General features: G+C 40.5%; 3 protein-coding genes and 6 non-coding genes across 11 annotated transcripts in view; 5 read left to right on the top strand and 4 right to left on the bottom strand.

Annotated features, from left to right (window-relative positions):
• Positions 1 to 7953, bottom strand: part of hprt1 (hypoxanthine phosphoribosyltransferase 1) — a 21101-nt gene extending 13148 nt beyond the window's left edge. The window contains exon 1 of the mRNA XM_003228944.3: positions 7689 to 7953. Coding sequence (XP_003228992.2) covers positions 7689 to 7751 — 63 coding nt within the window. The 5' untranslated portion in view covers positions 7752 to 7953. The remainder of the gene's footprint in view (positions 1 to 7688) is intronic.
• Positions 7954 to 16043: 8090 nt separating this feature from the next.
• Positions 16044 to 33474, bottom strand: phf6 (PHD finger protein 6). Of its 3 annotated transcripts, none has more exons than XM_062964123.1 (12): positions 33215 to 33474; positions 30155 to 30233; positions 24200 to 24384; positions 23493 to 23594; positions 22366 to 22499; positions 20973 to 21016; positions 20664 to 20824; positions 20414 to 20557; positions 20091 to 20195; positions 19257 to 19390; positions 18469 to 18598; positions 16044 to 17429 (listed from the first exon to the last, which is right to left on the bottom strand). In XM_062964123.1, exons 3-11 carry the CDS (start codon positions 24335 to 24337, stop codon positions 18469 to 18471), a joined length of 1092 nt encoding a protein of 363 aa, XP_062820193.1. In that variant the 5' UTR covers positions 24338 to 24384; positions 30155 to 30233; positions 33215 to 33474; the 3' UTR covers positions 16044 to 17429. The 3 variants fall into 3 exon arrangements, with proteins under 3 accessions (XP_062820193.1, XP_062820192.1, XP_062820194.1); XM_062964122.1 differs by having other exon boundaries at positions 33252 to 33474; XM_062964124.1 differs by having other exon boundaries at positions 20664 to 20821; positions 33252 to 33474.
• Positions 33475 to 37868: 4394 nt separating this feature from the next.
• Positions 37869 to 40584, bottom strand: ccdc160 (coiled-coil domain containing 160). Its single transcript, XM_062964041.1, has 2 exons — positions 40491 to 40584; positions 37869 to 39285 (listed from the first exon to the last, which is right to left on the bottom strand). The coding sequence occupies exons 1-2, from the start codon at positions 40581 to 40583 to the stop codon at positions 38341 to 38343; spliced, it is 1038 nt and encodes a 345-aa protein (XP_062820111.1). The 5' UTR covers position 40584; the 3' UTR covers positions 37869 to 38340.
• Positions 40585 to 62634: 22050 nt separating this feature from the next.
• Positions 62635 to 62710, top strand: mir106 (microRNA mir-106). The gene has a single exon (NR_163042.1). It is a non-coding gene; the product is annotated as a microRNA mir-106 (primary transcript).
• A 67-nt stretch (positions 62711 to 62777) lies between these two features.
• Positions 62778 to 62869, top strand: mir18b (microRNA mir-18b). The gene has a single exon (NR_129891.1). It is a non-coding gene; the product is annotated as a microRNA mir-18b (primary transcript).
• A 1380-nt stretch (positions 62870 to 64249) lies between these two features.
• On the top strand, positions 64250 to 64332 carry mir20b (microRNA mir-20b). The gene has a single exon (NR_129919.1). It is a non-coding gene; the product is annotated as a microRNA mir-20b (primary transcript).
• A 115-nt stretch (positions 64333 to 64447) lies between these two features.
• Positions 64448 to 64531, bottom strand: mir19c (microRNA mir-19c). Its single transcript, NR_163039.1, has one exon. It is a non-coding gene; the product is annotated as a microRNA mir-19c (primary transcript).
• Positions 64532 to 64643: 112 nt separating this feature from the next.
• Positions 64644 to 64742, top strand: mir92a-2 (microRNA mir-92a-2). Its single transcript, NR_129991.1, has one exon. It is a non-coding gene; the product is annotated as a microRNA mir-92a-2 (primary transcript).
• Positions 64743 to 64805: 63 nt separating this feature from the next.
• mir363 (microRNA mir-363) lies at positions 64806 to 64904 on the top strand. Its single transcript, NR_129964.1, has one exon. It is a non-coding gene; the product is annotated as a microRNA mir-363 (primary transcript).
• The last annotated feature ends 6825 nt before the right edge of the window (positions 64905 to 71729 follow it).

Here is a 71729-nt window from a genome sequence, read left to right as displayed (position 1 = left end):
AGAACAATACAATATTTAAAAATGAAAACAATTTTAATCAACATAAACCTATCAGGATTTCAATGGGAAATGTGGGCCTACTTCTGGCAAATGAGATAGTCAAGTTAATTAGGATTGTTGTTGTTGTGTGCCTTCAAGTCATTTCAGACTTTGGGCGAGCCTAAGTCTAAAATTATTTATTTATTCATTTACTACATTTATTTATTATATTTATATCCCGCCCTTCTCACCCCGAAGGGGACTCAGAGCAGCAGTACATACAATATATTATATTATTAGCATAGTAGAATATTAACATTATATATTATTTTTTGAACTATACCACTATACTGTAATATTACATGTAATATATAATTAATATTATTATATGGTATTATTATTAGTATTATATTGTATAACATTATATTATTATCAATATTATATGTATATACAATATATTATATTATTTAAAATGATATAAAAATATTATATTATAAAACTAAGGGCGGGGGCCAGGTAAATGACCTCGGAGGGCCGCATCCGGCCCCCGGGCCTTAGTTTGGGGACCCCTGATTTAAATCCTGGTGGTCCTGTTTTCCACTTTTCTGGGCATCTTATAGGCAAGAATACGAAGGAGGAAAGCCATGTGTGGAAAGGAAATGCCCATCCATCTCTGGCTGTATAAAAGTCGGCCTGCTAATATTTGATAGCTTTCAGGAGCTGAAGTTCCGTCTCTTTATAAAAAGTCTATACCTCTTTGGGCATTCTCTAATTTCAGCCCTGGAAGGAAGGGCAGGATGGTCTCTACGAGGGAAATGACCCATATTTCTCGTCCGCAAGTTATGAACAAGAGATCCTGTAGGTTTTTTTCTTAAGTTGAATTTTTTGGTAAGTCGGAACAGGGACATTTCTTAAGCATAACTCCAGCTATATATAATAACGATGATGATAACAAGGTAAAGGTAAAGGTTTCCCCTGACATTAAGTCCAGTCGTGACCAACTCTGGGGATTGGTGCTCATCTCCATTTCTAAGCCAAAGAGCCGGCGTTGTCCACAGACACCTCCAAGGTGATGTGGCCACTGGCATGACTGCATGGAGCGCTGTTACCTTCCCGTCGGAGCGGTACCTATTGATCTACTCACATTGGCATGTTTTCGAACTGCTAGGTTGGCAGGAGCTGGGGCTAACAGCGGGCGCTCATTCCACTCCCGGGATTTGAACCTGGCACCTTTCAGTCCGCAAGTTCAGCAGCTCAGCGCTTTAACACACTTCACCACCGTGGCTACCCGATGATGTTAATAGTAATAATAATAATAAATAATAATAAAACTTTATTTCTACCCAGCCACCATCTCCTAAAAAGGACTCCGGGCGGCTTACAAAGCGCCCGTAATGTAACAACACATACTGTGCAATAAATACAGATAGAGTAGAGTCTCATTTATCCAACATAAAAAGGCCGGCAAAATGTTGGATAAGCGAATATGTTGGATAATAAGGAGGCATTAAGGAAAAGCCTATTAAACATCAAATTAGATTATGATTTTACAAATTAAGCACCAAAACATGTTATATAACAAATTTGACAGAAAAAGTAGTGCAATGCGCAGTAATGCTATGTAGTAATTACTGTATTTACGAATTTAGCACCAAAATATCAAGATGTATTGAAAACATTGACTACAAAAATGCATTGGATAATCCAGAACATTGGATAAGCGAGTGTTGGATAAGTGAGACTCTACTGTACATCAATATCAAAGGAAAACATAATTCACATAATCAATTCATAACAACACCACAGTAAAATCAATCAGCCCTAAAATACACATCAATAAAATGTGTATAGACAGAAAATGAATAACAACCAAGCAGTCATATAAAGTGCTTTCAGTGAGAAAACCAATGGGTCTACAATTTGAACCTTTTGGGCTCTGTATTGGAAAGCAAAATGTGGCTTATTGTGGAAACAAGGATTGGAGAGAAAACTTCAGTGGAGACACCTTTTCAACTTGATAATAACTCTTTCCAGGAGTGGATTTCTCTTCCGAGGGCGGATTTTCCTAACTTTCTGTTGTCTCAGCCCCGTTCCTAACTAGGAGTCTATTTTAAGTTGGATCTTTGTAACTTGCGGACAGCCTAAATTTTATTGGTATCTATTTTTATTTTGAAATTTACCCGTAACTGCTGCATTTCCCACCTTCGGCTTATACTCGAGTCAATAAGTTATCCCAGTTTGTGATAAAATTAGGTGCCTCGGCTTATATTCGGGTCGGCTTATACGCGAGTATATACGGTATGTTGTTTACCAACGTTTTGCTATTTTTATGTTAACGTTGATTTTCATGTGCACAGTTTTTGTTATTTGATGTTTTAGGTTTTTTATTGTATTGGTCTGGGCTTTTGCCCCATGTAAGCTGCCCCGAGTCCTTTCGGGGAGATGGAGGTGGGGTATAAGAATAAAGATTATTATTATTTTATTATGACACAGAAAACAAGATAGATATGCTGGATTTGGTTTCACAAAATCACAAGTCGAACACTTCCCAAGTGTCTAGGACTGTGTGATGTATTTTGGGATGATACGTGCAGATCCCAGCAGGGTGGCCTTTTGCAGTTGGCAGATCGTAATTTTGTCAATGTCTATTGTTTCCAAATGCCGGCTGAGATCTTTTGGCATGGCACCCAATGTGCCCGTCACCACCGGGACCACCTGCACTGGTTTCTGCCAGAGTCTTTGAAGTTCAGTCTTGAGGTCCTGATAGCGGCTGAGTTTTTCCTGTTGTTTTTCGTCAATGCGACTGTCACCTGGGATGGCAACATCAATGATCCAAACCTTTTTCTTTTCCACAACTGTGTGTTGTGTTCCAGAACTTTGTCAATCTGGATTCAGAAGTCCCACAGTATCTTTGCGTGCTCATTCTCCAATACTTTTGCAGGTTTGTGATCCCACCAGTTCTTTGCTGCTGGGAGGTGGTACTTGAGGCATAAGTTCCAATGAATCATTTGGGCCACATAGTTGTGCCTCTGTTTGTAGTCTGTCTGTGCAATTTTCTTACAGCAGCTGAGGATATGATCAATGGTTTCGTCAGTTTCCTTGCACAGTCTGCATTTTGAGTCATCAGCTGATTCTTCGATCTTGGCCTTAATTGCCTTTGTTCTGATGGCTTGCTCCTGGGCTGCAAGGATCAGGCCTTCTGTCTCCTTCTTCAGAAGGATTATTATTATTATTATTATTATTATTATTATTAGATTGAGATATAAGGAAGACTCAGGTTTTTGAAGGAAGATAAAGCAAAGCATTGTACAAATCAAATGAGGGGAAAAGTTCAAGGTTATACGGCGTTGCCTTTTCTAGGCTCTCACGCTCTTCCCACATTCGGATTTAGCAAACTCTCTAGAGCCGGAGCCACTTCAACCTCGCCAAAGCCTTGCAAAGGCAAACACGTGCCCCACGGCCTTCCTGAGCAGGAAGTTCCCCCACCCGACATGTGTTCTTCCGAATGCAAATGCACTGACTTGGAGAAAGGTTCCACTGATTTATGACGGATTAAGATGCACCGCCTGGCAAAGGCACGCATGAGCTTTTTCAAGAGCACAGTTGTGCTTTCTGTGTTTGTGTGCCTGGCAGAAAAGCGTGTACAATTATATTACAGTTCAAAAAATAATAAAGGCATTCATCCAAATAACAATAACAAGGCTACATTTGCAATGCTTCAGAGTTTCCTTTCCAAAGCTTCGCAGACGAGAGACATTCGGACAAACTGGCCGCTGACACCTTTGTTCCATCCGTTTTGCATTCAACCTTCGAAGAGAAGCTCAAAGGAATCACTCAAAGCCTGATCACACTGTCAAGGGTTCCTTTGGGGCTTTTCCACTTAAAGCAATTAACCAGGATCTTCCGCAAAGGAAAGGAAATGCTCATCCACACTCAAATATGTCTTGGAAAAGGACCTGGTTTAATGCTTTCAAATCTTTCAAATCTCAACCCACTCTGTGTCTCGCTGACAACAGTCCAACAAAATATTAACACTATGAAATGTAAAAACACCCTGATTCAACCTGGAAGAGCTGCTTTTTTGCCTCAAAACCAAAGGTAACATCCTTTCTTCTAAAAACAAACCTAACTAAACCCTTTAAATTCTTCCATAGACACCTCCAAGGTCATGTGGCTGGAGCAGTACCTATTGATCTACTCACATTGGCATGTTTTCGAACTGCTAGGTTGGCAGAAGCTGGAGCTAACAGCGGGAGCTCACTCTGCTCCCGGGATTTGAACCTGCGACCTTTTGGTCTGCAAGTTCAGCAGCTCAGTGCTTTAACACACTTCGCCACCGGGGCTCCTATATATATATATATATATATATATATATATATATATATATATATACACACACACACACACACACACACACACACACACACACATACAGTAGAGTCTCATTTATCTAACGTTCTGGATTATCCAACCTATTTTTGTAGTCAATGTTTTCAATATATCATGATATTTTGCTGCTAAATTCGTAAATACAGTAATTACTACATAGCATTAATGTGTAATGCACTACTTTTTCTGTCAAATTTGTTGTATAACATGATGTTTTGGTGTTTAATTTGTAAAATCATAACTAATTTTGATGTTTAATAGGCTATTTCTTAATCTCTCCTTAATATCCAACATATTCACTTATCCAACATTCTGCCCGTTTATGTTGGATAAGTGAGACTCTACTGTATATATATTATACACACACACACACACATATATATATATAGTAGATCCCCCTTTTTTTGTTCTGTACGGTTTTGTGCACCATTCTTGATGGCTTCCCTTGGAAGAAGACAATACACACCTTTTTTTTGTGTAATAACTGACGAAACTTCTACAAATACACAAGTCTTGAGCATCAGACTGCAGCCCAGGGTTGGGATCTCTGCTCAGCCCTGAAAACCCACTGGAACAGTCTTTGGGGAAATCTCACTCTCTCAGCCTCTTTGGAATAAACCCTGTAATAAGTCAGCTTTCGGGTCACCATCCTCGGAAATGACCGGGAGGAACACAACAACAACAAGAAATCATGCTCAGCATGGAAGGAGGTCACTTGAGGACAGAGAGAGGGAAAGGCGAAGAAAGGAAAGCCTCTGACATCTGTCTCACCATCTGAATCATTACACGCTATGACAGGCATGGGCAAACATGGGTTCTCCAAGTGTTTTGGACTTCAACATCCACAATTCCTAACACCCCCAGGCCCTTTCCTTTTCCCCCAGGAAGGGGCCTGTTAGGAATTGTGGGAGTTGAAGTCCAAAACACCTGGATAATAATATGTTTATTATTTATTTTATATACAGTAGAGTCTCGCTTATCCAACGTAAACGGGCTGACAGAACGTTGGATAAGTGAATATGTTGGATAATAAGGAGAGATTAAGGAAAAGCCTATTAAACATCAAATTAGGTTATGATTTTACAAATTAAGCACCAGAACATCATGTTATACAACAAATTTTACAGAAAAAGTAGTTCAATACACAGTAATGCTATGTAGTAATTACTGTATTTATGAATTTAGCACCAAAATATTACAATGTTTTGAAAACATTGACTACAAAAATGCGTTGGATAATCCAGAACGTTGGATAAGCGAGTGTTGTAATTACGGTATTCGTAAATACCGTAATTACAACATAACATTACTGCGTATTGAACTACTTTTTCTGTCAAATTTTTTGTATAACATGATGTTTTGGTGCTTCATTTGTAAAATCATAACCAAATTTGATGTTTAATAGGCTTTTCCTTAATCCCTCCTTATTATCCAAGATATTCTTATCCAAGCTTCTGCCGGGCCCGTTTAGCTTGGATAAGGGAGACTCTACTGTATTTAATATTTATTATAGAAATAATTTAATATTTAATAAGTATTATTATTTATTTTATATTTATTATAAATATAACATAATTATTATTTATTAACAATAATTATGATGATGGTGATAATAATAATAATACAATCCTTAGGACATCATTCACCCCATTAAAAGGGAGAACGCAGAGAACCCCCATTCTTTTAAAGGGCCAGTGTTATATTATTATTATTATTTATTAATTATTGTAAACCACCCTGATGAGGAACTCAGGGCGGTTTACAAGTACAGTAGAGTCTGACTTATCCAAGCTAAACGGGCCGGCAGAAGCTTGGATAAGCAAATATCTTGGATAATAAGGAGGGATTAAGGAAAAGCTTATTAAATATCAAATTAGGTTATGATTTTACAAATTAAGCACCAAAACTTCATGTTATACAACAAATTTGACAGAAAAAGTAGTTCAATACGCAGTAATGTTATGTTGTAATTACTGTATTTACGAATTTAGCACTAAAATATCACGATATATTGAAAACATTGACTACTAAAATGGCTTGGATTATCCAGAGGCTTGGATAAGTGAGGCTTGGATTAGTGAGACTCTACTGTATATATACATACAATATATTATATTATACAACTATATTGCAATATTATTAGTAATATTACATGTAATAGAAATATACAATTATAATAGTGAATTATAATTATTATTATTACATTGTTTTACATCATAATATTATTATTAATATTACATGTATATACAATATATTATAATATTAGTATAGTATAATGTTACTAGCTGTGCCCGGCCACGCGTTGCTGTGGCGTTGTCTGGTGGTGTTGGTGAGAAATTGTTGATGTAGTGGTGATATTGAATGTCTGTTGTTTGGTTGTCTTTATGTTCAGTATGCACACTGAAGTGGATTATATGGCAGTGTGGAGTCAAGATAATCCAGTTCAAAGCAGATAATATAAGACTCTAAATGCGTTATATAGCTGTGTGGGAGGGCCTTGAGTCTACACTGCCATATAATCCAGTTAAAATCTGATAATCTGTGGAAGAGGCCTAAGTGAGGCCTAACTGTGCCTGTCCCCTGGGCTGAGTAGGATGCTAGGAGACCAAGTGAGTGGAGCTTAGCCTTCTAACTGGCAGCAATTGGATAAAAACAATTATTCCTCTCCCTGTAATTAGGACTTTATTTTTCTTTTCTTTTTGTTGTATCAACCTAGAGGCGTGGATGATGGGTTGTGTTGTCAAATTTCGAGGTTGGGGGGCCTGTAGTTTTGTTGTTTTGTCCGCTGCCCTGATGCCATCACTCTTTTATATATATAGATTATATATTTTATTATATCATTAAATTGATACAGGAGACATGGTGGAAAGATGGAAAAGAAAAGAAAAGGGGGGACATGGGATGAAAGGGGGGAAACATCACCCCATCATCCCCTTTTCTATAACACTGATCCCCATTCTTTCCACACTTCTGATGCCCCCTCCCTTGCCCTTTTAAGAAGCGGGAAAGGTGGGTCCCCTAGTCTTTTTTAAAAAGGGGAAACATGGGGTGCTGGCTTCCCCTATCTTTTTAAAGCCTGCCCACAAATTCTTTCCCAACACAATTCTTTCTTCTGTATTCCTTCAACAGAAGTAATCCAGACCCGACTATTATTAATTATTAAATTATTAAATGCCCCCCCTTTTTTTCCTCCAAATTATTCGTCGCCCTTTTAAGAAGGGGAAGGTGGGCCCCCCGTTATTATTTTTTAAAGCGGTAAATATATGGTGTTGGGAAGAATGGGGCTGAGGGGGATAAAATAGATCTTCTCCCTCACTCACCACGATGCAGGCGCCTCGGCCGGGGCTGTTGTGGTTGCTGAAGGCGTCGTGAGCGGCCTCCATGGCGGAGGGAGGAAGCAGCGAGGACGGAGGCCAAGGCCCCGCCGCTGAAGGAGCTGCAGCAACGGCAACGGCGGCCGGAAAAGCGCGCAGGCCTCGAGGCGGGAGCGGGCTCGGCAGCGCCACCTGGCGGGCCCCGCGCCACACGCAGCCCCGCCTGGCCTGGCCTGGCCTGGCCGCAGATTCAAAGAGAGATGGCCGCCAAAGGCAGGCAAGCAAGCAATTTAATTTGATTTAATTTAATTTAATTTACAACATTTATACCCCGCCCTTCTCCCCCGAGAGGACTCAGCGCGGCTTACAGAAATTGGCAAAATGTAATGCCCAAAAATGCAGTCAACAACATAAACAGGTCGATTAATAACATTGTTTTTTTTTTCTTTTCGTGTCAGGAGCAACCGAAGTTGCTTCTGGAGTGAGAGAATTGGCCGTCTGCAAGGACGTTGCCCAGGGGACGCCCGGATGTTTTTGATGTTTTACCATCCTTATGGGAGGCTTCTCTCATGTCCCCGCATGGAGCTGGAGCTGATAGAGGGAGCTCATCCGCACTCTCCCCAGGTGGGATTCGAACCTGGCAACTTTCAGGTCAGCAACCCAACCTTCCAGTCACTTAGTCCACTACGCCATCTGGGGGCTCTAATAACATTGTTGAAACACATTATAAAAACCTTAAAAACGTAGATGTAATTAGAGAGCACTAGGCAAGGCAATGGTTTCACTTGTTAGACTGAATAACCTGCTGCCTCTCATCTCTCAGGAAAACAGAGATGTTGCCAATGCATAGAAAAAACAACACTGCTCTAGAAGTGTTTTTCATTGCCCCTATATATATACTGTATATACTCGATTATAAGCCTAGTTCTTCAGCTCTTTTTTTAGGACTAAAAAAGCCCCCCTCGGCTTATACTCGGGTGAGGGTCCTGGTTGGCTTATATTTGGATCAGCTTATACTCGAAAATATATGGTACATTTATTATTTTTCTCTATTATTATTGGTATTACCCTGTTTCGCCTAAAATAAGACATCCCCAGAAAATAAGACCTAGCACATCTTTTGGAGCAAAAATTAATATAAGACACTCTTATTTTCAGGGAAACACAGTATACTACATTTATATCCCGCTCTTCTCACCTGAGGGAACTCAGGGCGGCTTACAGAAATTGGCAAAATTTAATGCCCAAAAATGCAGTCATAAAAGCAAAACAACATAAACAGGTCGATTAAAAACATGGTTAAAACACATTATAAAAACCTTAAAAACGTATATGTAATTAGAGAGCGCTAGGCAAGGCAATGGTTTCACTTGTTAGACTGAATAACCTGCTGCCTCTCATCTCTCAGGAATACAGAGATGTTGCCAGTGCATAAAAAAAACAACAACACTACTCTAGAAATGTTTTTCAGTGCTCCAAACTTCTATCTATATATATTTCTAAAAATAAACAGCGAAAATAAACACCCAAAACCCACAAAAGACATGGAAATTGGGAATTCTAGAAAGGAAACAATCGAGGCCAGCTACCACTTAATAATAATAATAATAATAATAATAATAATAATAATAACAACAACTTTATTTTTATATCCCGCCCCATCTCCCCGGAGGGACTCGGAGCGGCTTACATGGGGCCATGCCCGACAACAATACAATAACAGTAATAAAACAATAAAACAGGATCGGCAATAAAACAATGTCGCATCAATAAAAACATAACATCAATAAACAGTTATAAAAGTCAGCACAACACTTCCCAACAAAGGATTCTCCCAGGCAGGAAGCAAACAGGCTTTGAAGCTGCAAGGCCATTAAATGCTAATCAAGGTGCCTACTAATTGCAGCATTCATACCGGCCACACCGAGACTATTAATTGCTATTCAAACTGGCCAACCAAGGATTCCGCAAGGTAGAAAGCGGCCAGACTTGCAAGCAGCAAGGTTATTCAGTGCTATTCAACCTGGCCAACCAAGATTTCCCCTAGATAGAAAACCTCCAAGGTCTGAAGCCACGAGGCTACTCCGTCCCATTCAACCTGGCCTAGAAAGGATGCCCTATGTAGAAAGCGGCCAGGCATTTAAGCTGCAAGACTATTCAGTGCAGTTCAAGCTGGCCAAACAAGGATTCCCCTACTAAGGAAGGAGCCAGGCTTCAAAGTGGCTCTTTGACTGAGGGTGCTACTCCAGCTACTCCAGTTGGTGCTCATCTCCATTTCTTAGCCGAAGAGCCGGCGTTGTCCGTAGACACCTCCAAGGTCATGTGGCCGGCATGACTGCATGGAGTGCCGTTACCTTCCCACCGGAGCAGTACCTATTGATCTACTCACATTTGCATGTTTTCAAACTGCTAGGTTGGCAGAAGCTGGGGCTGACAACAGGAGCTCACTCTGCTCCCTGGATTCAAACTGCCAACCTTTCAGCCAATAAATTCAGCAGCTCAGTGGTTTAACTGCTGCGCCACTGGGGGCTCCATAAAACCATATACAGTAGAGTCTCACTTATCCAACATAAACGGGTCAGCAGAATGTTGGATAAGTGAATATGTTGGATAACATGGAGAGATTAAGAAGAAGCCTATTAAACACCAAATTAGGTTATGATTTTACAAATTAAGCATCAAAACATGTTATACAACAAATTTGACAGAAAAAGTAGTTCCATATGCAGTAATGCTACGTAGTAATTAGTGTATTTACGAATTTAGCACCAAAATATCACGATGTATTGAAAACATTTAGTACAAAAATGCTTTGTATAATCCAGAACGTTGGATAAGCGAATGTTGGATAAGTGAAACTCTACTGTATCTACTCTCCCAAAAAACAACTTGTTTTATATCATGCACTCAAGAGACAAAAATGAAGCAGACTTGGATAAAAACAACGTATTTGGTTTACCACAACCTTGTGTGTTCAGCATACACAGCTGCAAAACATATCAGTCTAATGTGTTGTCGAAGGCTTTCATGGCCAGACTCACAGGGTTGCTGTGAATTTTCTGGGCTGTCTGGCTATGTTCCAGAAGCAGTCTCTCCTGGCATTTCACCCAGGGAGAGCATATATTTTTGGGCCACTGAAAACATTTCTGTTTTTATGCACAGACAAAATCTCTGTTTTCCTAACCGATCAGAGTTAACAGGTTATTCAGTCTAACAACTGAAAACATTGCCTAGCATGATTGTATCTGGTTGTGTACCACAAGAGGAGATTCTCCTCTAAGGGGGTTTTGGCTCTTCTCTGAAAGGTCCTGCGTTTCCAAACCCTGACAGGACTTACCTGCTTGGCTTCCTTTCCGCATCTCTCCTCAATTTGGGGGTCCGGATGTCTCCTGTTGGGCTCCAGAGGCCTTCGGGAGGGTCTTCAGCCCTTGCATTTGGCCTGCTGTTCGGACAGAGAAAGGCAAGGAAAGGAAAGGAGGAGTAGTCTTCTCTCTCACTGACTCGGTCCAGAGTCCAAAATCAGGTTTTTTAGATGGAATTTGTTACCAATTAATTGCCTTTTCTTCTAATTCAGGAGACAGTGTTGCTTGTTGCTTAAACAGTAACTTATTGCTCTGAAAAAGAAAAGCACACTGAAAATAGAAACGCCAGCAGCATTTTAAACAGAAAACTATCAGCAAGCCTTTTCTCCTCCCTCTTCTTCTATTATTATTATTGTATGACACAGAAAACAAGATAGATATGCTGGATTTCATATCACAAAATCACAAGTCGAACACTTCCCAAGTGTCTAGGACTGTGTGATGTATTTTTGGATGATGCGTGCAGATCCCAGTAGGGTGGCCTTTTGCAGTTGGCAGATCGTGATTTTTCCACAACTGTGATGTCTGGTGTGTTGTGTTCCAGAACTTTGTCAGTCTGGATTCGGAAGTCCCACAGTATCTTTGTGTATACTTTTGCAGTATCTTTCCAATACTTTTGCAGGTTTGTGATCCCACCAGTTCTTTGCTGCTGGGAGGTGGTACTTGAGGCATAAGTTCCAATTAATCATTTGGGCCACATAGTTGTGCCTCTGTTTGTAGTCAGTCTGTGCGATTTTCTTACAGCAGCTGAGGAGATGATCAATGGTTTCATCAGCTTCCTTGCATAGTTTGCAGCTTAAGCTTAAGCGGCCGAGGGGGAAAAGGAAGGGGCCTGAGGCTGTTGGGAATGGTGGGAGTTGAAGTCCAAAACACCTGGAGGGCCCAAGTTTGCCCATGCCTGCTCTATAAACACAGACAAATAATGTACTGAACTTACCAGAAGATCGTTTAGTTGATTAAACAACATGAGATTTGCTTGAATTAATTATCTCTCTCTATTAAGGCCATAATCGCAGGGATTTTAGGATCAATGTTGGACGTGGCTACAGAAAGGGCAGGATATAAAACGGGGCTTTTTGCAAGTGAAACAGGTTCATCGTTGCTCCATTTCGTGATTTATAAACCTGTGGCCATTCACTTAGCATTACTCTCCACATCCTTTGCCAGAATAGATATTTCCCTTTACATCCATCTTAGTTTGAGATCTCAGTTGACCAGAAACCGATCTACTGTCATCAATAAAATAGAGATCCTAGTCCTTTTAATATACATTTTAACTAGTTTGGGTACTCGGCGTTGCCCGGGTTATTTGAAAAAGTCTGTTTTTAATTGTACAAAATGCGTAAGGTTGTACGTGAACTACAACTCACATCATGCCAGGTTAACCCCCAGAAACTCCATCAGTACTTAAAGTTTATGTTGGGTAGGTTTGTTTTGGATGCATCAGCGGTGGTGTTGTTTTCTGGTTGTAGGGTAAACTACAACTCCCACTATGGCGAGTCAGTCCCCTCAAACCCCTCCAGTAGGTTGAATTAGTCCTGTGGGTTCTGTGTGCCAAGTTTGGACCAGGTCCATCATCTGTGGAGGCCACGGTTTCTCTGGTTGTGGGTGAACTACAACTCCCAGAAAGGAAGGTCAGTTCCTACAAAACCCCTCCAGTAATCAAATTTCGGCATATCAGGTCTGTGTGCCAAGTTTGGTCCAGATCCATTGGTGTTTGGCTTCACAGTGCTCTCTGGATGTAGGTGAACTTCAACTCCCTCAAATCAAGGTGAATTTTCCCCAAAGACCTCCAGTATTATTATTTTTTCTCGTCACCGGGACTCTGTGTGCAGAGTTTGATCCAATTCCATCTTTGGTGGAGTTCAGAGTGCTCAGTGACTGCAGGTGAACTATATATTCCAGTACCTACAACTCCAAAATGTCCAGGTCAATTCCCCTCAAAACCCACCAGTATTCAAATTTGGGCATATCGGGTATGCATGCCAAGTTTGGTCCAGATCCATCATTATTTGGGTTCATAGTGTGCTCTGGATGTAGGTGAACTACAATTCCTATACATCCCTTCAAAGCCCACTAGTATTTCTTCTTGGTCATAGGGTTCTGTGTGCCAAGTTAGTTCCAGGTCCATTGTTGGTGGAGTTCAGAGTGCTCTTAGATTGTAGGTGAACTATACATCCCAGTCCCTACAACTCCTCTATGAATCGTGAATTCTCCCCAAACCTCTCTAGTGTGTTCAGTTGCTGATCAATTCCTCTTTGCTGTATGCCATAGAAAATAGGCAAATGTTATGGGAGAGGCAGTGGGCGGGGTCATGCAAATTCCACACCAATGGAGAGTGTCAGATACACTAGGATGTCTGTGGTGGAGGAAAAACAGAAGATGTAGGGTGAAATTGTCCCCATATGAAAGCCTTCACTTGGGTGGTGGGCAGGATGGTGTTTGTGGACATTGGCAGAGCTCTTGGACATGTTCATGGTGCTCGCTATAACCTGCAATGTCATTGGAAAGAGGGCCATTGGTGTCTCCTGAGTACTGGGAGATATTTGTGGAAGTGGGAACCAGTCTGTGGAAGTGGACATTCCAGCCACACAAACACACATACACAATTTCACTTTTATTATGTATAAAATAACAATAATAATAATAATAATAATAAGACCTGGCTCTGGCTCACGAATGGGACCCTGAAGAAGGAGACAGAAGGCCTGATCCTTGCAGCCCAGGAACAAGCCATCAGAACAAATGCAATTAAGGCCAAGATTGAAAAATCAGCTGATGACCCAAAATGCAGACTGTGCAAGGAAGCTGACGAAACCATTGATCATCTCCTCAGCTGCTGTAAGAAAATTGCACAGACAGACTACAAACAGAGGCACAACTGTGTGGCCCAAATGATCCATTGGAACTTATGCATCAAGTACCACCTGCCAGCAGCAAAGAACTGGTGGGATCACAAACCAGCAAAGGTCGTGGAAAATGAACACGCAAAGATACTGTGGGACTTCCGAATCCAGACTGACAAAGTTCTGGAACACAACACACCAGATATCACAGTTGTGGAAAAGAACAAGGTTTGGATAATTGATGTCGCCATCCCAGGTGACAGTCGCATTGATGAAAAACAACAGGAAAAACTCAGCCGCTATCAGGACCTCAAGATTGAACTTCAAAGACTCTGGCAGAAACCAGTGCAGGTGGTCCCGGTGGTGATGGGCACATTGGGTGCCGTGCCAAAAGATCTCAGCCGGCATTTGGAAACAATAGACATTGACAAAATTACGATCTGCCAACTACAAAAGGCCACCCTGCTGGGATCTGCACGCATCATCCGAAAATACATCACACAGTCCTAGACACTTGGGAAGTGTTCGACTTGTGGTTTTGTGAAACGAAATCCAGCATGTCTATCTTGTTTGCTGTGTCATACAACATTGTTGTGTCAATAATAATAATAATAATTGTTATATTTACTTGCTTTTGCCCATTATTATATTTACTTGCTTTTGTCCATGCCTATATCCAGGCCCACTTTAAATACTGGCAGGGTCTGGGAGTGGGGGAATTAACTCAGCATGATGGGAGTTGCAGTCCACCCATCTGCAAAGAGCACTGTGAACTCGACCGATGATGGATCTGGGCCCAACACTAGTGTCGTTTTTAGTTTTTAACAGGGTGGAAAGTTACTGCAGGTAAAAATGAGAGAAAACAGAATTTCCCATGTAAACTCTGTAGAGAACATCACCCTCTTCTTTTTGTTTCCATTTCTGTCAGCATCTCTCGCGGAGGAATACAACTCAAACAGGAAGTTGAATTAAACTGATGAGTAATGAGCCCTTTTTTAAAAAAGGAGATGGAAAGTTCCGTCCATAAAGTGGCAACTTGTCCTTCTGAACAAGAAAAGCAAATAAATATTACCTTGTTCCTGGGTTATAAATGTCGTTTCCTAGTTGGCTCTATCATAAAAAACATGGAAAAAGTTTATTAAACTGCAAAAACTTTGGGTTACTGTGAGTTTCCCGGGCTATATGGCCATGTTCCAGAAGCATTGTCTCCTGACATTTCGCCTGCATCTATGGCAGGCATCCTCAAAGGTTGTGAGGGCTGTTGGAAACAAGGCAAGTGGGATTTATATATCTGTGGAATGGCCAGGGTGGGAGAAAGAACTCTTGTCTGTTTGAAGCAAGTGTTAATGTTACAGTTGGCCGGCTTGATTTGCATTGAATTGATAGACACAAGTTCTTTCTCTCACCTTGGACATTCCAGATATATAAACCTCACTTGCCTAGTTTCCAACAAACCTCACAACCTATGAGGATGCCTGCCACAGATGCAGGCAAAACGTCAGGAGACAATGCTTCTGGAACATGGCCACATAGCCCAGAAAACTCACAGGAATCCAGATTCTGGCCATGAAAGCCTTCAACAACACATGCAAAAATCCTGCAGCACATTTTGCTGTAGTTTTTCAATCAATCTTTCATAGTCTCAACCTATTCAACCTAGTTTGTGGCAGCCACAAAAATGAAGTTTTTGGAATAGAACAACTACTTTCAAAGCAAATACCACACAATTAAACAGGAAATAACACTTTCAAAGCAGGAACAGAAAGTTTTTCAGATATGGTTACATAGTGTATTTGGTGAATATTGTGCTTCCACAACAGCAAGATCCGGACACTAAGGGCGAATCGTATTTAGGAAACAAATAGAAATGGAAAATAAAACAAGATAGAAATAAAGAATCTGAACGCTTACTTAGAATCATAGTTGGAAGAGACCTCATGGGCCATCCAGTCCAACCCCCTGCCAAGAAGCATTCAACTTGACCTAATATTTCATGTTGTGAAACCTTTGGTTTTAAAGCACCAAAGAAGACATCCTCCTTTCGAAAGAGTGTACAACCCAGTAAGAAAAAAAATCTAATTTTCATTCATCGCAACTTTAATCTTGAAAGGTTACCATACAAAATAAAATAAAGTAAAAATTTGTCAATGGCGTAAGAGCAAGTTAACAGATTTATTATTTTGTTTCCTTTATACACAACTTTTCTACTAAAACGGCATTCTTCCAGGAACGTTTTCCAAACCCGAACGGGATTGAAGTCCAAGAGTCCTTTTTGGAGTCTTTATACACAAGAATTGAGTCCCTCAGTACGACAAAATGTGGGTTAAAAAAAAAGAAAAGAGGGCAAAAACAAAACAAGGCTCCAGAAATATAGAACATTGTTGCGAAAAAGGCAATTTCTTTTTATTCCTTTATTCAATGGCAAGTGAATCTTCCCCAATTGTCCTTCCGCTGCTTCTAGGCCTTCAAATCCAAGAGACAAGAAGAAATTTGCTAAGTTTGCGAACCAAGAAATAGCCCGGACAAAGCCAATGGAAGAAATGACCAGGAATCCATAGCTTCGCCACTGGGATCATTAAGACTTGGCATCATTTTAAGCAAATCCGACTCCGAGGAGAGCATTGCAACCTTCTTCAAATCCTCAAAAACATTCCCGTCTAGCGGTCCGCAAGGCTCCAAATAAATACTGACCTCTTTAAAAAAGTATCCAGAGTCTTATTCTGCATTCTTCCTTACAGCATACAGGATCTGTACGTATATATCTGTGTATATGATGTGTTCCTACGCAGCACAGAGCACTTGAGGTATCATGTCCCAAGAAAGGTGGCTAAATTCCAGAGGGAGATATAATGGGAAAAAGGGGGGCTGCAGTTTCCAGACATGGTTGTCAACAAGCCGCAGTTCGTTGAAAGTGAAAAAGGCGAGAAGAAAGGAAAAGGAGGCTGAATGATGCGAACGGAGGCATGTTTCCCGTAAGGAATAAAAAGGAACGAACTACAACCCTTTGGCGTTGAGTGCTGAAGCTCGTAGCTTGAAGTCAATGGCATCTTGAAGTCTCTGGCTTTGGATGCGAGGCGTCCATAGCAGGAAGAACCCCAATTGGGTTCAAAGAGGAGTTCAGGAGCGGAGGAATGTTCTCCCCGGCTGTCTGTCCAAACCCTTCCGGCGCCTGTTGTTTACCAAAGAGTCAAGCTGTTTCCTTTCCGGTTTGCCTCCATCTTGGTCACACAGGAAACGCCAGACCTTCCTGATTCTCTTTCTCTGCAGACTAACTACATAATATCGACAGGTTTCATTATAAAAAGGGGAGAAAAAATAAAAACACCTCTGCTGCTCACTGAAGGCTCACACACACAGGAACGTTTCAGGCAGGTCCGTGACATTTCTAACAGTCCGGTCGTAAAAAAAAAATAAGAATAAAGTTACTAACCCCATTCTGCTTTTATAAAGCATTTTGTTGTTGTTGGGAGAAAAAAACCCAGAAAGGTTAGTAATTATGGATGTCTTATTCATTCCCAGTTTCACCATGTCACTTGAACCTGAATGAAAGATTAAAGGAGGGGGGAGAGAGAAAGGGATAGGATTTATATAGTTGTTATTTGTATCCCACTTAAAAAACAGGCTCAAAATGGCTCAGAAAAAAACCAACACAATTTAAAGCCTCGAAAGAGATAAACATTAAAATAGTATTAAGCATGAACAGTATTAAAAATAAACTATGATACCCTTAAAACCCTTATTAAATTATTCTTTGTATCCCGCTTTATCTCTCACAATAAAACCAATACAATTATTATTGAAAACCTATAAATATACAAATACTAAAACAGAGTAACATGAACAGTATTAAAAATAAAGTTAAAACCCTTTAAGCCAATTAAAAACCTATTCGTGTAGCTTAGAAGCACAGCACTGCCAACTTGATCTTCAAAACGTCCTTCTTTAAAATAGATGAGAATCTGGAGTTATGCCACTATGGCAGAGGGGCATGCTTTCCTTCAAACTGGAGCCTGGCTGCATAATAACTAGGGATGTTTCTAAGATTCCAATAACTCCACTTCTGCCAGTAAACCTAGCTATTGCAGTCAATTCGGCAATATACTTATACTTTCCTCTTTTGTTACTATGACAACTCATTAATAATAAAATCAATTATTTATTTATTTACTACATTTATATCCCACTCTTCTCACCCCGGAGGGGACTCAGAGCGGCTTACAAATCAAATGAACATACAATATATTATTAGAATAGCACAATATAAACATTAAATTACTATATTGTACTATATCATTATATGGTAATATTATTAGTAATATTACATTTAATATATAATATATAATTATTATTATTATATTGTATTAGTAGTATAATATTGTATTCCATTATAATATTATAATCAATATTATATGTATATACAATATATTACATATTTACAAAATTAGCATAGCATGTTGCTATGGCACAGGAGACAAGATGGAATTAGCTTCCTGGCTCTCAGGTTGGTATGATGTCTTCCTGTTGTTATTCCACAGTGTTATTTTCAAAAGGAGAGCCGTAAGGAGAGGGCATCCATACCTAGTTTCCATTCAACTGCTGCTGGGGAACGCTGCCATGATCCGCCACTGATTTCTCGCGGCTCTTGCTTTCTCGCTCCTCATCCTCTTCATCACGCTCATCGTTCCCACTGTGGTTTTTACAGTAAAGCCTACAGGCAATGCAAGGACACCACAAATTATATACTGCCTTGAGTCTTATGCACCACTGAATTTAATGTGCACCTCTATATTCAAAGCCCTGAAACAAACAAACAAACAAAAAAAGAATTTGCTGCTGAATGTGATGCGCAGTTGCATGTCTGGGATTCCTTCTTTAAAAACAAACGTGTTCCAGCAATGAAAAGGGAAACCTTGGTGAGCCTCTATGCTGCAGAATGAATGCCTTGGGATCATGAGGGCTGTAGTTTGACAAGGCCTTGAGCCTTCTCTGCCAAAGGGTGCTGCTGCCTCACCAAACTACAAATCCCAGGATCCCATAGCATTGAGCCCTGGCAATTGAATGAGAGATGGTGTCAATCAAATAGGAGCTCCAGAAGCAGCTTTCCCCTTTGCTTCGAGTCAGCACTAAGATGACTGCCTTTCGAAAATGTAATGCACACTGTAATTCTGGTGAGGTAATTTATCTGAAAAAGTTGAGCATTAGATCTGAGGAAATAGGATATATATTTTCAGAAATATTAAAAATTAGTATTTCTGACAATATATTACAGTGAGCTACAAAACCCCGATCGAACCAATCTCTTGGAGATATAAAGCTCTCAAGGATTCTTACTCTCTCTCTTCAGAGAGACACCAGGAGGCACTTACTTGTAAATCCCTCGCGACATGTTCTCTATGTACTTCGCTTTGTCTTGTACTCCACAGTGGTAATGGTAAGTCTTGATGCAGGCCTTAATCTCGCATCCAATGGTGGCTCCGGACTGACTGCAAAGCGTACACTTCTGTCACAAAGAGAGAGAAACAGGCTGCTATCAGATTGCGTAAACTGTGTTTCCAATCTGCACCTTCCTACTTCACATTTAATTTCTAATTCTCCCAACAACTCTTCCTGCAAATGGCTTGTCGACATGAGGACTGAATTACAGCCAAGGGAGATCCAGAGAAGACCAGGCCTCACAATGTTGTGAAAGAGGCCAAAATGTTTGCTATTTTTGTTCACTCCTCGCAAACAATTTTTCAGTTGATCAAAAATGATACAAGCAAATATCTATTTCCTGCTATGACTAATGTGCAGCACTTAAACCACGGAGGTCTACGTTTAAATCTGTCTTGTGCATCACACAGGGTGCTGTATCCATTTGAACTGTCATCCTCTAGTGAGGATTTATTATATTTATTTAGATTCTGCTTTCTCTCTCTAAAAAGAGACTCAAACAGCTTGCAGTAAAGCCAACAGAATACAATCTAAAACAGGTATGGGCAAACTTGAGTCCTCCAGGTGTTTAGGACTTCAACTCCCACAATTCCTAACAGTTTCAGGTCCCTTCCTTTTCCCCCTCAGCTGCTTAAGCTTCTTCTTTAAAAGCCCGTCTGAACAAAAAGGTTTTAGCCTTCTGCTGGAATGATAGCAGGCAATTATAGTATTTTAAATGAAAACCAGGATACAAAATGTTATCTGAGGTTCCAGACAGAAAGTCATACCATTCTTTTCCCTCGTTTGATTTCTTGAAGTACGGTTTTAATATCAAAATCGCCAAACTCTGCCCTCGATGTTGTCGTCAATTGTACGGTGCCGGAAGAGAACAACTAGGGAGAGAGGAAAGGCAGAGCATGAGGAGAGTTGAAAACTCCAGCCAGATGCATCTTCAAGGATGGGCAGGAAACAAAGATGGGAGGCAGAACGGTACATATCAAGAAATCCGGAGATGGAGAAGCCCCCTTCGCTTATATGAAATCAATAAACAATATAGACCCCACAGGAACCCAAGTGATCAAAGCAGGGAGGACAAAGTGATAGTGCTCACCATACACTTGTAATGTGCGGCTGCCTTTTTGGCATTGAATATATGAAGCTTCCCTCGAGCTTCGTTCTCTTCGTCGCCTGCGTGACAGAACCCGCACTTAGGTTTTGTGTCATTGGGGCCGCTTCTGTGAGGCGATCTGTCTCTCTGAAAGGGAAACGCTTTTCTAAAACAAGAAGTCCAAAACAATGTGGTCTAGCTGGAGGACTGAACAGAAATAGAAACTGTTGCCCCACAGCAATGGGCTGCTTACATAGGAGCTGCTTTCTACGTCATCTGTGCCGTGCGATGACGTGGACCGCGCGTCTTCCGTCTGCCCCTGGAGCGACGTCTTCCGGGGCCTCCCTTTGCGCCCCCTCTTTTTAGGGGGAGACGCTTCCAACTCGTGCTCATTTAGGCCTTCTTCTAGATCTGCTGGGAGAGAAACGACACAAGGGCAGGAGGGAGAAGGCATCAAATTCCTAAACATTTCCTCTGAAAATGCTTGAGGTCAACATCAGCAGACAAACCTGATTTATGACAGTCAATCCCACTCCCCAATATAAATGTCACAAATTATTACCTTCAGAGTTGTGTGGCGCTTTCTTGTGTTTTCGACAAAATATCCTAAGGACAGATCATCACAAAGTGCAAAGTCAGCCATGGCACTTACATGTTCCACCTGGTCCAACCTAGTGTTGCTGCACGGTGCCCCTTACATTTCCAGTCCGTTTTACTTCCCAATTAAGACTTGGAATCAAGGAGATTAAAATGCAATTGTTTTATTCTGCAGGGTAACTAAGGGGTTGCCTTTCAATCAAGCAAGCCGAGATAAGCATCAAGAAGAAATGCCATGTTTGACTGTCTCTAGATACAGTAGAATCTCACTTATCCAACATAAACGGGCCGGCAGAACGTTGGAGAAGCGAATATGTTGGATAATAAGGAGAGATGAAGGAGAAGCCTATTAAACATCAAATTAGGTTATGATTTTACAAATTAAGCACCAAAACGTAATAATAATATAATAATAAAACTTTATTTATACCCCGCCACCATCTCCCCAACGGGGACTCGGGGCGGCTTACATGGGGCCATGCCCAAAACAATACAATGTAAACAGCATATAAAAGACATCATGTTATACAACAAATTTGACAGAAAAAGTAGTTCAATATGCAGTAATGCTACGTAGTAAATGACTGTATTTATGAATTTAGCACCAAAAAATCACTATATATTGAAAACATTGACTACAAAAATGCGTTGGATAATCCAGAATTTTGGATAAGTGAGTGTTGGATAAGTGAAACTCTACTGTAATGGGTTTTATAGTCCCAATTGATGCAAAAATGCACATATGTACAAGACAAGAAATCAAACAGCCCTTTTCCCTTCTTTCTGCCTGTTTGTAATTTTACTTCTCTTACTTTGAGGCCTCTGTGTCTCTTCTGTTTTGTAAACATCCTTTTGTTTTCTCTTTTTCTGTAAACATTCCTGCTCATTCTCTTCCCCCTCCCATCTCATCTGTCAGGTCAACTTGATTCCTCCTTTCTTGATCTTCTACATTGGACATGGGCAAACTTCAGCCCTCCAGATGTTTTGGACTTCAACTACCACAATTCCTAACAGCCGGTAGGCTGTTAGGAATTGTGGTAGTTGAAGTCCAAAACATCTGGAGGGCTGAAGTTTGCCCATGCCTGTTCTACACACTTCTCCTTAGAAAGGCCTTAGTAAGTGTTATCTATTATCATATTCCTTTACTCCTTTTCTTACACCTTTTCGCTCCCTCCTCCTTTCTCTTTTCTCATAACCCATTCTAACTTTGAGAAATTCACTTTACACATTTCCTGGTCTCAACACTAGTCTAATACAATTGCCTCAACAAACAAAGACTACTTTTTGGAATTTCTTCTTAAACAAAGCAGTATCTTTCCCACATATTTTAAGGAAGGAGAAATCTAAAAGGTAATTACATGTAGATGCCTTGGGAAGGCTTCTCCCGGATCTGAGCTTTATCGTGCAATGCACAGTAATAGTGATATGTCTTATGGCAGGTATTGACATCGCAACCGATGGTTGCTCCGGGACAGTGGCAAAAAGAGCATTTCTGAAAGAAAGGGGGGGTGGGAGGGAGACAAAATTAGGACTTCTGAATCACTAAGAAAGGCAATTTTTAAAAAAAATGAGACACAAAACAAACCAATGGGAAGGGACCAAATGCAGTTCAGAAATGAAGAAACAGGAACTTCAAAGGCCAAAATCCTGAAAAATGAATAATTGCTAGAGCCCAGCTGAAGCTCACTTGGTATAAACCCAAATAAAAGTGTTGCTGTTAAGAATTTAAAGTCTGCAAACAGGGAAGGACTACTCCTCCTTGCTGCTTCCCAACAACAGAACTTTCATGAAAAGTATCTGCAGCAGCTCTATTGAAATCAACAAAAAATGTGCATACTCAATTAAATTACTATCAATGAAATCAGATTTCTCAAGGAAATATACTTGGATGCCAAACTTCTATTTTAAGAAACTTTGTAAGATGCAAGAGCTTGCGAACAATCAATCAATCAAATAAACAAATTTTATTAGTCTAAAGACCCAACTGACTTAGTGGTAAAAGGTGCACAACTTCAAACAGATTAATAAATTGATAAAAACTAATTAAACGCAGGACAATGTGCAATGCAAAATGCATATGAACAAGGGTGAGACACTGCAAATAGATACAGGACGCGTTTCAGCCTGAGTCTAATACAGGAAGTTGAGAATACAGAGAATCCTTTAATTAAAGTCAGTTTACACAATAACTACCGAGCACAAAAGCGGTATAAGAGGGATTATGCCTCCCTCTTCTGTGTGGTTCCTCTTCCCTTATTTGTCCCTATTGTTTATAATGCAAAGGGAAGAAAAGATACTTATGAAAAGCGAGCCAGTTTACTTATCAGAAACAGGAGTCTTCAGAATGGGGAACCAATATTCAGAATATTACAGTAGCACAGCATACAAGTAGTAGGATAGCTGAAAGGCATACTAGGATGGGAATCTGCTTTCTTTCCTACAGTGCAAAACATTCCACTTTAGTGAGCTGGAAATGCCACCTTACCAGCTTAGTGCCTCTTTTGATCTCCTTTTGCACGTCTTCTATGGAAAAGCCCCCAAGGCTCTCGTTATCGGAGTGTGAAGATACCAAGGCAGACGAGAAGAGCTAGACAGAACACAAATAACATCAAATTTGGTAGGACTTTCCTAAAATAAGGGCAAGGCTCATCACCAAATGGAAATACTAAATAAATCTTGCAGTTCTTCACAGGCTAGCAAATATATTATGACACAAGCTCTCGTGGACTAAAATCTCCTATCATTTTTGCTTTGCATCATCAAACCGACAAGGATGTAGAGCCCCATCTTATGCATGTGCTCACTGAGAAATCAGTTCTATGAGTTCAATAAGATTTAATTTCAAGTCAGTTTGGACAGTGAAGCTTAGGCAGTGAAAATACAGGATTAAGATTAGCTATTGGATGTTTGTTCCAAATCAATAATGACTATGTTGCTGAAAGATGTACATTTCCTATTCTCATCTTCACAAAATACTTTACTGTGGGGTTTGGACTGATTTACAGTGGTGATTCCTTCCTGAACAGTATTTGGTTCTTATTTTATGTATGGCGCTAAACCAAATATTAAATATAATGCTAAAATAAAGCTGTGGGGCGATTATTAGCATACAAATAACCAAACATGCCTGTCCATCTATTATTCTCTCCCCTCTGCGTTCCTCCCATTACAGCGTCCTTTGACGGCACTTACCATACATTTATGATGTGCTGCCACCTTATGGTTTTCAGAGAGCAAGAGCTGTCCGCACTCGCTATCTCGGTTGGACCTGCAGAAGCCACATTTGCGCTGCCTTCCCGGTCCCTTTTTTGGTCCAACTGAGGCTGACATGATTTTTAAAGACAGCTTGAGAAATGCTGCCTCAGTCTTTGCCAAGGCTGCAGAGAACAAAAAGGCACAAACAATAGCATTGAGCCACTCTCCCCATTTCAGCAGTAATTTTGCAAATCTTATCAAAAAGTGACTTCGAAATTAAAACAATCAGGGTGGAATTTGGCATGTGGCAGGTGAGATAAAGAGCCGACCGTCTCCTTGATAAATCTGCATATTTCCAAAAGATGGGAAAATTAAGACTAAAATACAGATGAAGATAGACCTTGAACATATACGGGACCAGCTATGTTCCCTATGATCAGTTGTTTTGATTATTGTTTGTTTGTTGCTTTGAGAATGCCAATGGCATTAAAAAGCAGGGATGCATTTTTTTAAAATTAAAAGAGTATAAGCAGAAGGCTTTTGACCAAAAGAAACAGTCATTTTTACACTTCAATTTTCAGTCTTGGCAAGCCAACTATGCACAATTCTTCCAGCACTTATCCTAATGTAGAATCTATGCTAATAACACTTTATCTGAATATGGATATCTACATTACCTAAACCTGCACCAAAGCACAAGAAAGCTCAGGCCTGACTGGATCAGACCAAAGGCCTATCTTACCCAGGCTCACCCTGTTTCTAACAGGAACCAACTCAGTAGCTCCAGGAAGGTTCACAGAAGTATATAAATATCTTTTTAAAAATTAAAAAACCAACTACCCTTTTCTCTAAAAATATCCCAGTGAGTTCATAAACTGTGTTGACTGCAAGAACAGAAGGAATCATGCTGGGGAGCAGGATCTGATCAAGAGCACTTTTAAATAATAGATTCAGGATAAAAATATACCTGCCTTCAAACAGCAGATGGCTTAATTTGTTCCAGATTGTACCTACAGAACTCCAAACAACATCTGGATATGGCCAAGGTTGAATGTGAAGTTCAAACATGGCTATCTAGGATAGTTGTCTCCCATTCCTTTTCTAACCAGTTATACGCACAGCAGAACTCCCAAGGTGAAAACCATGTCCATTACTACCATATGGAGGGAATTCCATACGTAGCAAGGAGACTGTCACAATTTGGCATGCAGGAGCCCTTCTGTTTATGTTTAAAGAGCAGCAATGGTTTGGGCCAGAGAGCAGAATCAGCCACAACAGCAAGAAGTACAGTCTTTCCTGGCCCATGGAACACTACAGCAAAGCCATGGGGACCAAAGCTACAACCTGCCCAGATATCACACCTTTGATCTTATAGGAAACCTAGCCTGGAAAGCATTCTTTGCCACTGCATCCGCAAGTGGTGAGGAATCCCTGCTGGATCGCTCCAAAAGGCCTGCCTTGTGGAGGCTCCTGACCCTGCTTCCCACAGAGAACCACAAGGAAGACGTGGAAGGAGCAAACCTTTCACCACTGATGCCCCACCGGCACCTGCTACATGGAGACTTCTCCTCGCCACCGTGACCAACAGTCTTTGGTGCACCCTCCGTGAGTTTGTCTAATCCGTTTTGGAAAAGTGTGAAGAGCTTTTCTGTCAGCCCCTTGCCAATTTCATTCGATGCCCTGAGTTCCAAAATTATGACAGATGGAGCGAAAGCCTCCCCCTCCACTTTCCTCTGAAACATGTGCAGAGATGGAAAACCTCTCTCAGTCATTTTCCCAAATCTGAAAGCCTCCAATGTTGCTGATGTTTCTATATTAAAACAACTTACTGGTAATCATTTGAAATTGCCTCTAATTTCAATTTGTAGCTAAGATGACCCCACCTACTTCCAGTGCTTTGTTTCTAGAGCCTGAAGATGGAAAAATTCATGATGGTGAGGCACCAATATCCAGGCTTTCTGCAAATGGATTGTTGGGCACTTGGGAATTTTTCAGGCCTGCTGAATATCACACCCCTCGCTTATTTTTATTTTGCTATATTACACATGGTAATTTGTGCACACATTTGATGTAGCAACAGGAGAATTCAACTCAATACCCAAATATCTAGGTCAGCAGGAGAAATCTCAAAGGGTTTTTCACATTTTGATCATGCAAGCACAGCAAAATGCAAAGTGAAGCAAGACCAGAATTACAATACTTGGCTATAGACATGATTATTCCCAGAATGTTTTCTTCCTTAAAGCAGCAAATATTTTTTTATTTTTAAATTTGGTTTACTTAGTGCTTTACTAGGTTTCAAAGTATTAAAAACCTAAAGGAGTTGGATCATCAATAGAAAATGTTTTAGTACAGGGGAGGTAAGACCGAACTAGATTTGAAGACATCTAACCACTCTAACTTAAAAGGTAACATATTCAAAGCTTTTAAAACCTGGGGGTAGAAGCTATCTTACATAGTGCACCTAGTTAATAAAGTATAAGCAATGCAGGCGATAAAGATCACAATATGCAATCTTGATACTTTGGAAACCAATGTACCATGCAAGAACCAAATTTCAAATGTATGCTTCTTTACAGGGTATACTGCAGAATGCATTCATCCCTGGGTAGGGGGAAACTTTCAACAAATCAAATGGTGATGCATTCTTGGCTATGCAAGTATTATTCTCCATTCATATCATTGGTATTACATTGTGCAGCAAATACAGTCTTCTGTTAGCATGTATTGATACAAAATCAGCCAGGTTTACTGCCAAAAGGAAAATAAGAAGTAGACAATGGGAACCAAATTAGTCTCAGATACAATGTCTCTCCAGAACACTTTTATACTTAGTTACAAATCCACATTTTTTCTAGTCTAAATGCACAACAATAACAAACCCTCGCCCAAGCCTAGAATGGGATTTCTTGATTCATCTTGATTCATCCCCTGGGGGAGAAGAGCCGTATACAAATAAAATAAATAAATAAATCTCTATATAAAAGGAATTATTTCCTGTTGTAAAAAGTTAAAAGCTAAACTTTGTTCTGGTGTCTGAAAGAGAATTGCACCCTCCAGGTTTTTGCCACATACAAGGCCTTCCTCTCTGCATTACCTACCTATTGTAACAGGCTTTACAATTCAAAACACACATAACTACAGAGTCAGTCTACCACTCTACGAGGAAGTGCTGCAGATTGACCACAGACCTTTGCACACAAAAAGTCCAGTTCAGACAAGACCAAGAAAGGGCCATGACTGAAATCCATGAGAGATGCAACTAACATCAGGACTCCTCTATCAATTGAAACAGTTTCATGTGAAAAGTCAAACAAAAACCATCTTTTAAAAATGATTTTATCACTTCAAAGTGCAATTCCACTTTATTAAAAAAATTACACTATACAAACTTCAACACAGAAGTCCTTTGACAAGGCCAGGGCAGAAGAAATCCTGTGCCACCTGGCAAACCGTAACAATATTTTGTCAAGATACAGCAACTGCAGAAGCACAAAAAAATAAATAAATCAGAAAATAAAAATTGCAAACCCAGGCCCAACATTGCTACTCAAGAATCAAGGAAAATACACATTTTTACCAGATCAGAATCTTGAACCTCAGCACTATCCTCTCTATGAACGGTTTTCTCCTGGGAACTTGACAACCACAAGAACTTCAGCAGAATAAAATTGGTTAAATAAGTTATGCCTCCTTTGGGAATAATATTCTAGCCTTCACTTCTCTGTAGCATTATATTCTTGGCCCAAACAAAGATAAAAATGGGGCTGTCTCTCCACCATGAATGCCTATTGTGCTGTGAGCCTTGCTTGTGGCCCCACTGGGCTTCTCTAAACTGATAGTTCCTAAAGCATGAAGAGGGGAGTAAAGAAATCTTTTTTTAAAACGTACGGAAGGGGCAGACTTTATTCAGCGCCAAAGGAGGCAAAGCAGCAGTGATGTCACCTAAGCCAGGAGTAAAGAGGGAAATTCAAGAACTTGCTGTCATGCTTCATTTAGCTGCTTAGTCAGGCCCTGGCATTGCCATTTTCCATGGGGATGAGAACTTTTACATTTTAGAAAGTCTGCACATTTCACTGCTACACTCCCAACTGATTTGAGTTAAAACTATTTTTAAGGTTAGGTTTTTGTGACTGTTGAGTGTTTTTCCACTCAAAAGGAGGATCACTGGGTCTAAAGAAAATGGAAAAAGAGGGTGCAATTCTGAAAACTATTACTCTAAACAAGAAACATTAAGAAAGGTTTTCAGAAAGGCAAAACAAATGCCCAAAAGTAATTATCCATAATAAAAGAATCAACAAACGGTTAAAATCTTTCTTCTGAAAAGACTGGGATTCAGAGTGGACAGTGTAAATACAGGTATGCCTCCGTTAACAAACTTTCATTTTACAAAACTGTTTTACAGAAGCCCAGTCCACTTTCCTAAGATTGAGATAGTTTGCCACCAAAATTAAATCATAAGAAAAGTGGAGGCTTTTGAAAGAAAGATAGATAGATAGATAAATAGATATATATATATATATTGGGATGAATTTTGGAAGAAGTCTTCAAGTGCTCGCTAGAAGATTAAATAGGTTTGTTTTACAAGGCTTACCTGGCTTGGTTATTTCAATTCACAAATGCATAATTTTAGAATCATTGTTTCATTGCCTGTTTTGTTTAAAAATCTGTAACATTTTCTAAGGAAATATTAGTGATAAAGATCTATTGCTCTCATGTTCTACTTTGGGCTGACAGAAATTGCTCTGTTGACCACTTAGCCCTGTAAAGATGTATATAGGTCTTGTCTGATCCAGCAAAGCTCTTGTGTCCTTATTACCCAACACTGGGAACCAAATGCCAGGATGGAAGAGATCCTATCCCTTTCAAAGATTAAACACACTGCCTCTCAATAGACTACAACTAACCCTAGATGTGGATGGGAGAACAAGGGAAAGGGTTAGCGGAGAAACATGCATACAGTAGAAGCCGGAAGTCTCAGATGCATGCTATCTCAACTACCAAATCGACAGGGGTTACAACCTAAGGACATTGAACACAGAGCTATCTACCACATGCAGGTTAAAGAGAAACACTTCTCACATCCTCTATATGATACAAGGAATTAAAAAAAAACCTTAGAGGTTGTTTGAATGGACTATTACATCAAACATATCTTTGGATATTTGAAAAAGCATTATATCACTGTACTTCGATATTATAATACACTATTACCCAAGACTCCTGTTTTTTATAAAGCCTGATGATGGATTTAATCCAAAACCTGATGCCAAGGGGGAATAATGAGCAGAGGGCTTTGCTTTCAAAATCAAGCCTGCACAAAGCAACACAGACTATCAGGTTTTTCAACTCTGCTGGAGTGCAATTCTTGGAAAAGAATACCAAACTCAAGGCAGCTTTTTCTCTCCTTCTTCCCTCCATCTTTCTTTCTCTCATATCGACCATGTTCAACAGGAAGTGAGAGAAATCTATCCCAGGAAAGGAGAATTCACTCCTGGAAGTTATTATCTCTAGTGGAGTTTTCTCACCAAGCCTTGTTTCCACAATAAGCCTATTTTTTTTTCCAAAATCCAATTATCACAAGGACAGAAAGTAAAGTAGAATCTTCTAAAAAGAGACACAGACAGCAAAACAATTACTACAGGGGTATGAACCCTTCCCTATGCAATCCAAAGATAGATTGATGGCTGGAGTTACACTATAAAAATGTCCCTGTTCCAACTTACATACAAATTCAACTTTTGAACAAACATTGTAACTTGGAGGTTTGTCTGTACAAAAGAGGTGGAAAGGACCACAGGGGTCCAGCCCCATTTTGCCATGCTGGTATACCACCAAAGCCTTCCCAACAGATAGCCATCCAGCTGCAGTTTTAAAACCTCCAGCGAAGGAGACACCAGTATGCTCTGAGGGCGCATATTACACCAATTATTTTCTTTTGGTCCAACTTACCTCCCAAGATCAGCTGTGACTGGACACCCAAGGGGCGAAAAGGCACTCACATCGATTACCTCGACCTCCCTGGAAACAACTGAAGGGGAGGAAAAAGAAAAAGGCAATTAAACCATGTATTAGGTGTGTTACCAGGCCTTAATGCACTGGTTCTCAACCTGTGAGTCCCCAAGTGTTTTGGTCAACAACTCCCAGAAATCTCAGTCAGTTTACCAGCTGTTAGGACTTCTGGGAGTTGAAGGCCAAAACATCTGGGGACACAGATTGAGAAGCACTGCCTTAATGCATCTCTGTGAGATCACAGAGTTCGAAGAGACCCTCAAGAGCCATCTAGCCAAACCTCGTTCTGCCAGGCAGAAAGACACAACGAAAGCCATCCAGGCAGATGGCCATTCAGTTGGCAGCATATATTCCAACCTTCCTACATCAGGAAATCCTTCCAAATACTTAGGTGGAATCTCTTTATATATTTGAATCCCATGCACTGAATGGCTTTGGGGGTTTTTTTTGGGGGGGGGGGTGATTGAGGAGGCATTGACCTCCCCTTTAAGAAAAAAAAGGAATGGTCAAATAAATTGAAACCTCTACAGAAACAGAGAAGGAAGACAAGGGGACAACTGTTATATCACTATAATATTATTATTATTGCTTGCATTATCCCATGCTTGTCCCTTTTATAGCCTGATCATGCCTTTTGCACTACTGGCTATTGGTTTTGCTGAGCATTGTTTTGACTGAGTTCCAATCACTGCTGTTTATATTTTAATGTTTAATTTTAATTGTGCTTTTATCTGGTTTGTTATATTTTATGTTCTTATTTTAATTGTGTTTTTGCTTTAATTGAGTGTTTTGTATTTATGTGTCATTGGCTTTTTGTCCCATATGTAAGCCGCACTGACTCCCCTCGGGGAGGTGGCATCAGGAAATAAAAATAAAATTATTATTGTATTACTATTACTACTACTACTACTACTAATTTTTATTATATTTTTACCATGTCCTTCTCCGAAGTTGACCCAAGGCGGCTTACATATCTAAAACATACAATACAAAAGTTAAGAACATATTTAAAATCACATGTTCTATACAAGCAATTAACCCTTCCATATAAAACCCCTTCAACATACTGGAATTTTACCTTAAAACATTAACCCAGCTCTAGATCATAAGATTAGATTAGTTTAAAGCCTTCTTAAATTATTATTATAGTATATATTATTATTACTATGTACAGTATATATTATTATTTCTAATGCTATGTAGTAATTACTGTATTTACGAATTTAGCACCAAAATATCACGATACAGTAGAGTCTTACTTATCCAAGCCTCGCTTATCCAAGGTTCTGGATTATTCAAGCCATTTTTGTAGTCAATGTTTTCAATATATCGTGATATTTTGGTGCTAAATTCATAAATACAGTAATTACAACATAACATTACTGCGTATTGAACTACTTTTCCTGTCAAATTTGTTGCCTAACATGATGTTTTGGTGCTTAATTTGTAAAATCATAACCTAATTTGATGTTTAATAGGCTTTTCCTTAATCCCTCCTTATTATCCAAGATATTCGCTTATCCAAGGTTCGGCCGGCCCGTATAGCTTGGATAAGTGAGACACTACTGTATATTGAAAACCTTGACTACAAAAATGCTTTGGATAATCCAGAACCTTGGATAAGCGAGTCTTGGATAAGTGAGACTCTACTGTATTATGTTGTTGCTATTACAGTTATCTTATTATTTTACTATTACATTATTACTACTAGTATTCATTTCTATATTACAATCATGTTATTACTATTATTATTACAGTAGAGTCTCACTTATCCAACACTAGCTTATCCAACGTTCTGGATTATCCAACGCATTTTTGTAGTCAATGATTTCAATACATCGTGGTATTTTGGTGCTAAATTCTTAAATAAAGTAATTACTACATAACATTACTGTGTATTGAACTAATTTTTCTGTCAAATTTGTTGCATAACATGAAGTTTTGGTGCTTAATTTGTAAAATCATAACCTAATTTGATGTTACACAGGCTTTTCCTTAATCCTTCTTTATTATCCAAGATATTCGCTTATCCAATGTTCTGCCGGCCCACATAGCTTGGATAAGTGAGACACTACTGTATATTGAAAACCTTGACTACAAAAATGCTTTGGATAATCCAGAACCTTGGATAAGCGAATCTTGGGTAAGTGAGACTCTACTGTATTATGTTGTTGCTATTACTGTTATCTTATTATTATTACTATTACATTATTACTACTAGTATTCATTTCTATATTACTATCATGTTATTACTATTATTATTATATTCTTGCTATTACAGTAATAATAATAATAATAATAATAATAATAATAATAATAATAATAATAATAATAAAACTTTATTTATACCCCGCCACCATCTCCCCGTGGGGACCCGGGGCGGCTTACATGGGGCAGAGGCCCAAACAACATAAGGACAAAATATAAGCCACATAATACAATCACAATATAAAACAGATAAAACAGTAATGCAATATATCAATTAAAACAACAATACAGGATAAAAAATTACATTAAAAACACATAAAAGACCAACACTTGCTTATCCAACGTTCTGGATTATCCAACGCATTTTTGTAGTCAATGTTTTCAATATATCGTGATATTTTGGTGCTAAATTCATAAATACAGTAATGACTACATAGCATTACTGCGTATTGAACTACTTTTTCTGCCAAATTTGTGGTCTAACGTGATGTTTTGGTGCTTTATTTGTAAAATCATAACCTAATTTGATGTTTAATAGGCTTTTCCTTAATGCCTCCTTATTATCCAACATATTCGCTTATCCAACATTCTGCCGGCCCGTTTATGTTGGATAACTGACTCTACTGTATATTATTACTATTTCGACTTTGCCTTAACCTCCTCCCTTGAAGGCCAACGAGGCCCCCCCTTTAAGCCCCCCATTCCCCTTTCCATTCATAAATACGCAAAACTCTATTCCCAAAAGGAGGGGGGCAGGGAAGAGCCGTTCCCATGGCAACCGCGGGGCCTTGCCTGAGGGGCGCGCGTCGAGGCGCGGCGTGGGGCCTACCAAGGCGGCCGAAGCCCGGCGAAAGAGGGACGCCTTCCCTTCAGAAAGCCCGCTCCCAAGGCCTTCTCCCGCCGGGAACCTTCTTCCCTTTCATTCGGACCAGGAGCGAGAAAGAGAGGCGGAGGGGAAGGAAGCAGAGGCACAGCCAGAGAGAGCGAGAGGGAGAGAAAGGACGCCGCGCCGCCGCGGAGTTTGACGTCAGCGCGCCCGAGGGAACCGGCGTCCTGACGTCACGCGTCCGCCCTCACTCCCTCGCCCTAAGGCGCATGCGCCAAAATCCAACCTCCCCTTCTGTCCTAACCATAGAACAAAGCGCAGGCGTGCGCGCGCAGTCTTGAAACGGCCGTTGGGAAAGGAAGCGAGGGGAAAAAAAAAAAAACAAGACAGCGCCTGCGCATTAGGTTTCCCCTCAGGTTGAAAAAAACAAAACAAAAAACCCGACTGAATCTGCACATGCGTATTACAGCCGAGGAAGTGTTTGGGGAAAAGGCGCTAAGGCTACGGAGCATGCGCACAATGGCTTTTTTTTTTAAATCTAGGAGGCGTGGCTTCTTCCTCAAACGGCCGTTGGTCTTTTGAAACCTGGACTTTTAAATTACCAATGATAATAATAGTATAATAATATAATAATAATAAAAATAACAAAATAACAGCAACAATACTAAAATAATACAATTTAGATACAGTAGAGTCTCACTTATCCAACATTCTGGATTATCCAACGCATTTTTGTAGTCAATGTTTTCAATACATAGTGATATTTTGGTGCTAAATTTGTAAATATAGCAATTACTACATAGTATTACTGTGTATTGAATTACTTTTTCTGTCAATTGTTGTATAACATGATGTTTTGGTGCTTAATTTGTAAATATAGCAATTACTACATAGTATTACTGTGTATTGAATTACTTTTTCTGTCAATTGTTGTATAACATGATGTTTTGGTGCTTAATTTGTAAATATAGCAATTACTACATAGTATTACTGTGTATTGAATTACTTTTTCTGTTAAATTTGTTGTATAACATGATGTTTTGGTGCTTAATTTGTAAAATCATAACCTAATTTAATGTTTAATAGGCTTTTCCATAATCCCTCATTATCCAACATACTCGCTTATTCAACATTCTGCTGGCCCATTTATGTTGGATAAGTGAAACTCTATTGTACCAATGATAATAATAGTAGAATAATAATAATATAACAATTATAAAAATAATAAAATAACAGCAACAATAATAAAATAATACAATTTATATAATAGTAAAATAATAATATAATACCAAAATCAAAATAATAATGCAATTAAAATAATAATACAAGTAGAGTCTCACTTATCCAAGCTAAACGGGCCGGCAGAACATTGGATAAGCGAATATGTTGGATAATAAGGAGGGATTAAGGAAAAGCCTATTAAACATCAAATTAGGTTATGATTTTACAAATTAAGCACCAAAACATCATGTTAGGCAACAAATTTGACAGAAAAAGTAGTTCAATACGCAGTAATGTTATGTTGTAATTACTGTATTTACGAATTTAGCACCAAAATATCACGATATATTGAAAACATTGACTACAAAAATGCGTTGGATAATCCAGAGGCTTGGATAAGTGAGACTCTACTGTACCAATGTTAATAATAGTATAATAATAATAATATAATAGTAATAAAAGTAATAAAATAACAGCAACAATAATAAAATAATAGTAAAATAATAATATAATACCAATAATAAAATAATAATGCAATTAAAATAATAATAATACAATTAATATGCTAATGATAATTGTAAAATAATATAACAATAATGCAATTAAAATACTAATGATAATTGTAAAATAATAATAATAATAATAATAATAATAATAATGCAATTAAAATACTAATTATCACAATAATAACCTCAACAGAAAGGAGAAGGAAATAAGAAGAAAAGGAGTTAGAATTCAAGGAGAAATTAAGGAAGAAAGAAAAGGCAAATTACCTTGAAGAAACTGCCAAGAAATCATTTTTATATTCACATTTTTTAAACCTTTTTTTCCTCTTTTTTCTTTCTTCTCTTAACCTTTTCTCTCCTTTTCCTTTTCTCCCAATTTGGGATTTTGCTTTTTATTATTCTGTTACAACTAATAAAGATTATTTTATAAATAATAATAATAACAATCAGTAATAATAATACAATTAAAATACTAATGATAATCGTAAAATAATATAACAGTAATGCAATTAAAATACTAATAATTGTAAAATAGTATCATAATCATAATAATAAAATAATAATGCAATAATAATAATAATAATAAAATAACAATATATTTGTTGTCAAAGGCTTTCATGACTGGAATCACTGGGTTGCTGGAGTTTTACAGGCTGTATGGCCATATACCAGAAGCATTCTCTCCTGATGTTTCTCCCACCCTGGATATTATTCCACAGAGATATCAACCCCACTTGCCTAGTTTCCAACAGACCTGACAACCTCTGAAGATGCCTGCCATAAATGTGGGCAAAACGACAGGAGAGAATGCTTCTGGAATATGGCCAGACACCCCAGAAAACTCACAGCAACCAAATGAATGTAATGTGCATTTTTCCCATGAAATAAACAACAAAACCACCAAACCAAATCACACCAAATTTGGGAACAAAAGACATAGTCATCCAATCTATGTCTTTCAATCAAATAAACCTAGAAATATAAAGTCCAAATAAAAGAAAACCGCTAAAAATACAAAACTGGGGGGGGGGGGGAGAGAAGGATGAGGAAGAGCCATTCTTCCTCTGGCTGCCAGTCAGAAGGGTAGGACCTAGGTAGCAAGCAGCCAGGCTCTGAAGTAGCAAGGCTATTCACTGCAATCCTAGCAACCCAAAAAACCATTCCCATAAAACGTAAGTACCCAGCCTTCCAAGCTGCAAGCCTATTCCAATGTATTCCAGCTCACCAAACAAGGATTCCCATAAGAAGAAAGCAGCCAGGCTTTGAGGCTGCAAGGCTATTCACTGCTATTCCACCTGGCCAACAAAGCCACAGCAATGCGGGGCCGGACGCAGATAGTAAGTAATAAATACCATATATTGCAACTCACATCTTGACTATTGTAATTTGATCCTGGGAGCAAAATACAACCATCGGGCTTTCTTAGCCATTGAGCCATGGCAATTAAATAGACATCAAACTGCATTAAACCTACAGTGCAGAAACCCAAAGTTTCCACCTGTTCCGCAAAAACTGATGCAAGAAGTTCCTTTATGCTTTTCTATTTCCATCCTATTTCCATAGGCAAGGACTACCCTCTACTGGTTTAAGAATAAAATTACATCTGAAGTTGGAAAAAATACGGAATGTACAAAATCAATAGATTATATTGTAAAACAATGCCTAATAATCACTAACAGAAAGGGATTTGGGGGGGGGGGAATCGCAATTGCTGTATCATTTTTCCCAGTTGGATATATCCTTTCTTTCCCTAACAAGTGCACTTTAATCATATGGTAATATTTAATATTGGCTCATGATCACCTTCCTCCCCACGAGGACTCCAAGATCTTTTCCCCACGTCCTGCTATCGAGCCAGGCGTTGTCCCCCATTCTGTATTTTTGCATTTCCTTTTTCCTGCCTAAGTGGAGTATCTTGCATTTGTTCCTGTTGAACTTCATTTGGTTAGTAAAAGGTAAAGGTTTCCCCTGACATTAAGTCCAGTCGTGTCCGACTCTGGGGGTTTGTGCTCATCTCTGAAGAGCCGGCATTGTCCATAGATACCTCCTAGGTCATGTGGCCGGCATGACTGCATGAACTTGAGCTGCTGAACTTGCAGACTGAAAGGTGCCAGGTTCAAATCCCGGGAACGGAATGAGCGCCCGCTGTTAGCCCCAGCTCCTGCCAACCTAGCAGTTCGAAAACATGCAAATGTGAGTAGATCAATAGGTACCGCTCCAGTGGGAAGGTAACGGTGTGCCATGAAGTCATGCCGGCCACATGACCTTGGAGGTGCCTATGGACAATGCTGGCTCTTGGGCTTAGAAATGGAGATGAGCACCAACCCCCAGAGTCGGTCACGACTAGACTTAATGTCAGGGGAAAACCTTTACCTTTTACTAACCAAATGAAGTTCAACAGGAACAAATGCAAGATACTCCACTTAGGCAGGAAAAAGGAAATGCAAAAATACAGAATGGGGGACAACGCCTGGCTCGATAGCAGGACGTGGGGAAAAGATCTTGGAGTCCTCGTGGGGAGGAAGGTGATCATGAGCCAACAATGTTATGCGGCAGCTAAAAAGCCAATGGGATTTTGGCCTGCATATATAAGAGTCTAGTGTCTAGATCCAGGGAACTCATGCTCCCCCTCTATTCTATTCTGCCCTGGTCAGTCCACACCGGGAATCACACTGTGTACAGTTCTTGGCACCACAATTGAAAGGAAATGTTGACAAATGTGTCCAGAGGAGGGCGACTCAAATGATCAAGGGTCTGGAGAATAAGCCCTATGAGGAGCGGCTGAAAGAGCTGGGCATGTTTAGCCCCCAGAAGAGAAGGCTGAGAGGAGACATGATGGGGGACATGGATCAAGAAGTGAGGGGAAGTCATAGGGAAGAGGGAGCAGGCTTGTGAACCAGAGAGAAACTCTTTTGTCATTACAGACAGACGGATCTTTACCAAAGAAAAACCCCATTTTGACAAAAATAAGAGCCCCGGTGGCTCAGTGTGTTAAAGTGCTGAGCTGCTGAACTTGCAGACCGAAAGGCCGCAGGTTCAAATCCCAGGAGCGGAATGAGCGCCCGCTGTTAGCTCCAGCTTCTGCCAACCTAGCAGTTCAAAAACATGCCAATGTGAGTAGATCAATAGGTACCGCTCCGGCGGGAAGGTAAGGGCGCTCCATGCAGTCATGCCGGCCACATGACCTTGGAGGTGTCTACGGACAACGCCGGCTCTTCGGCTTAGAAATGGAGATGAGCACCAACCCCCAGAGTCGGACACGATTGGACTTAACGTCAGGGGAAACCTTTACCTTACTTAAGAGAAATTCAGATAAAATGACAAAATCACAAAGCTGAGTCATCTTTTCAAATTCTGCATTTGCATTAAAGAAACCGGATCCTCCCTTTCTGTCCGAAATCAGACGACAACGCCTGGCTTGAGAAATGCCGCTTAAGGATTTCTAAGTCTTTTCTAAGTTTGGAACTTAAAGCTTTCTCTCGCTTCTGCTCCCTTTTCGCCTCCTCTAACGCCTTTCCCATTTTCCTGATCTCTGCATCATAAAACAGCTTCATCTTTTCCATGGCTAGTTTGGTTTCTGACTCTTGCTGCTCTTTGAGCCTCTTTTGCTCCTTTTTGCCAAGATCCAGATGCAAGATCTCCTCTTTCGCCTCCTGGAGCTCCTTCGTCAAACTCCTGATCCTTTCTGATTTTCCCAACAGATCCTGCTTCAGAGCTTCGATGTAGGAATCCCTTTTCAAGTTTTCCCTCTCAGTGTGCTTTAACAGGACTTCCATGCAGAAACGCTCTTCCCTGGACTGTCTGAGGTCTTCCTCCGCTCGCTTTAACTCGGGCATTATTTTTTTACATTTAGATTGAACTTCAGCAAGTTCTGCCTTTAGGAAAGACAGCTGATGCTTTAAAGAGAGGTTTTCTAAATGCTCCTTGGACATCTCTTCCCTTAACGCGGCCAATTCCTTTATGTTCCAGAGGCAACGGCCTTCCTTTTCGGCCACTTTTTCTCCAGGTTCAGCATCTAAATGGGAGGCGGAGATGCTTCCTGCTCTTTCCTTTAATACTGATGTTTCTTTCTCTTCTAACTTTGGATTATCTTTAGTTAGATCGACTCTGAAAGGGGATTTTTCTCGATCTTTCTGAAGCTCTTTCCTTGCCTTATTGAAGAATTCTTCTCTTCTCTTCTTCCTCTCCAAACCCATCTTTTCACAAATCAATGTTTCAGGTTGATGGAAGAAATCTTCCCCGCAAAATCGAGGAGGAAATAACCCTTCCAGCCAGTGCTGAGCTGAATTCTTCTCCATTGCAAAAGTTTCCTTTGCAGGCAGTCAGGAAGAAGGGAAGGGAAGGGGGAGGGAAGGAAGAAAAGAGGGAAGGAACAAAGGAAGGAAGGAAGGAAGGAAGGAAGGAAGGAAGGAAGGAAGGAAGGAAGGAAAAGAGGGAAGAGAAGGAAGGAAGAGAAGAAAGAAGGAAATGAAGGGAACCAAGAAGGGAAGGAAAGGAAAGGAAGGAAGGAAGAGAAGAAAGTAAGGGAAGGAAGGAAGGGAAGAAAGAAAGAAAGGAAGGAAGGAAGGAAGGGAGGGAGGGAGGGAGGGAGGGAACCATGAAGGAAAGGAAAGGAAAGGAAAGGAAAGGAAGGAAGGAAGGAAGGAAGGAAGGAAGGAAGGAAGAGAACCATGAAGGAAAGGAAGGAAGGAAGGAAGAGAAGGAAGAGAAGGAAGGAAGAGAAGAAAGAAGGAAAGGAAGGCAGGAAGAGAAGGAAAGGAAGGAAGGATGGAAGGGAAGGAAGAAGGAAAGGAAGCAAGGGAAGGAAGGAAGGGAAGGAAGAAGGAAAGGAAGGAAGGAAGGAAGAGAAGGAAAGGAAGGAAGGGAAGCAAGAAGGGAAGGAAGGAAGGGAAGGAAAAGGAAAGAAAGAAAGGAAGGAGGGAAGGAATGGAAGGAAGGAAAGAAGGAAGGGAAACAAGAAGGAAAGGAAAAAGGAAAGGAAGGAGGAAGGGAAGGAAGGAAAGAAGGAAGGAAAGGAAGAAGGAAAAGAAGGAAGGAAAGAAGGGAGAAACAAAGGGAGGGAGGGAGGGAGGATGGAAGGAGGAAAGTAATGAAGAATTAAAGCAAGAAATGAGGGAAGGAAGGAAGAAGGAAAGGAAGGAGGAAGGAAAGAAAAGGAAGGACGGAAGAAAGAAAGGGAGGAAAGAAGGAAGGAAGGAAAAGAAGAAGAAAGGAAGGAAGAAACAGAGGAAGGAGAGAAGGAAGATAATATAATTTAATAATTATAATAGTTTTGGTTATTGCTATTATTATTATTGTAATTATTTTATAGTGGTTTGTTTTGATATATGTATTTTATTTTATGTAAAGGAGCACAGCAGTCTAGATCAGGGAATCTCAGCCATTTTGTCTTCATCTACAAATCGGCGCTATATTTAACTGTGCGGGATGTAATTCTTTGGGCCAGAACTGGTCCTCGGAGCCTCCGTTTTGGGAAGCAAAGAGAATCCAAGTCATGGGATCATGTTGGGCCTACCTGCTGCGGCTCCAAGAAGTGGCTTTCATCCCCTAGTGGTTGCATCCTGACTGCAAGAGGAGGAGATGGAACAGCAGTTGCTAGGGCTCCCATAGCAACCCCCGTTGCTTAGGAGACCAGAAGTTGGGAGGGAGGGGGGATGCTCAGCAATGGGAAGAACGGCTTTGCAAGGCTCCCTTTAAGACGGATGGGGTCAGGCCCTCCTTAGCCTTTGCACAAAAGGGATTTGGGCTCCAGCACAAAATGCAGCATCCATAGTCATATATGTGTGAGTATGTGTGTGTGTGTGTGTGTATATACACATACACACATACACACATCCATATATATGTGTGTGTGTGTGTGTGTGTGTGTGTGTTCTAGATTATCTGCCTTGATAAATCTGGATTATATGGCAGTGTAGAAGGGGCCCAAGTGTCTATTATTTATTTATTTATTTACAGTATTTATTTTCCGCCCTTCTTTCTCACCCCGAAGGGGACTCAGGGCGGATCACATTATATATATATATAGGGCAAACATTCAATGCCCATATACACATAGAACTGAGACAGAGACAGACGCAGAGGCAATAGATAGATAGAGGATAAAGGATACAAACCTTCTGGGGACTCCTGCTCCCTCTAAAATGAAAACCCATTAGGGCGCATCTACACTTTAGAATTAGCAGACTTTGGTACCAATTTAACTGCCATGATTTAGACACGGAGGTTGTAGTTTTCACAAGATCCTTTGCGTTCTCCGGTAAACTCCCATCATTCCGTAGCATTGAGCTGTGGCAGTTAAAGTGGTATCAAACTGTGTTACCTCTGTAACGTAGGCCCCTTCTACACTGCCATATAATCCAGTTCAAAGCAGATAATCTGGATATGGCAGTGTAGATGGGACCTTACACAATCCAGTTCAAAGCAGATAATCTGGATATGGCAGTGTAGATGTGACCTTACACAATCCAGTTCAAAGCAGATAATCTGGATATGGCAGTGTAGATGTGACCTTACACAATCCAGTTCAAAGCAGATAATCTGGATATGGCAGTGTAGATGGGATCTTACACAATCCAGTTCAAAGCAGATAATCTGGATATGGCAGTGTAGATGGGACCTTACACAATCCAGTTCAAAGCAGATAATCTGGATATGGCAGTGTAGATGGGACCATACACAATCCAGTTCAAAGCAGATAATCTGGGATCACATTCTGGATATAGGGCAGTGTAAATCTGAAAAGTTGCAGGTTCAAATCCTGGGAGTGGAGTGAGCGCCCGCTGTTAGACCCAGCTTCTGCCGACCTAGCAGTTCGAAAACATGCCAATGTGAGTAGATCAATAGGTACCGCTCCAGCGGGAAGGTACAGCACTCCATGCAGTCATGCCATCCACATGACCTTGGAGGTGTCTATGGACAATGCCAGCTCTTCGGCTTAGAAATGGAGATGAGCACCAACTCCCAGAGTCGGTCACGACTGGACTTAATGTCAGGGGAAACCTTTACCTTTTTTAGATCCAAAAGCAAATGCATTGCTAAGCTTGCTCTTAATTACCACAATAATTTTTGGTGAATAAAGTTTTGTTGTTGTTGTTGATTTGCATTCTTAACCAGGAGTCCTTCTCCGTCCCCAGCTTGGAATAAGATCTGTTTCTGACCCGCCTTTGGGGTCTTTCCAGAGGGAGTTCCCGCCACAAAGGCTCGCACTCTGCCTGACCTTGGGTCCCTCCGACCATTGTCCGGCCGAAGGAGGAGCGCACAATGCACGGCAATGCGACTCGGCCCCCTTTGTGCGGCCCCTGAGAAAAGCCTCCTTGCTATCTGTGGCCATTCACAGGCAGAAGAACTCAACGGCTGAGCCATGACAAACAACAGCCCTCCCCATTGGATCACTTTCTACCCTTTGGGTGCATCTACACCAGAGGTGACCCATCCGCATGGAAGTCGTAGTTCACCCTGCATCCTGAGAGCATTCCAAAGCTCACCAATGGCGGATCTGGACCAAACTTGGCACACAGAAATCCCAGGATCAACAGAACCTATTAGATGGGTATGGGGCACTGACCCATCCGCATGGGAGTTGTAGTTCGCCCTGCATTTAGAGAGCATTCCGAAGCTCACTAATTATGGATCTGGACCAAACTTGGCACACAGAAACCCCAGGATCAACAGAACCTTCTAGATGGGTATGGGGCACTGACCCACCCTTGTGGGAGTCGTAGTTCGCCCTGCATCTAGAGAGCATTCTGAAGCTCACCAATGACGGATCTGGACCAAACTTGGCACACAGAAACCCCAGGGTCAACAGAAACTTCTAGATGGGTATGGGGCACTGATCCACTCACATGGGAGTTGTAGTTCACCCTGCATCCAGAGAGCATTCCAAAGCTCACCAATGACGGATCTGGACCAAACTTGGAACACAGAACCTTGGTGACCCAACAGACCATATTGGAGGAGTTTGGTGGGGGGAGGCTGACCCACCCACATGGGAGTTGTAGTTCAGCCTGCATCCACAGCACTCTGAAGCATACCAGTTATGTACCTGGACCAAACTTGGCCCACAGAACCCTGGTGACCAACAGAGCATATCGAATGGGTATTTACTGACTGACTATAAATCCCAGGGTGGGATTTATAGTAAACCCTGCATCCAGAGAGCTCTCTGAAGTCCACCAATGATGGATCTAGATCAATCTCAGCACACATTTTTGGGAATGACATTATTAACCATCCTTGAGCACCACTATTATTAGTATCATTGGTTTTAGTATTATTATTAGTAGTAAAAGGTAAAGATAAAGGTTTTCCCCTGACGTTAAGTCCAATCATGTCTGACTCTGGGGGTTGGTGCTCATCTCCATTTCTAAGCCGAAGAGCCGGCGTTGTCCGTAGATACCTCCAAGGTCATGTGGACGGCATGATTGCATGGAGCACCATTAGTATTAGTAGTAGCAGTAATATTAGTATTATTTGTATAATAATTAATGTTGGTAGTATTATCACTAGTAGTAACAGTATCAGTATTCGTGTTAGTATTAGTATTGGGGGGCTGCACATTTTTTGGTGGCTGAGTGCTATGTCATCTGCGTATAGGAGTGTCCAGGGATGCATAGTTTGCAAATCTGCTGTATGTAGCAGTGTCCATTTAGAGCATGAATAGTAATGGTGAGAGATGCACGCCAACAGTGATGCTGAAGGAGTGGGGGTGAAACCCCTGCAGGGGCAAGGACCAAAATTGTTATACAGTAGAGTCTCTCTTATCCAACACTCACTTATCCAATGTTTTGGATTATCCAATGCATTTTTGTAGTCAATGTTTTCAATACATTGTGATATTTTGGTGCTAAATTTGTAAATACAGTAATTACTATATAGCATTACTGCGTATTGAACTACTTTTTCTGTCAAATTTGTTGTATAACATGATGTTTTGGTGCTTAATTTGTAAAATCATAACCTAATTTGATGTTTAATAGGCTTTTCCTTAATGTCTCCTTATTATCCAACATATTCGCTTATCCAATGTTCTGCCAGCCCGTTTACGTTGGATAAGCGCGACTCTCCAGCATTATTATCTAGTACAGACATGAACAAACTTCAGCCCTCCAGGTGTTTTGGTCTTAAATTCTTGGAGTTGAATCCGAAACACCTGGAGGGCTGAAGTTTGCCCATGTCTGGTCTAGTAGCTTTATCCATATTACATAGGTAAAGGTAAAGGTTTACCCTGACGTTAAGTCCAGTCATGTCTGACTCTGGGGGTTGGTGCTCATCTCCATTTCTAAGCCGAAGAGCCGGCGTTGTCCGTAGACACCTCCAAGGTCATGTGGCCAGCATGACTTCATGGAGCGCCCTTACCTTCCCACCGGAGACGTACCTATTGATCTACTCACATTGGCATGTTTTCGAACTGCTAGGTTGATAGAAGCTGGAGCTAACAGCAGCCGCTCACGCTGCTACCGGGGTTTGAACCTGGGACCTTTCGGTCTGCAAGTTCAGCAGCTCAGTGCTTTAACACACTGAGCCACCGGGGCTCACTTTACATAGTCTTCTGTGTTGTTCTTTTATATACTGTTTATATTGTATTGTTCTGGGCATGGCCCCATGTAAGCCGCCCTGAGTCCCCGTTGGGGAGATGGTGGCGGGGTATAAATAAAGTTTTTTTATTATTATTATTATTATTATTATTATTATTATTATTATTATTATTATTATTCTGGTTTTCCATGTGACTGTAGTACTCGCCAGGTCGGCTCATGGGGAACCTGATCAAATCCCTTCTCAAATGCAAAGTGCAGTGGTTTCTTCTTTTCCTGATGTTTTTCCATAAGTGATGTCAAACTGCATTCATCCTACAGTGTAGATGCATCTCACTTAGGAAAAACCCTATAAAACCTATAGGGTCAGCAAGGATATGCGATTTGCAGAGGAGCCTTCGGAGGCCAGAGTCGCAACCTAGAAGAAGACTCCATATGTCCCTTCCCCTGGGTCCTTTGTTGACCCTGGGCTTAGGGCTTAGGGCTTTCTGCATCTTGACCAACCAGGGCCTTAGGAGGACCGTTCCCTATTGGTCTCGCTCGGCCTTTTTTAATGGAAATGTCCAAGGTCCTTCCTTGCAAAACAGGGGCTTCATTGTGGAACCCGGTGCCCCTCGGAGAAGCTCCTTTCAGCCGGACAATAGCCCCCCTTCCTTCGTGTCACGGCCCTTTGGGTTCCCCAGTGGTCACAGGCTCCAGAGGTCATGCAGAGTGCAGCCTTTTGTCAGGAAAAGGGGGTCCGGGAAAGGGAGACCATGTATATGGCAGGGAGAGAGGGGGACCATATAGATAGATAGATAGATAGATAGATAGATAGATAGATAGATAGATAGAGATGGAGAGAGAAGGAGTTATCATTATAGAGACAGACAGGAATAGTGATATAGTGAGATAGATATAGATTTTGATATAAATAGATATACTGTATATACTTGAGTATAAGCCTAGTTTTTCAGCCCTTATTTAGGGCTGAAAAAGCTCCCCTCGTCTTCTACTCAAGTGAGGGTCCTGGCCGGCTTCTATTCAGGTCAGCTTCTACTTGAGTATATAGGTATTCAGAGTTGGACAGTCTTATCTTATTAAAGTCTTATTATCTTAAATTTCAGTTTCATATAAATATTCAAAAACATTTAAACTTCTGATGCCTCAGATAATGCAATTTTATTAATATCTATTTTATTTTTGAAATTGACCCGTAGCTGCTGCATTTCCCACCCTCGTCTTATACTCGAGTCAATAAGTTTTCCCAGTTTTTGTGGTAAAATTAGGTACCTCGGCTTATATTCGGGTCGGCTTATACTCAAGTATATACTGTAATTTGATGTTTAATAGGCTTTTCCTTAATCCCTTCTTATTATCCAACATATTCGCTTATCCAATATTCTGCCAGCCCGTTTATGTTGGATAAGTGAGACTCTACTGTATAAGCCGAGACACCTAATTTTACCACCAAAAACTGGGAAAAAATTGACTCTAGTATAAGCCGAGGGTGGTAAATTTCAGAAATAAAAATAGATACCAATAAAATTACATTAACTGAGGCATCAGTAGGTTAAATGTTTTTGAATATTTACATGAAGCTCAAATTTAAGATAAGACTCTCCAACTCTGATTAAATCATTATTCTCATCTTCTTCAATGTAAATGTGCTTATGCATCCTTTTAATAATAATAGAGTAAAATAATACATGTAATAATAATAATAATAATAATAATAATAATAATAATAATAATAATAATAATCATCATACAGGAAAATAATATATGTAACAATAAATTGAGTAAAATAATAAATGCAATAATAATAAGATCAAAGTGAAATAATAAAAGTATTAATAATAATAATAATAATAATAAAAATAGAGTAAAATAAATGTAATAGTAGCAACAATAATAGAGAAAAATAATAAATGTAATAATACCAATAATAATAGAGAAAAATAATAAATGTACCATATATTCTCGAGTATAAGCTGACCCAAATATAAGCCAACCAGGACCCTCACCCAAGTATAAGCCGAGGGGGGCTTTTTCAGTCTTAAAAAAAGGGCTGAAAAACTAGGCTTATACTCGAGTATATACAGTAGGTTATGATTTTACAAATTAAGCACCAAAACATCATGTTATAAAACAAATTTTACAGAAAAAGTAGTTCAATACGCAGTAATGCTATGTAGTAATTACTGTATTTAGGAATTTAGCACCAAAATATCACGATGTATTGAAAACATTGACTACAAAAATGCATTGGATAATCCAGAACGTTGGATAAGCGAGTGTTGGACAAATTAGACTCTACTGTATTTGGGTCGGCTTATACTCGAGTATATACGGTACATCACTTTTAGGATGCAGCAAAACCACAAAGGGGACATTAACCTGTACTAAATGATAGCTCTCGTTGTGCAAAAAACATCACACTGGTTGGCTTTGACTGAGATTTGTGCAGAGCCCACATTTAAATGAACGATTTTATGTCTGGATCCAATTGGGGCTGTTCATTATAGATAACTGAATTTAAAGAATTACCGTGTTTCCCCAAAAATAAGACAATGTCTTATATTAATTTTTGCTCCCAAAGATGCTCTAGGTCTTATTTTCAGGGGATGTCTTACTTTTCCATGAAGAATTCACATTTATTGTTGAACAAAAAAAATGAACATTTACAATAGTTGTCATCATAAACCAGCATAACCAGACAAACTGTGAATCCTATCAAGAATTTCTCGTTACTACCAATATTTCCATGTACAACACTTTGTGGTATGTACATTTACCGATCTTGCATGCTCTGGTGTTCTGTTCAGCAGGCATGCTTCGAAACAAACACTTTCCTAGGTCTTACTTTTGGGGGAGGCCTTATATTTAGCAATTCAGCAAAACCGGTCTTATTTTCTGGGGATGTCTTATTTTAAAGGAAACAGGGTAAATCTTTTAAAATTAGAAAATATTTTTAAAGGCCAGCATTCCATTGAATTATTCCCCTAAAGTGGAAACGTGAAAGATTGGATGCAAAATGGGGATTTCTTGCATTCTTTTGCTCCATGATTTGCAAAAGTTTGCTTCATATTTTGGGGTGGTACTAAGCTAGTTTTTTTTTTTTTTTGCCTTGGACACCTAGCCATTCAAAAGCAGATATCCCCCTTCTTCCCTCTTGTTTGGAGCAAGAAGAGAAAAACAGAGGTCGAGGGTCACAAGCCCTTAGCTTTTAGCCCCAGCGTGACCACAATCCCCCCCTTTTTCATTTCCCTAAAAAGAGGCCTGCAAGGATCACGTGTTTCTGGCCCTTCTGAGCCCTGTATTCTTTGGGAAAGAAAGAGGGAAGGCAGGGGGACGTGGGGCCAAGGGGTCGCCTTTGTTCCGGGGATTTCGCCCTTCCCCTGAAAGGCCCGAACTAAGCCTCCAGGCCTGAATGCCAGGCCAGGCTTCACAAAAAAACGAGGATCCAACCAAGGACATTTTGCACAGAAAGGTTTGGAAGCGGAAAGGGAAAACCAAAGGCGTCTTTTGAACAAGTTGGGTTTGGGAGAAACTCCAAAAGATGATGGTCAAGAGACATGTCCTCCAAGTGAGACGAAGCAGAATCAAACATACATTCTTCTTGTATTGTCGAAGGCTTTCATGGCCAGGATCACAGGGTGGTTGTATGTCTTTCGGGCTGTGTGGCCATGTTCCAGAAGTATTCCCTCCTGACGTTTCGCCCACATCTATGGCAGGCATTCTCAGAGGTTGTGAGGCATGGAGAAACTGGGCAAGGAAGATAAATATATATCTGTGGAGAGTCCAGGGTGTGACAAGAGTCCTTTGTCAATGTTTTGTCGAAGGCTTTCATGGCCGGGATCACAGGGTTGTTGTATGTCTTTCCGGCTGTGTGGCTATGTTCCAGAAGTATTCTCTCCTGACGTTTCGCCCACATCTATGGCAGGCATCCTCAGAGGTTGTGAGGCATGGATAAACTAGGCAAGGAAGATAAATATATATCTGTGGAGAGGCCAGGGTGTGACAAGAGTCCTTTGTCAATGTTTTGTCGAAGGCTTTCATGGCCGGGATCACAGGGTTGTTGTATGTCTTTCGGGCTGTGTGGCCATGTTCCAGAAGTATTCTCTCCTGACGTTTCGCCCACATCTATGGCAGGCATCCTCAGAGGTTGTGAGGCAGGATAAACTAGGCAAGGAAGATAAATATATATCTGTGGAGAATCCAGGGTGTGACAAGAGTCCTTTGTCAATGTGTTGTCGAAGGCTTTCATGGCCGGGATCACAGGGTTGTTTGTCTTTCGGGCTGTATGGCCATGTTCCAGAAGTATTCTCTCCTGACGTTTCGCCCACATCTATGGCAGGCATCCTCAGAGGTTGTGAGGCATGAATAAACTAGGCAAGGAAGATAAATATATATCTGTGGAGAGTCCAGGGTGTGACAAGAGTCCTTTGTCAATATGTTGTCGAAGGCTTTCATGGCCAGGATCACAGGGTTGTTGTATGTCTTTCGGGCCATGTTCCAGAAGTATTCTCTCCTGACGCTTAGCCCACATCTGTGGCATGCATCCTCAGAGGTTGTGAGGCATGGAGAAGCTGGGCAAGGAAGGTATATATCTGTGGAGGATCCAGGGTGTGACAAGAGTCCTTTGTTAGTTGGAAGCCAGTGTTAATGTTGCAATTAATCACCCTAATTAGCTCACACCCTGGACTCTCCACAGATATATATTTATCTTCCTTGCCCAGTTTCTCCATGCCCCATAACCTTTGAGGATGCCTGCCATAGATGTGGGCGAAACGTCAGGAGAGAATACTTCTGGAACATGGCCACACAGCCCGAAAGACATACAACAACCCATACATTCTTTTTCTTTACTCGTTCAGTCGTTTTCGACTCTTCGTGACCTCATGGACCAAACATACATACAAACCTATATAATGTGACCTACACACACACATATTGGAGAAACCCTGCTGATAATCAAGAGCCAAGTCATCCAAATGAGATCAAGCAGAATCAAACATACAGTAGAGTCTCACTTATCCAAGCCTCGCTTATCCAAGGTTCTGGATTATCCAAGGCATTTTTGTAGTCAATGTTTCCAATATATCGTGATATTTTGGTGCTAAATTTGTAAATACAGTAATTACAACATAACATTGCTAAGTATTGAACTACTTTTTCTGTTAAATTTGTTGCCTAACATGATGTTTTGGTGCTTAATTTGTAAAATCATAACCTAATTTGATGTTTAATAGGCTTTTCCTTAATCCCTCCTTATTATCCAAGATATTCGCTTATCCAAGGTTCTGCTGGCCAGTTTATGTTGGTTAAGTGAGACTTTACTGTATATTTAATTCTGTTTCATCTTATTTGGATGTTTCTATGTTTGTTTGATGTAGTATCTATCTCGTTTGGATAACTTGGCTCTTGGTGATTAGTAAGGTTTCTCCAAATGAGATAAAACAAAATCAAACATACATAGAGTAGAGTCTCACTTATCCAACACTTGGTTATCCAACATTCTGGATTATCCAACACATTTTTGTAGTCAATATTTTCAATATATAGTGATATTTTGGTGCTAAATTTGTAAATACAGTAATTACAGCATAACATTACTGCGTATTGAACTACTTTTTCTGTCAAATTTGTTGTATAACATGTTTTAGTGCTTAATTTGTAAAATCATAATCTAATTTGATTTTTAATAGGCTTTTCCTTAATCCCTCCTTATTATCCAACATATTCGCTTATCCAACGTTCTGCTGGCCTGGATAAGTGACACTCTACTGTATATTTAATTCTGCTTCATCTTATTTGGATGTTTCTATGTTTCTTTCATACAGTTTCTATCTCGCTTGGATAACCTGGCTCTTGGTGAGTAGTGAGGTTTCTCCAAATGAGATAAAGCAAAATCAAACATACATACAGTAGAGTCTCACTTATCCAACATAAACGGGCCGGCAGAACGTTGGATAAGCGAATATGTTGGATAATAAGGAGGCATTAAGGAAAAACCTATTAAACATCAAATTAGTTTATGATTTTACAAATTAAGCACCAAAACATCATGTTATACAATAAATTTGACAGAAAAAGTAGTTCAATAGGCAGTAATGCTATGTAGTAATTACTGTATTTACGAATTTAGCACCAAAATATCACGATATATTGAAAACATTGACTACAAAAATGCGTTGGATAATCCAGAATGTTGGATAAGCGAGGCTTGGATAAGTGAGACTCTACTGTACATATGTTGAGTTTTATGCATATAAATCAGGCATGGGCAAACTTTGGCCCTCCGGGGTTTTTGGACTTCAACTCCCACCATTCCTAACAGCCAGTAGGAATTCTAACAGTGTAGAAGGGGGCTAATTGTTGTCTTCAAGAGAATATTTTTTAAGTGGCATATAATCATCAACAAAGAATTCCCCCAGGCAGAAAGCAGGCAGGCTTTGAAGCTGCAAGGCTATTCAGTGCTAATCAAGTTGGCCAACTGCAACATTCACACTTGCCTCAAACAGACTAGTTCTTTCTCCCACCCTGGAAATTATTCCACAGATATATAAACCCCACTTGCCTAGTTTCCAACAGACCTCACAACCTCTGAGGATGCCTGCCGTAGATGTGGGCGAAACTTCAGGAGGGAATGCTTCTGGAGTATGGCTATATAGCCCGGAAAACTCACAGCAACCCATCATAATTATCAATGCAAAAAAAAAAAAAGGCAGCAAAGGGAAATGTGCTTCAAAGCCTTGCAAAAACCAAACATGCAGCAGAGGGGAGAATTGCATGCATTGGAATGCAGCAGTGCAATGGGGAAAGAGACCTCTTTTTGCAAAACAGTTTGCAAGACATAAATTTCCCCCCAATTTGCAAAGCATGTCCTTGCAAAGATGCAGTCAATGGAGATTGGCTCCTTCTGGGCAAATGGGACATAATCAATTATGCTAATTGCAATGGGGGGGGGGTGGGTGTTGAAGCGGATGTGCCTCCTCCTCCCTCCCTTTTTGGGGGCTGGTTAATCCGAAGGGGACGCCCAATTGGGGCGTCACGTGGGACCTTCTTCGCGCCACTTTCGTAAATCTCATTTTTCCCTCCTCGCCCAGCCAGCCTTTCGCCCGGGACTTCAAAGGTAACGCGTTTCTCTCTCTCTCTCTGCCAAAAAAGGAGCCATTTCTTCCCAATGACAAACTTTATTATTCCTCCTGCCTCCAAGTCTTAAGGGCCACCGCTTTGGGTTTCTGTCTTTCTCCTCTTTGGCTTTTGTTGGGAATGGAGTGATCTCTTTCTTCTTTAGGAGGAACTGGAGGGGGGGGGGGAGATTTGGGGTGCAAGGCCCACCTGCAAAGAGTGGGACCAGGGCCCATGGGTGGCTCTGCGCTGCCTTGGAACCCAGTTTGGATGGTGAGTGCATTCAACTGCTTTAGGTGGTTCCAAACTTCACTGCAGCTTTGGCCTAAATCTAGATCTACCTTGCCATATAGTATCCAGATTATCTGCTTTGAACTGGGTTATATAGCAGTGTAGACTCAGACAATCCGGTTCAAAGCAGGTAATGTGGATTACGTTTTCATAATACGAATTCTATGACAGGGTATATCCAGTCTAGGGCCTTTTTTACACGGCTGTATAAAATACAGGTTATGTGCTTTAAACCGGGTTATCTGGCAGTGTAGACTCGGATAATCCGGATTATATGGCAGAGGAGATCCAGCCTAAGGCCCTTCTACACGGCTGTAGAAAATCCAGATCCCACTGCCAGATAATCCATTTCAAAGTATTGTAATATGATATAATACTGATCATACAATATAATAATATTAATTATATATTATATTTTGCATCTAATATTACAATATATTGATATAGTACAATATAGTAATTTATTGTCAATATTGTACTATGCTAATAATATAATGTATGTAAATTTAATTTGTAAGACGCTCTGAGTCTCCTTCTGGGTGAGAAGGGCGGCATATAAATGTAACAAATAAATAAATAAGATAAATAAATAAAGTAGATAATCTGGATTGTATACAGCCGTGTAGAAGGGACCTTAGTCTGGCTCTCCCCTGCCATATAATCCAGATTATCTGAGTCTATACTGCCAGATAATGTCAAAGTACAGTAGAGTCTCACTTATCCAACACTCGCTTATCCAACGTTCTGGATTATCCAACGCATTTTTGTAGTCAATGTTTTCAATACATCGTGATATTTTGGTGCTAAATTCATAAATACAGTAATTACTACATAGCATTACTGCGTATTGAACTACTTTTTCTGCCAAATTTGTTGTCTAACATGATGTTTTGGTGCTTCATTTGTAAAATCATATCCTAATTTGGTGTTTAATAGGCTTCTCCTTAAACTCTCCTCATTATCCAACATATTCGCTTATCCAACGTTCTGCCGGCCCGTTTATGTTGGATAAGTGAGACTCTACTGTAGATAGACTCAGATAATCCGGATAATACCAAAAACATGGCAAAGTACGTCCATCCTATGGCCCCTTCTACATGGCTGTATAACTTCCATATTACCTGCTTTGAACTGGACTGTCTGGCAGTGTAGACTCAGGTAATCCGGATTATATGACAGGGTAGATCCAGAATATGGCCCCCTTCTACACGGCTATATAAAATCCAGATGTTCTGCTTTGAACTGGATTATCTGGCAGTGTAGACTCAGGTAATCCGGATTATATGACAGGGTAGATCCAGAATATGGTCCCCTTCTACACGGCTATATAAAATCCAGATGTTCTGCTTTGAACTGGATTATCTGGCAGTGTAGACTCAGGTAGTCCGGATTATATGACAGGGTAGATCCAGAATATGGCCTTCTACACGGCTATATAAAATCCAGATGTTTTGCTTTGAACTGGATTATCTGGCAGTATAGACTCATAATCCAGTTCAGAGCACACAGTGTGGATTATCTGCATTGACTTTTGGCAGAGTAGATTCAGCCTAAGACAGAGCAGGCCCAAGGAAATTGGGGAAGGGGCAAAAGGGGCTTCCTATGGGTCTGGGATGGTTTAGGAAAAACAAAACACTCCCCAAACCCTTATGTCCTTCCTGCTTGTTTCCAAACTCTTGCAAAAAGAAAAGAAAAACTTGAGGATTGAGTTGGAAAAACAAAACGCTCCCCAAACCCTTATTTGGGTATTTCTTTCCTGCTTGTTTCCAAACTCTTGCAAAAAAAGAGAGAAAAACTTGAGGATTGAGTTTCCATCCCCAAAACTTTCACCTGAGATGCAGCTTGGGCTTGGGTTGCAAAAAAGTCTCTCCTAAGATCCATGGCCTTCCTTTTCGGGCTCTGCAGCGCGTGCATTGCTTTCCCTTTGTCTTTGGGGAACCCAGTTTGGGCAAGGGAGAGAGTTGCGCGCTTTCTGCAAGGCCAGCTTCTTTTGTGGCTTTGTAATCTTTTGGTGGGGATGGGGATACTCTTATACATTAGGGATGGGGAGGAAGGTGACAAGAAGAGGAAGAAGGTCTTTATTTTTTGCGCTCTCCTCCTCCTCCTCATGCCCAAATGCAATCCCTTTTTGGCACATTTTGCAAAAGGCTGCCTTGGGTTGGAGAGCAATTGCGCACAAGGAGAAGCGAAGCGCGTGCGCTTTTTCCTCGGGCGCGCCATGTTGCGCGCGGGGCAGGCTGGGTTTTGTAGTTCTCCTTGCACACCCCCTCCCTCCCTTTCCACACCACGCGTTGGGAAGGAAGAGAAAGAGGAGGAGGAGGCGCTGCTGCGTTTGCCCGGGACACGAGGAGACGGGGACGCACACCATGTTTCTTGCGCTCCAACCGGCTTCTCTCTTCCCTACTTTGCGTCGCCCTTTTTTTTGGATAGCTTTGGGAAAGGAAAGTGGGTAAGTAAGGCGCCTTTTGCAAGGGAAGCTTTGGCAAACTTTGCAAAGAAAAGGGAGACAAACAAGGGGGTGAAAGGACGGCGCGTTGTTGGAGACAAAGAAGGGCTCCTTCGGGATGCGCCTCCATCCTAATAGCTCTTCCCTTGTTTCCTCTTCTCCATTCCTTTCACTTTAGGAAGAACCAGAAACCTTTAATTCCCTCTTCTTTCCCCCTAATCAGTGCATTTAAATCTTCTCTTTGCAAAGAAAGACTCGAGAAAGAGTTGCTTTTCTTCTCTCCCGTTTCTGTGCGCCTTTTACGCACGGCCAAGTTTGGAGAGCTTGCAAGGTTCCTGTTTAGTATCTTCCCCTCTTTTGTTGTTGTTGTTTCCCCCCTCTTTTTGGTTGGGTTGAGTGTCCCATGCTTTCCCCCTAATCAGTGCATTCAAATCTTCTCTTTGCAAAGAAAGACTCGAGAAAGAGTTGCTTTTCTTCTCTCCCATTTCTGTGCGCCTTCCAAGTTTGGAGAGCTTGCAAGGTTTCTGTTTAGTATCCTATCCTCTTTTGTTGTTCTTTCCCCCTTCTTTTTGTTGTTTCCCCCTCTTTTTGGTTGGGTTGAGTGTCCCTTACTTTCCCCCTAATCAGTGCATTTAAATCTTCTCTTTACAAAGAAAGAGTTGCTTTTCTTCTCCCATTTCTGTGCGCCTTTTACGCACGGCCAAGTTTGGAGAGCTTGCAAGGTTTCTGTTTAGTATCTTCCCCTCTTTTGTTGTTGTTTCCCCCTTCTTTTTGTTGTTTCCCCCTCTTTTTGGTTGGGTTGAGTGTCCCTTGCTTGCCAGTTCCCCTTCCCTCCGAAACTCCCTCCCGTGGCCTTGCTTTGCGTGGGTTCAGTAAGAGTTCAGGAGTGAGAGCGCGCCTTTGGAGACGTCTTGGGGAGACCCTCTTTGGGGGACTTTTAGGATAGGAAACACCGTTTGTTACAATCGGAAAAGTGGTTTGGCGTCTTCTAAGGACCACGAGGGACTCTTCCCACGGCGTGGCTTGCGTGGGAAGAGTTAAAAAAGGGGAGGGGGGTTAGAGAAAGGATTGAGGTCGAAGCTTGGCGCGTTTTTGCCGCTTTGAATGGAGGACTCGTTTTCCCACAATGCCTCCGTGGATGAGAAAGAAAGAAAGAAAGAAGAACCTTTAATCCCAGCACGAGGGACAAGGGGTGGGTGGGGGTGGGTGGGAGGAAGAGCGGGGGCGCGCTCCCGCCTGCGCGTGCCCGTCCCCTTCCAACTGCTTGCACGTGGTGACCCAAAGTGGCATTGCCTAAAGAAAGGGACCCATCAAGCTCCAACATAGAGTATCCATCACATTCTAAGGAACCAGATTGGGAAGGAAGTTACTTTTATTTTTATTTTTATTAATTATAATTAATCTAAAGATAGGGACCCATCAAGGTCCAACATAGGAACCAGACTGGGAAAGAAGTTACTTTTATTTTAATTAATTATAATTAATCTAAAGAAAGGGACCCATCAAGGTCCAACATAGAGTATCACATTCTAAGGAACCAGATTGGGAAAGAAGTTGCTTTTATTAGTTATTAGTTGCCACAACTACTGCATTTTATCACACTCCACTCTTATTGTGATTGACCTCTGTAATGAGATCTTTAATTCCCTCTTGTAGAGTCTGCTGAATTTTATCTTACAGTTTGTATGTTATGTTCAGACTCTTAAGGTTATAATGTTTTGAGGTTGATGTTTTATGCTGGTTTGTATGTTTATACTATTTTACCTGTTTTACATTGGTTCAATTATGCTGTGTTTTATTGTATGTTGAAACTGGACTTGTGAGCCGCCCCGAGTCCCCTCTGGGGAGATGGGGATATAAAAATAAAGTTATTATTTTATTATTTTAATTTCAATTAATTATAATTAATCTAAAGAAAGGGACCCATCAAGGTCCAACATACAGTATCTCATTCTAAGGAACCAGATTGGGGAAGAAGTTACTTTTATTCTTTTAATTTAATTTAATTAATTAAAATTAATTTTAATAATATTAATATTTAAATAATATTTAAATATTTTAATTTTAGTAATTGATAGGAAATATTTTAATTTAAATAATAAATATGAATATTTTAATCCAAATAATAATAATAAAACTTTATTTATACCCTGCCACCATCTCCCAGAGGGACTCGGGCGGCTTATAAAGGTGGAAACATACACAATACAAACATTGCAGAAACAATAACAGCCAGCATAAATATCTCACTTCACAAAATCCTCCTGGTTAAAAATCAGTAAAACACAGCAATAGCTGCAGGTATAAAACAACAATAGTCTATCTCAATCATGTAAAGTGATTGGTGAAATCTATGGGTCTTCACATATATTCATTAAGTATATGGTTGAAGGCTTGCCGAAAAAAACCATGTCTTCACAGAAGCACATTTGGGGGTGAAAGGGAGTGTCCATGTTGGCTTTCTTTCTTGTTTTCGGTGCCCTTTCCCCTCTGTTTGGACTTTTAAACGCTAAACAAAACAAAACAATTGTATGTTTTGGAAAACTGTTAACTTTTCCCCACTTGATGTTAAAACAATACAATTGTATGTTTTAGGGAAATTGTAACTTCCTTTTGTTACCTTGATTTTTGCAACTCTGGTAGGAGTGTTATTTATTTATGTTTGAAAGTGCAAGAGTAACTTACAGATGGTGATGAGAAAGTGCTTTTTGCAGGGGAAGGCATAGTAATTTAATAATAATTATTATTATAATTAAACATTAAAGCACTTGTTTTAATGTTTACAAAGCTCAGTTGGTGCAAGACTTTTGATATGTTTTAATAGTTGAAAGACTATTTCATTGATATGTATATTTTTTACAGTTTCATAATATTGTGTTTTACTGATATTATTACAGTAGAGTCTCACTTATCCAACATAAATGGGCTGGCAGAACATTGGATAAGCGAATATGTTGGATAATAAGGAGGGATTAAGGAAAAGCCTATTACACATCAAATTAGGTTATGATTTTACAAATTAAACACCAAAACATCATGTTACACAATAAATTTGAGAGAAAAAGTAGTTCAATATGCAGTAATGCTATGTAGTAATTACTGTATTTACGAATTTAGCACCAAAATATCATGATGTATTGAAAACATTGACTACAAAAATGCGTTGGATAATCCAGAATGTTGGATAAGCGAGTGTTGGATAAGTGATACTCTACTGTATTTGAATCTGGCATTAAATTATTGCCATAGTTTGTAAGCCGTCCTGAGCCCCCCTTTGGAGGTGATAAGGGTGGGGTATAAGTACAATAAATAAATACACCCACACCCATATTTTTTCTATATGACCCCTATTATTATTATTTATTTGTTATATGCTTGTAACACAAAGTGTTATATAGAGGGAGCAAGCTTGTTTTCTGCTTCCCTGGAGACTAGGATGCAATGGAACAACGGCTTCAAACTACAGGAAAGGAGATTCCACCTGAACATCAGGAAGAACTTCCTCACTGTGGGAGCTGTTCAGCAGTGGAACTCTCTGCCATGGAGTGTGACGGAGGCTCCTTCTTTGGAGGCTTTTAAGCAGAGGCTTAAATTACATAGGATAAAGATGAAAACATGATCCAGATAGAACATCAATTTAAAATTCATAGTTCAGAATTGGTTGTTTGGGCCTGCTGGAAGAGATGGGGTTTTATTATGTCTTAAATGTTTACCATGCAGTCGTCCCCAGTCCCCATAAACAATTTCTTTATTCCTCCTTCAGAGGATGTTTTCTCACTCTTCAGATGTGGGAAGTAGATGCATATAATTTGATATAAGTTAGATGAAAAGATCTCAGAAGGACACTTTTAATCATATTAGTGACTAAAAAAAAGTTTTTTTGGAGGGTGGAAATCTTTTTGCACCCACTGCATAGAGTTCCCTTATGAACACAGTGCATGTTTCTGAATTTTAGAGCCAAGTAGAAGCCAGCAAAATGTAATTTTCTTTTGAGAAACGGCAGGATCTATTTGTTGTCATTGTTAGAGCCAAGTAGAATCCAATATGATTTATCTATGTATATCACTAATAATAATAATACCTTACATACTCAAGTATAAGCCAACCCATCTGTCAGGGGTGCTTTGAATGCGATTTCCTGCTTCTTGGCAGGGGGTTGGACTGGATGACCCATGAGGCCTCTTCCAACTCTACAATTCTATGATTCTATGAACCCGAATATAAGCCGAGGCAGATAATTTTACCACAAAAAAACTGGGAAAACATTGACTCCAATATAAGCCAAGGGTGGTAAATTTCAGAAATAAAAATAGATACCAATAAAATTACATTCATTGAGGTATCAGTAGGTTAAAGGTTTTTGAATATTTACATAAAGCTCAAATTTAAGATAAGACTGTCCAACTCTGATCAAATCATTCTTCTCATCTTCTTCAGTGTAAATGTGCTTATGTATCCTTTTAATAATAATAGAGTAAAATAATACATGTAATAATAATAATAATAAATACAGGAAAATAATCCATGTAATAATAAATAGAGTAAAATAATAAATGCAATAATAATAAAAAGATCAGAGTGAAATAATGAATGTATTAATACTAATAATAAAATAGAGTAAAATAAATGTAATAGTAGCAACAATAATAGAGAAAAATAATAAATGTAATAATACCAATAATAATAGAGAAAAATAATAAATGTACCATATATTCTCGAGTATAAGCTGACCTAAATATAAACCAACCAGGACCCTCACCCGAGTATAAGCCGAGGAGGGCTTTTTCAGTCTTAAAAAAAGGGCTGAAAAACTAGGCTTATACTCGAGTATATACAGTAATAATAACTTTATTCTAATACCCTGCCACCATCTCCCCGAAGGGACTTATTGTGGCTTACATATGGGACAAAAAGGCCAAACAGACCTAAAAGCAAACAATAGTAAAACTAAACCACCACTATAATAAAATAAGAACGTCGTAAAATACAACAATCCATATAAAACACAAATAAAACATAAAGAGATTGGATAGCAGCATTGAAGCTCTAGCAGCAAGGTTTTGTCATTGTTGTTAAAACAAGTCTAGGATGGTGTAGGAAAAGTGTATGGGGTAGGATTAATCCTGGCCTCATCTTACATTCCTCCCCCCCCCCCCCAATGCAAATGAAAAATAAAGCAGATGGTCCACTCAGCTTAGAAAAACACCCTGCTCTCCTTAGCTGAAAGCAAATCATGGGGGTGGAGTGACCATTGGGTATGCTTTTGGGATATCTGTGAAGTCTTGGGTGCAAAGAAAAGCACAGGTTGCGTTGTGAACAAACTGCTTAAATCTTAAATTGGGGAGGCCTGAGAGAAGGTCAGCCTTGCCATTTGCCTCCAGCATTCTTCACTTTGGTCCTCTTTGAAGAGTTAAAGTGAATCCCAGTGGCGTTTCCAAGTTGCTAAGGTTCCAAAATCTAAAACTATGGCTGGATCCAAAAGACTTAAATTGTAAATCAGAAAGTGGTGTTATAACCTCCTCTTCACCCTATGTCAGGGGTGCAAATTTTAGGGGTGAGGCTCTGTTTTGTTGCCTAATTTGTGTTCTAGCCTCTCCTATGTCATTAGGGTTGAGTCTTTTGTTATGTAAAGTCCATATGGAGATTCACGTTCCCTCAATTTATCCTAAGCAGAGATGTTAATATAATCCAGGCTGTAATTTTAAATGGCTCTTTTGTTAGATAGGAGCCCCGGTGGCACAGTGTGTTAAAGCACTGAGCTGCTGAACTTGCAGACCAAAAGGTCCCAGGTTCAAATCCCGGGAGCAGAGTGAGCGCCCGCTGTTAGCTCCAGCTTCTGCCAACCTAGCAGTTCGAAAACATGCCAATGTGAGTAGATCAATAGGTACTGCTCCGGCGGGAAGATAAGGGCGCTCCATGCAGTCATGCCAGTGGCCACATGACCTTGGAGGTGTCTACGGACAACGCCGGCTCTTCGGCTTAGAAATGGAGATGAGCACCAGCCCCCAGAGTCAGACATGACTGGACTTAATGTCAGGGGAAACCTTTACCTTTGTTAGATGCCAGTCCTCCTAGTGCATCACACATTTTTGACATCTAATCGGAATGAGCTATTAGCCGTTTGATGAATTATTCTCATTTACTGATAACAATGGATAGAGGTTAAGAAAGAAGGCAATGGACAAGGGAGGAAAGAGGTGGGACTGAAGTTGGAAAAAAAACCCCAAACTTCCCAAACTGGGAAGCTGTTTTTGTTTTTCAAGTTGTGGCCTTAAAGGAAGTGTGCCATATAAAGATGGGGGAAAGTGTTCCTTCTAGATAATTCTGAACTACAATTCCCATCAGGCCTCACCCAGGGATGTGTTTGGGGGGAAGTGATGGAAATGGAGCATTTGGAGAGCTGCAGGTGCCTCTCAGTGCCATGAAACGCTTAACTGTCCATTTCCAGCATATACTTTTGGGAAAGCTGACTCCACAACTGGTTAAGGGAAGCTAGTTTTAAGTAATTTTTATATTGTACTGAAGAATTTGAAGTATTTATTTATTTATTTGCTATATTTATATACTGTCTTTTTCACCCTTAGGAGTACTCAAGGCAGCTTACAACATATTACAGTAGAGTCTCACTTATCCAACACTCGCTTATCCAACGTTCTGGATTATCCAACGTATTTTTGTAGTCAATGTTTTCAATACATTGTGATATTTTGGTGCTGAATTCATAAATACAGTAATTACTACACAGCATTACTGTGTATTGAACTACTTTTTCTGTCAAATTTGTTGTATAACGTGATGTTTTGGTGTTTAACTTGTAAAATTATAACCTAATTTGATGTTTAATAGGCTTTTCCTTAATCTCTCCTTATTATCCAACATATTCGCTTATCCTGCTGGCCCGTTTACGTTGGATACGTGAGACTCTACTGTATTGGCAAAAATTCAGTGCCACCATAAATACAGATATTTTTTTTAAAGAATCATAACTAGACACTAAACATATAGCTATAAATGAAAATAATTAAAACCATTAAGAATATGCATACACAATATTGAAATATAAGACAAAGCATTAAAACATCCTAATATGAGTAGATCAATAGGTACTGCTCCGGTGGGAAGGTAACGGCGCTCCATGCAGTCATGTCTATGGCCACATGACCTTGGAGGTGCCTACGGACAACGCCGGCTCTTCAGCTTAGAAATGGAGATGAGCACCAACCCCCAGAGTCGGACATGACTGGACTTATTGCCAGGGGGAAACCTTTATTTATTTATTTATTTATTTATTTATTTATTATTTACTACATTTATATCTCGCCCTTCTCACTCCGAAGGGGACTCAGAGCGGCTTACAAATTAAATTTACATACAATATTATATTAGCATAGTACAATACTGGCAATAAATTACTATATTGTACTATATCAATATATTGTAATATTAGTAATAAGGTAAAGGTTTCCCCTGACGTTAAGTCCAGTCATGTCTGACTCGGGGTTGGTGCTCATCTCCATTTCTAAGCCAAAGAGCCAGCGTTGTCCGTAGACACCTCCAAGGTCATGTGGCCAATGGCATGACTGCATGGGGCACCGTTACCTTCCTGCCGGAGCGGTACCTATTTATCTGCTTACATTTGCATGTTTTCGAACTGCTAGGTTGGCAGGAGCTGTATTAGTAATATTACATATAAAATATAATAATATCTCTTTACCTAATATAAATATTAAAATCACATGATCCAAAAGGAGCACCTGGTGGCGCAGTGTGTTAAACCCTTGTGCCAGTAGACTGCTGACTTGAAGGTTGCTGGTTCGAATCCAACCTAGGGATAGCGTGGATGAGCTCCCTCTGTCAGCTCCAGCTCCATGCGGGGACATGAGAGAAGCCTCCCACAAGGATGGTAAAAGATCACACACTCGGGCATCCCCTGGGCAACATCCTTGCAGACGGCCAATTCTCTTACACCAGAAGCGACTTGTAGTTTATCAAGTCACTCCTGAAACGAAAAAAAAAAGATCCAAAAATCATTCAAAATTGTCATTGCACATATTTCCTTAATTATTCTTTGTACTGCATTACTGTGTGTCGTTGTCTTACTATGATTTAATTCTGACCCGTTCCCATTATTTTTGTCTCCTCCCCTCTTGTTTCAGCAGGTACTTTGTGAACCAGAGAAGCATCGGTCCTCAGAGTAAGTTTTCACAGAAGGATGGAATGGACAGACCAAGGCCTTTCTTTGCCTGGTGCTTCTGGGGGGAAAGCCATCGGGGTGCAAAAGTGCTTATAGTGCAGGTAGTGTGTTGGCATCTACTGCAGTGTTGGCACTTCCGTGCCACGATGGCGATGCGCGTCAGGTGCAACTGTGCCATCTTGGCAGGCTCCTGGCCTTTCTTATCCCGACTCCTTCGAAACAGCTTCCTGTGCTAAGGTGCATCTAGTGCAGTTAGTGAAGTAGCTTAGAATCTACTGCCCTGAATGCTCCTTCTGGCATAGGAGGCCGGAGCCGAACCACAGGTCGCAAAGCAGAATCTGCGAAAAGGCTACAAGGATCTCCTTTGGTGCTTGAAGTACAGTAGAGTTTCACTTATCCAAGCTAAACGGGCCGGCAGAACCTTGGATAAGCGAATGTCTTGGATAATAAGGAGGGATTAAGGAGAAGCCTATTAAACATCAAATTAGGTTATGATTTTACAAATTAAGCGCCAAACCATCATGTTATGCAACAAATTTGACAGAAAAAGTAGTTCAATACACAGTAATGTTACGTTGTAATTACAATATAGTCTCACTTATCCAAGCCTCTGGATTATCCAAGCCATTTTTGTAGTCAATGTTTTCAATTTATCGTGATATTTTGGTACTAAATTCATAAATACAGTAATTACAACATAACATTACTGTGTATTGAACTACTTTTTCTGTCAAATTTGTTGTATAACATGTTTTGGTGCTTAATTTGTAAAATCATAACCTAATTTGATGTTTTAGGGGCCCCTGGTGGCACAGTGTGTTAAAGCGCTGAGCTGCTGAACTTGCGGACCAAAAGGTCCCAGGTTCAAATTCCGGGAGCGGAATGAGCGCCCGCTGTTAGCCCCAGCTTCTGCCAACCTAGCAGTTCGAAAACATGCAAATGTGAGTAAATCAATAGGTACCGTTCCGGCGGGAAGGTAAGGGTGCTCCATGCAGTCATGCCAGCCACATGACCTTGGAGGTGTCTACGGACAACGCCGGCTCTTCGGCTTAGAAAGGGAGATGAGTACCAACCCCCAGAGTCGGACACAACTGGACTTAACGTCAGGGGAAACCTTTACATTTATCTTAATTTGATGTTTAATAGGCTTTTACTTAATCCCTCCTTATTATCCAAGATATTTGCTTATCCAAACTTCTGCTGGCCCGTTTAGCTTGGATGAGACTACTGTACTGTATTTACAAATTTAGCACCAAAATATGATATATTGAAAACATTGACTACAAAAATGCCTTGGATAATCCAGATCCTTGGATAAGTGAGTCTTGGATAAGTGCCGGGCTGTGGCACAGGCTGGTGAGCAACCAGCTGCAACAAGTCACTCTGACCAAGAGGTCATGAGTTCGAGGCCAGCTCGGAGCCCCGTGTTTGTCTTGTCTTTGTTCTATGTTAAGGCACTGAATATTTGCCTTATATGTGTAATGTGATCCGCCCTGAGTCCCCTTCGGGGTGAGAAGGGCGGAATATAAATACTGTAAATAAATAAAATAAATAAGTGAGACTCTACTGTATTAAGGAAAGATGTTTACATTGCTCAGGATTTATTTCTCGGAAGAGGTACAGATCGGTCCCGTTCCAAATGGGCTCGGTGTGCCGTCAAGATCCCTATCCTCGTCGAGATCCCTATCCTCGCAGTGTCAAAGTGCTCATAGTGCAGGTAGTTAATGCACCCAAATCTACTGTAATGTGGGCACTTACAGTACTGCCGGATCCAGAGCATCCTATTTGGCGTTTTCCTGGCGTAAATGAGAGGGCTTTTTGGGGGGACTGGGAGGTGAGGCAATCCGTCCTGCAGCGTAGCGGCTGGGACAGACAGACCTTTGTGCTGATCTACAGTCCGTTTTGCAGGTTTGCATCCCAGCTTGCTGTCCGTCGCTGTGCAAATCCATGCAAAACTGACTGTGGTGGTAGTTGTGAGCGGTAAAGGATGATGCCCTTTACAGGAAGGAAGGAAAGAAGGAAGGGGCTGGGATGCGGGGAAAGGCCTTGATTCCCGCCGCTTGATTCCCGAAGGCCTTTGGAGGAGGAACTGACTTCTCCCTGGGTTGGGATTTGTTGCATTACTTGTGGGTTCCCTGAACAGTATTGCACTTGTCCCGGCCTGTGGAGGAGGAGCGGAGACCTTCGCCACCAAGAACAACAAAGGGGCGGCCGGTGCATTAAGGTTAAGGGGCGGTGGTTTCCCTTGTGTTTTGCTGTTGTCGGGTGGATCACGATGCAATTTTGATTAGATTAGCAGGACGAAAATTGCACGGTATCCATCTGTAAACCGCAGGACCTTCGTGGCTGACAAAGCTCTTGTCAGTACTTTCGGAGAAGGGAGGCAGGGAGGAAGCCTTTAGGAACGACCTGACCTGCTCAGTGGGGGAGAGCCACCGAAACACTTTTGACGGGGAAAAGGAATTTGTATGCATTGTAATATTGCATATTTGTTGCTGTCAATAAATAAATAAAATAAAAATTAAATCTGTTTTGCTATTTGGGAGGGATGCGTTTCCAACATGCTCTTTTTAGTCTTTCCTCAAAAAAATGGTCCACCAAGGTTATGATTTACAACAGTGATTCCCAAAGTGGGCACCACTGCCCCCTGGTGCGCACTGCAGCGAACCAGTGGGGCGGTGATGGCACCTATTAGGACACGGGCCGGGCCTCTTCCCAAGTGCCAGAGACCGGGCTGAGCACCTGAGGTGCCTGTTAGGACTCATGGGGTGGAGCTAGATGAGTGGGTGTGGCTTCTTCCCAAGAGCCCGAGACAGGGCTGAGCCTCTATACCTCTCCTGAAGCTCTTGTTTGGACACAGGGCGGAGCTAGGGAAGGGGGGTGGGACCTTCCAAGAGCCCGAGACAGGGCTGAGCCTCTACCTCTCCTGAGAGGCCTTGTAGAACAAAAGGGCGGGGCTAGAGGCAAGAGCGTGAGACAGGGCTGAGCCTCTATACCTCTCCTGAGAGGCCTTTTAGGACTAAAGGGTGGGGCCTCTTCACAAGAGCCTCTGTATACCTCCCCTGAGGCGCTTGTTGGAATACAGGGGCGGGGTATAGAGGTTCAGCCCCATCAGGCACTCCTCTAGTCCGACCCCTTGTGTCCTGACAGGTGCTGCAGGACAAGGATAGAAGCTCAGCCCTGCCTCAGAGCTCGTAATTCCGCCCATCTCAGTCCTGGCCGCCCATTTGTGGCCCCGCCCACCTCCCCTTCTCGGCCCTGCATCTTGGACTAGGGGAGAGGCTCAACTCCGCCCTCTTGAACAGGAGCCACACCCACCCCTGTAAGCCATGCCCCCTTGCCAGGGGGCACTGAGTACAGTAGAGTCTCACTTATCCAAGTTAAATGGGCCGGCAGAAGCTTGGATAAGCGAATATCTTGGATAATGAGGGATTAAGGAAAAGCCTATTAAACATCAAAATAGGTTATGATTTTACAAATTAAGCACCAAAACATGTTACACAACAAATTTGGCAGAAAAAGTAATTAAATGCGCAGTAATGTTATGTTGTAATTGTATATACGAATTTAGCACCAAAATATCACGATATATTGAAAACATTGACTACAAAAATGGCTTGGATTATCACAAGGCTTGGATAAGTGAGACTACTGTAATATTTTTTTCTGGAAAGGGGGCGGCAGGCCAAATAAGTTTGGGGACCACTGATTTACAAGAACCACCAGCCATTCAATGTATCGTGGGCTTGATAAGGACAAGAGTCTACCGAACACCTGTTGCTGCAATCTCAAATTGTTATATTTTTGGTGATTCTGTATGCATTCTGAACGTTGCAAGTAAAGTTTCTTAACATTCGTTACGGGTCAACACAATGCTTAAAACTTGGAAGTGCTGCTCACGGGTGGCTTTTTGTCCATTGTTTTGGCAGTCATTTTCTGCAATGTTTCTAAGGAGGTTTTTGGTGTGCCAACATAACAAGTAGAATTGAGACATTGGAGATACTTAGTCTTGTGGTTAGACCAGGCATGTGCAAACTTCGGACCTGCCGTTATTTTGGACTCCAACTCCCACAATTCCTAATAGCCTCAGGCCCCTTCATTTTCCCCCTCAGCCGCTTAAGTGAGGAGTTGGAAGTCCAAAACACTGAAGTTTGCCCATGCCTGAGCTAGACACTTTCAGATTCTCTAGGTTACCTTTTCCAACACCTGGAAATCTCCGTTCCATATTGGTTTCCAAATTACAGCAGTTGTGCTTTTAGGATCTTCCTGGCAAAATCTACACTGCTCCTTTCTGAAACCAGAGTATGACTTGCCCAAAGTCGGTCTGGATTTCCTGGTTGGAAAGAGATTTGAACCCTGGTCAGTCCTAGTTCAAGATATAAATAAGACATTCCACAGCAGTGGTTCCTAACCTTTTTTTGACCAGGGACTGCTTTCTACCGTTTCCAAAAGTTACAAATAAGTCTTTGGTCAACTTTAGATTTGGGTTATTTGCAGTGCTGATTCAGAACATGGCATTGGATAGACCACATCAGCTCTAGTTTCTGATGCAGAACATATGCCATCTAATAGTCGCCATCTGCTTAACCACAGAAAACCATATTTAATCTAGAGCTGATGTGGTCTACCCAATGCAAGTTTCTGAATCGGCACCCCAAATGACCCCAGAAACAGGTCTAAAAATGGCTCCAAGGCACTTTCACACTTGTTGCATCTTTCATGGGTATTTAGCCTCTGTTCCTCTGCACTATAAGAGGGTTTTGCCAGACCAGCTGCAACGGTGAGGCCGCAGAACATATGTTGGTTCTTAGGGAGCACTGATGGTTCACAGACTGATTGGGGACCACAGTTGTAGAGATTCCAGATTTTTTTAAAAGTCCAAGAATGTTATAGCTCAGCCGTCAGGATCCGGCCCTCCACAGACGAGTGGGACTCGGGCTGATTTGGATTTTGAGCCTCTTAGGTTTGGATCAGAGCCCAGTGACTGCAGGTGCCTGAAGTTGTGCTTTCAGAGAAACAACTAATTGGGGAACATTCCGACGTTAACCTACCACTTCATTTGAAGCTCTCCAAGTTTAGGTGGAATCTCTTGATCCTTATCTATTTGTGTCCTAAGGCTCTGGAGGAGCAGGAAACAACATTTCCAAATTATTCCTGATCTTGCAGTTGTATAAATATAATAGGGTTTGCCAAGTACAAGGGATACCGAATTTTGCCCTCGGCAAACATGGCAGGCCTGAAAGCACCATAAATAATTGTGACATCTCGAAGATGGATGTATTTTGTCAGATGTGGATGGGCTGCTGCAATTGTGCTGTATTTAAAATATGGTTGTGTTGCCTTCCTACGTGTTCGTTTCCGAACCTTTGATCTGTGTCCCTCCAGACACTAAAGCTTTGTTGGAATCTCTTAATCTGAACCCACCAAAATTAACTTTGCTATTTGGCAAAGTTTCGGCCTGAAGATTTATTATATGGACCAGCATAGGTACCCGGCGATGCCCAGGTTAGGTCTTTTGTAATTCTTATTTTTTAGAATAAAAGTCAACCCTTGCTATTGTTTTCACTTGTGAATGGTCTCATTCGGATTCGGGCGAACTACAACTCCAAATACAGTGTGTCAATTCACCCCAAAATCCATACAAACCAATTTAGATACATACATGCAAACTTTGACTTTTATTATATGTATAGATCAGGCATGGGCAAACCTCGCCCCTCCAGGTGTTTTGGACTTCAACTCCCACAATTCTAACAGCCTACCAGATAGATAGATTGGCATTCAAACATGCTTTCCTCCCTTCCTGCCACATGATGGCGAACTGCTTCCAAAGAACAAAATCCCATTTGAATTCAATATAGTGTTGCATCCAGGGCAGAAAATCAGATGGAATTGTATTTTTAGTTGTGGGATAGATTGACAAGGCATGGGCAGAGTTCCATTTGAAGGAGTGAGTGGAAAAAATAATGAGGCTTCCCTAAAATCATTTGAAAATGGATCAATCACAAAGTTTGCTTTCTTAATTAAGTAATTGGGTTGCTGTGAGTTTTCCGGGCTGTCTGGCCATGTTTCAGAAGCATTCTCTCCTGATGTTCCGCCCACATCTAGGGCAGGCATCCTCAGAGGTTGTGAGGTCTGATGGAAACTAGTCAAGTGGGGTTTATATACCTGTGGAATAATGTCCAGGATGGGAGAAAGAACTCTTGATTGTTTGAGGCAAGTGTGAATGTTTCAATTGGTTAGCTTGATTAGCATTGAATGGCCTGGCAGCTTCAAAGCCTGGCTGCTTCCTGCCTGAGGGAATCCTTTGTTGGGAGGTGTCAGCTAGCCATGATTGTTTTTTGACTGGAACTCCCCTGTTTTTAGAGTATTGTTCTTTATTTATTGTCCTTATTTTAGAGTTTTTGAAAAAAAACAACCAGTATTTCCGGCCATGAAAGCCTTTGACAACAAATTAAATAATGTGCTTATTTATCCTTTTAATAATAATAGAGTAAAGTAATAAATGCATTAATAATAATAAAAAATAGAGTAAAATAAATCTAATAGTAACAACAATAATAGAGAAAAAAATTAATGTAATAATACCAATTATAATAGAGAAAAATAATAAATGTACCATATATTTTCGAGTATAAGCTGATCCAAATATAAGCCAACCAGGACCCTCACCTGAGTATAAGCCGAGGGGGACTTTTTCAGTCTTAAAAAAAGGGCTGAAAAACTAGGCTTATACTCGAGTATACACAGTAAATTTACATACAAACTACAAATCCCAGCATTCTGGCCAATTATTCTCAAGCCTAGTGCAATTGTGGGATTTTCTCCAAAGTGCCATTCATTTCTCTGTCTGCCTACAAGCAAGCTCTTTGGCCAAACATTGCTGGAAATCAGCTGCTTTTACTGATCTGGTTTGTTTCCTTCCTTTTTTTTTTAACTCAAAGGCTATAATTTACATTTTCCCATAATCCCCTCCTTGTCATTAGGGAGCCTAAAATTCCCAGCAAGGAGTCGGCGTGTATAATGATGCATCTTTATGTTGCAAAACCACGGCAGCCAAAAATCATTCCACTTCGAAGAGAAAGAGTAAAACAGTCGGAGCTCTTCTTCTCTTTCTTCCTGCGGCTTTCTTATTTAATAGCAACATCTATCCTTTCCCAAATTAGAGAAAAGGGCCTTGTATATTCTAATTAATTGTTAGCCTTGGAAGGTCTCCGATTGCAATAATAATAATGATAAAGTGAGATTGGTTCTTCTTGTTCAGATTGGGTAATAAGATGGAGGCGTCTACACTGAATAATTAATGCAGTTTGATACCGCTTTAACTGCCCTGGCTCGATGTTATGGATTTCTGGGAGTTGTAGTTTGGTGAGGCCACAGCACTCTATAGGGCTTGCAAAACTACTCCTTCCCATGCTTATCGCAGTTAAAGTCGTGCCAAACTGCATTAACTTTATAGTGTTAGATGAACTCCTGCTTGAAAAAATTTGGAAAAGTTTAATTTTTTTTCTGAAAGGTATATAGATACATCCTGCAGTATGCATTAATCCCACTATATAGGTACACCCTATGCATTTATTCCGCTATATAGATGCAGCCTATGCATTTTTGGTATATAGATTCAGCCTGTGCATTAATTCTATTATATAGATGCAGTCTATGCATTCATTTTGCTATATAGATATACCCTATGCGTTAATTCTGCTATATAGATGGACCTTATGCATTAATCCCACTATATAGATACACCCTATGCATTAATCCCTTTATATAGATATACCCTATGCATTAATCCTGCTATATAGATGTACCCTATGCATTAATTTTGCTATATAGATGCACCCTGTACATTAACCTGGCTATATAGATATACCCTATGCATTAACCTCGTTATATAGATACACCCTATGTATTAATCCCACTATATAGATGCACCCTATGCATTAATCCCACTATATAGATGCACCCTATGCATTAATCCTGCTATATAGAAACACCCTATGTATTAATTCCACTATATAGATACACCCTATGCATTAATCTCACTACATAGATACACCCTATGCATTAATCTTACTGTATAGATATACCCTATGCACTAATTCCACTATACAGATACACCCTATGCATTAATCCCACTATATAGATAACGCCCTATGCATTAACTCTGTTATATAGATACACTCTATGCACTAATTCCACTATATAGGTGCACAATGTGCATTAATCCCACTGTATAGATGCACCATATGCATTAATTTTGCTATATAGGTGCACACTATGCGTTAATCCCACTGTATAGATGCACCATATGCATTAATTTTGCTATATAGATGCACACTATACACTAATCCCACTATATAGATACATCCTATGCATTAATCCCACTATATAGATACACCCTATGCATTAATCCCGCTGTATAGATATACCCAATGCACTAATTCCACTATATAGGTGCACCATGTGCATTAATCCCACTGTATAGATACACTATATGCATGAATCCCACTAAAGTGGTCTCAAACTGCATAAATTTCACTGTGCAGATGTACGCCGAGTGACCGAAACCTTGAATTTTAAAAGCGGTTGTAATCATTCGTCCATCTTTCCCAGGCCGATGTTGACATTTTACTTTGATGTCCCAGAATTAAATGTTAAGTGATTCCTGTTCCAAATACGGCATTTGCCATTCTTTCCCGTGAGTGCTTCTCATTTGTTTAGTCGTGTTAAAAATAAAACCGTGTCCAGAGAAACGGGGCCAGGGGTCGCATATTAGCCTTTTTTGGGAGCTATTTTCAAAATAGCAAAGTCTTATTCACGATATTGTTATTATTAATATTACTATTAGCCAGAAGAGGCAAGATATATGCCATTTGTACAATTTGTGTCTCGAAAGCAATGCCACAAGATGAAAATATTTCACTGGCCGTTTTGCTGAGATATCTTTAGATTAGAAACACAAATACAGTAGAGTCTCACTTATCCAAGCCTCGCTTATCCAAGTTTCTGGATTATCCAAGCCATTTTTGTAGTCAATGATTTCAATATATCGTGATATTTTGGTGCTAAATTTGTAAATACAGTAATTACAACATAACATTACTGCGTATTGAACTACTTTTTCTGTCAAATTTGGAGAGCAAAATGGGATATAAATAAACAAGA

The sequence above is a fragment of the Anolis carolinensis genome, unplaced genomic scaffold (assembly GCF_035594765.1).
Source record: "Anolis carolinensis isolate JA03-04 unplaced genomic scaffold, rAnoCar3.1.pri scaffold_12, whole genome shotgun sequence".
NCBI lineage: Eukaryota > Metazoa > Chordata > Lepidosauria > Squamata > Dactyloidae > Anolis > Anolis carolinensis.
This window is presented reverse-complemented; position numbering and strand designations above follow the sequence as displayed.

What these genes read in the sequence shown, in the direction of transcription:
- phf6 (XM_062964123.1), bottom strand. Translation starts at nt 24,337, where the DNA reads ATGTCAGCCTCAGTTGGACCAAAAAAGGGACCGGGAAGGCAGCGCAAA. An exon ending in AGCGCCACACAACTCTGAAG is followed by an intron (nt 20,825 to 20,972) that starts GTAATAATTTGT and finishes TTTCTCTCCCAG; the next exon opens with CAGATCTAGAAGAAGGCCTA. An exon ending in TCAAACGAGGGAAAAGAATG is followed by an intron (nt 19,391 to 20,090) that starts GTATGACTTTCT and finishes TCTTTGTGACAG; the next exon opens with AAGTGTACGCTTTGCAGTCA.
- ccdc160 (XM_062964041.1), bottom strand. Translation starts at nt 40,583, where the DNA reads ATGGGAGCCCTAGCAACTGCTGTTCCATCTCCTCCTCTTGCAGTCAGG. An exon ending in ACTTCTTGGAGCCGCAGCAG is followed by an intron (nt 39,286 to 40,490) that starts GTAGGCCCAACA and finishes CTGCCTGCAAAG; the next exon opens with GAAACTTTTGCAATGGAGAA.